Source organism: Nicotiana tabacum, chromosome 17 (genome assembly GCF_000715075.1).
Source record: "Nicotiana tabacum cultivar K326 chromosome 17, ASM71507v2, whole genome shotgun sequence".
Classification (NCBI taxonomy): Eukaryota; Viridiplantae; Streptophyta; class Magnoliopsida; order Solanales; family Solanaceae; genus Nicotiana; species Nicotiana tabacum.
This window is the reverse complement of record NC_134096.1, coordinates 42,338,631-42,410,719: the sequence shown is the minus strand read 5'-3', so window position 1 is coordinate 42,410,719 and position 72,089 is coordinate 42,338,631. Positions and strand designations below refer to the sequence as shown.

The following is a 72,089-nucleotide window of genomic DNA, read 5'->3' as shown; positions in this document are numbered from 1 at the left end:
CCGAGTCTACGTCAATTAACTGAAGATGAAACTTTAACGTACGAAAATGCGAGATATAACAGGATCATTCCTTATGTACCATTCATTTTCTCTACTTTTATTCGTTGACCCAAATAGTGATAGAACACTTGCATGTTGTTTAGGCTTACCTAGTCTAGAGACTAGGTGCCATCACAATATCCTACGGAGGGGAAATTGGGGTCGTGACAAGTTGGTATGTACGGAGGTGTTATGAGTCACAAGCAGGTGTAGTAGAGTCTCGCGGATCGGTACGGAGACATCTATACTTATCTTTGGGAGGCTATGGAACTGTTAGGAAGAGCTTCACTTCTTTGATTGCTTATCGTGCAAAATTGTTGACTTTGGGATTCTAAACTTCTGTCTTTCTATTCTCTCACAGATGGTGAGGACACGCACAGCCGGATCAGATGACCAGACACCCGCGCCCCCTGTTAGAGTCGCGAGAGGCCAGGGTCGGGGTAGAGGCCGAGGACGTCCACGTAGTGCAGCCAGAGCACCCGCACGAGCTGCTACAGAGGAGCCACCAGTATTCCAGTTGGAGGGCAGGCACCAACACTCCAAGACACTCTCCCTCAATTTCTGCGCATGTTCGACGCTTTAGCTCAGGCAGGATTGATCCCACTTGCTCCTCCCACATCTCAGGCCAAGGGAGGAGCACAAACTCCCGCCGCCCGTACCCCAGAGCAGTGGGTCCAGGTTGACTAGGTCCCAGAGGTCATACCAGTGCAGTCGGTCGCCCCAATTCAGCCCGAGGTTAGGGCAGCAATTTCTAAGAGGGAGCTGCTCAGGCTCGAGACGTACAAGAAGTACCACCCTATTACTTTCAGCGGCTTGGATTCAAAGGATGCACAGGGTTTTCTTGAGGAGTGACACTTTATCCTCTGTACTATGGGTATTGTGGAGTTTAGTGGAGTTGCGTTCACTACGTTCCAACTTAAGGGAGCGGCTTATCAGTGGTGTCGAGCATATGAGTTGGGTAGTCCGGTTGAGGCAGCTTCACTCACTTGGGTTCAGTTCTCAAATATGTTCTTGAGGGAGTTTGTTCCCTAGAGTCTCAGAGATGCATGGCGCACAGAGTTTGAACAGTTGCGTGAGGGATCTATGACCGTGTTGGAGTATACGGTCCGGTTCAGTGATTTGTCTAAGTATGCACCAGCCTTGGTTGCTACTATTAGAGAGCGAGTCTGTCGATTTATCGAGAGGCTCAACCCCGGTATTAGATTTAGCATGGCCCGAGAGTTGGAGATGGACATCATATACCGGCAGGTAGTAGGTATCGCTAGGAGATTGAAGGGTATATGGACTCTGGAGAGAGAGAGAGAGGAGATGGAGGCCAATAGGCCTTGAGATTCTAGCATATATAGTGGTACCCGTGCCCCAGTTGCATCTTGTCATGGTAGGGGCTATGTGAGTCGCCCTGTCCATTCAGCACTTCCAACCTCCAGCAGTATTTCGCCCACTCCTAGGCCTCAGGCTCCCTATTATGCACCACCATTGTCTAGTGCACCTCCTGCACGGGGTGCTTTTAGTGGTCAGTCCAGCCGATCAGGCCCGAGCTAGCCACAATAGCCATGTCCTCTAAGAGCTTGTTTTGAGTGTGGTGACACTCGTCATATAGTGAGGAATTGCCCCAGACTTAGGAGGAGTGCACCTCTAACGACTACTCAGGCTCCGCGTGTTCCATTGGGTCCTCGGGCTTCTCAGTCCATGGTCGTCTCACCAGTTGCCACTCTACCTACATAGCCAACTAGAGGTGGAGGTCGAGCAGGTAAAGGTCGCCCTAAAGGGGGAGGCCAGGCCAGATATTATGCTCTTCCTGCTAGGACGGAGGCAGTTGCATCTGACTCAATCATCACAGGTATTGTTCTGGTCTGTCATAGAGATGCAACAGTCTTATTTTATCTAGGCTCAACTTATTTCTATGTGTCGTCTTATTTTGCTCCATAGTTGGTTGTATCCCGTGATTCTTTGAGTTCTCCTGTCTATGTGTCCACACCTATAGGAGATTTTATTGTTGTTGACCGTGTGTATCAGTCGTGTTTAGTTGTTCTTGGTGGTTTTAAGACCGGAGTCGATCTATTGTTGCTCAGTATGGTAGAGTTTAAAATTATTATAGGTACTAAGTGGTTGTCTCCCTATCATGTTATTATCGACTGTCATGCCAAGATTGTGACGTTGTCTATGCCAGGCTTACCACGGATAGAGTGGAGAGGTGCTTTAGACTATGTTCCTGGCAGGGTTATCTCATTTCTAAAGGCTCAGCGTATGGTTGAGAAGGAGTGTAATGCTTATCTAGCTTTCGTAAGGGATGTCAATGTTGATACTCCTACCGTGGAGTCAGTTCCGGTAGTGAGAGATTTTCCAGATGTATTTTTGGCGGATCTTCTGGGCATGCCGCCTGACAGGGATGCCGATTTTGGCATTGATTTGTTATCGGCACTCAGCCCATTTCTATTCCACCCTATTGTATGGTCCCAACAGAGTTGAAAGAGTTAAAGGAACAGTTGCAAGAGTTGCTTAATAAGGGCTTCATTCGGCCCAGTGTGTCACCTTGGGGGTGCTCTAGTCTTATTTGTAAAGAAAAAGGAAGGTTATATGCGTATGTGTATTGATTATCGTCAGTTGAACAAGGTTACAATGAAGAACAGGTATCCATTGCCACATATTGATGACCTATTTGATCAGCTACAGGGTGCCAAAGTGTTCTCTGAGATTGACTTGCGCTCAGGCTATCATCAGTTGAAGATTCAAGAGCCAGATATCCCGAAGATTGCCTTCAGGACTAGATATGGTCATTACGAGTTCCTTGTGATGTATTTTGGGCTGACCAACGCCACAAGAGCATTCATGCACTTGATGAACAGTGTATTTTATCCCTATCTTGACTCATTCGTCATTATGTTTATTGATGACATTCTGGTGTACTCCCGGATCCGAGAGGATCATGAGCATCACTTGAGGACCGTGCTTCAAACCTTGAAAGAAAAGAAGTTATATGCAAAAATTTTAAAGTGTGAATTCTGGCTTTATTTGGTGGCATGTTTGGGTCATGTAGTGTCGAGTAAGGGGATCAAGGTAGATTCAAAGAAGATTGAAACAGTGTAGAGTTGGCCCAGACCGTCTTCAGCTATGGAGATCCGGAGTTTTCTTGGTTTGGCACGGTATTATTGTCGATTTGTAGAGGAATTCGCATCCGTTGCGGTACTTATGACCAGACTGACCTAGAAGGGTGCTCCCTTCAGGTAGACAAAGGAGTGTGAGGAGTTCTTTCAATAGCTCAAGACAGCTTTGATCACAGCCCCAGTGTTAGTGTTGCCTTCGGGTTCGGGGTCTTATACTGTGTGTTGTGATGCGTTACGTATTAGTCTCGGTGCGGTGTTGATGCAGGACGGTAGGGTGATTGCGTACGCGTCTAGACAGCTGAAGGTGCATGAGAAGAACTATCTTGTCTATGACCTCGAGTTAGCAGCTATTGTTCATGCCTTGAAGATATGGCGACACTATTTGTACGGTGTTTCTTGTGAGGTCTATACCAACCACCAGAGTCTACAGCATCTATTCAAACAAAAGGAACTTAACTTGCGGTAGCGGAGGTGGTTAGGGTTGCTTAAGGATTATGATATAAGCATTCTATATCATCGCGGGAGGGCCAATGTGGTGGCCGATGCCTTGAGTCGCAAGGCGGAGAGTTTGGATAGCTTCGCATATCTACCGGTAGCAGAGAGGCCATTAGCCTTGGATGTTCAGGCCTTGGCCAACCAGTTTGTTAGGTTGGATGTTTCTGAGCCGAGCCGAGTTTTGGCTTGTGCGGTTTCTCGATCTTCTCTTTATGATTGTATTAGATAGCGTCAGTATGACGACCCCCATCTGCTTGTCCTCAAGGACACGATTCAGCACGGTGATGCCAAGGTGGTCACTATTGGGGATGACAGTGTATTACGAATGCAGGGCAGGCTATGTGTGCCCAATATAGATGGCTTGCGTGAGTTGATTCTCCAGAAGGCTCACAGTTCGCGGTACTCCATTCATCCGGGTGCCACCAAGATGTATCAGGACTTGAGATAGCACTATTGGTGTAGGCGAATGAAGAAGGACATAGTGGAATATGTAGCCCGGTGCCTAAACTGTCACCAAGTGAAGTATGAGCATCAGCGGCCTGGTGAATTGCTTCAGAGGTTAGAGATCCTAGAGTGGAAATGGGAGCGAATTACTATAGATTTTGTTGTTGGGCTCCCACGGACTCAGAAAAAGTTCGATGCAGTTTGGGTGATTGTGGTTAGGTTGACTAAGTCAGCTCATTTCACTCCAGTGGTTACTATTTATTCTTCAAAGAAGGTGGCTCAGGTTTATATTCGGGAGATCGTCAGGCTTCATGGCGCGTCGGTATCCATCATCTCTAATTGGGGTACATAGTTTACATCGCAGTTCTGGAGGGCCATACAGCATGAGTTAGGTACTCGGGTTGAGTTGAGCATAGCATTTCACCCTCATGCAGACGAACAGTCCGAGCGCACTATCCAGATATTGGAGGATATGTTTTGTGCATGTGTGATGGAGTTTGGGGGTTCTTGGGATCAGTTCTTGCCGCTTGCGGAGTTTGCCTACAATAACAATTATCATGAGAGCATTCATATGGCCCCGTATGAGGCTTTGTATGGTAGGCGGTGCCGGTCTCCAGTGGGATGGTTTAAGCCGGGTGAGGCTAGGCTATTGGGTACAAACTTGGTTTAGGATGCTTTGGAAAAGGTTAAATTGATTCAAGATTAACTTTGTACAGCCCAATCCAGACAAAAGAGTTATGTGGATCGGAAGGTTTGCGACGTTGCATTCATGGTTGGGGAGCGGGTCTTGCTCCGAGTTTCGACCATGAAGGGTGTTATGAGGTTTGGGAAGAAGGGCAAGCTGAAACTTAGGTATATCGGAGCTTTTGAGATTCTTGAGAGGATTGGGGAGGTGGCATACAGACTTGCACTACCACCTAGTCTAGCTGCAATTCATTTAGTGTTCTATGTTTCTATGCTCCGGAAGTATCACGGCGATCTGTCTCATGTGTTGGATTTCAGCTCAGTCCAGTTGGACAAGGATTTGTCTTATGTTGAGGAGCCGGTGGCCATTTTGGACAGGAAGGTTCGAAAGTTGATGTCAAAGAATATTGCTTCAGTGAAGGTTCAGTGGAGGGGTCAGCCAGTCGAGGAGGTGACATGGGAGACCGATCATGATATGCGTAGCCATTATCCTCATCGTTTTACCACTTCGGGTATGTCTCTATACTCGTTCGAGGACGAATGTTTGTTTTAAGAGGGGGAGGATGTAATGACTCGGCCAGTCATTTTGAGTGTATTAGCCTCGATCCCCAATTTATTGCCTCTTCTATGTTATATTGTAGTTCATGACTCACCGGGGTGTTTGGTTTTGGTTTCGGGAGAGTTTCGGAGCGATATGGGACACATAGTCCCTAAGTTAAAAGTTTAACTTATAGGAGTTGACCGTAGTTTGACTTGTGTGAAGATGACTCTGAAATGAAGTTTTGATGGTTCCAATAGCTCTGTATGGGTGATTTTGGTCGTAGGAGCGTGTCTGGATGTTCATTTGGAGGTCTGTAGGTCATTTCGGCATAGTTTGGCGAAAAGTTGGAAATTAGAGGAATTTGGGATAATTTGACCGGGAGTTGACTTTATTGATATCGGGGTCGGATCCCGATTCCGAAAGTTTGAATAAGTCCGCAATGTCGTTTATGACTTATGTGCAAAATTTAGTATCAATCGGAGTTGTTTTGATATGAATTGGCGTGGGTTTTGAAATTCGGAAGTTCATAGTTCATAGGCATGAATTTGGGTTGTGATTCATTGAATTCATGATGTTTGATGTGGTTTTTGGCCTCGAGTAGATCTGTTACGTATTTTGGAACTTGTTGGTATATTCGTACGGGTCCCGGGAGCCCCGGGTGTAATCGGATGGAAATCGGATCATTTTTGGACTTAGTGATTTGCTGAAGTGTTGGGCTGGTTCTGGTGTCTTCGCACCTGCAGGAGGATTGGTCGCAGGTGTGGGCTCGCAAATGCGAGCCAATGGTCGCATAAGAGGATTTTGTTTAGCCGAGATGGGATCGTAGATGCGATCACTTGGTCATAGAAGCGGACTCGCGGATGCCGAGGCTTCCTTCGCAGAAGCAGAACTTGGGGAAACAACCTAAGGCTTGACTGCAGATGCGGTCGTTTCTTCGCAGAAGCGGGATCGCTGATGCGAGCTCTTATCCGCGGAAGCGGAACCCTTGGACTTAAACTTGGATCGCACATGCGATTGTTTTTCCGCAGGTGCAGCGTCGCAGATGCGACAAGGGGCCCGTAGATGCGATTTAACTGGGCAGAAAAGAGGATATTCGAGGGTTTTGCTTCCTTTTTCATTTGGGAATTTTTGGAGCTCGGCTTGATGTGACATTTCGATGGTTGTTGAAAGGAATTGTTAGGGTAAGGATTCTTGACTCAATTTTGATTAATTCTCTTCAATCTACTGTTAATTACATCTTCTAATTAGTGTTTTGGAGTTTGAAATTTGGGAAAGATTTTGCCCAATTTGATTTTCTCAAATCCAAATGGGTATTGAACAAAACGGTTGAATAAAAGCTCAAGTCGAGTTTTACTATCTTTAGGTTTAACCCTTTAATTGGGTTTATCAATCTCTCGATTGACCTAATTTCTTATTAGCCAAGTTTTCCTAGACTAAGTCTCTCTTTTTCAAGTAGAGACTAAGTCAAATAGGCATGAACTAATGTTTGCAACCATTAATTCTTCAAATAAAAGTAAGAACAAGGCTAAATAATAAGCACTCAATCATAAATAAACAATAAATCAAACACCCATTAAATTTACATACTAGGGTTGGGTTACAACCCTAGTAAAAATCTAGCTACTCATGCTTAAACTAGAAGAAATAGGAGAAGAAATGATAATTAAACCCATATTGCTAATTAAATTGATAATCTTTAGGTTCAAAAAGCTCAAAATAACTAAAACTACTAAAAAGAGTAAAAGAAAACGTCTACTATAGCAGCTGATGTCAAACGTTAACCTAAAAATGTGAAACTCTTATATTTATACAGGGCTGGAATTTTCAGACAAAAATACCCTTTCGGAGGTTCTGCGGCCACACAATTCCATGTGTGATCCGCACTTTTCTTTAACTCGACAGGATTGGAAATCTGCGGCCGCATAATTCTGATCTGCGTCCAAACTGCTCTCTTTCTGTGGTCCACACAATTGTAAGTGCGGCCACACCTTGCTCTTCTGCGGTTCGCACAATTGTAAGTGCGACCGCGTAGCTCTTCTTATGCGGTCGAACAATAATTGTGCGGTCCACACTTTTGTTGGACTTGAGATGCAAGTTCTCTGAATTTTTGCTCTAACCCAGCTTCTGCGGCTGCACATTTCATGTGCGGAACACACTTTGCACATTTCTCTGACGGCAATTTCTTCATAACCCGCGGCCGCAGATGATATTCTGCGGTCCGCACTTCTAAGCTTTTGTACCTATTTTTGTCCTTGCGTTCAGATTACTCCTTCTTGAGTTGGATTTCATCTTGGGAGCTCATCTTCTAATATTCCTGCAATTAAGCACATTTCATCAGTTTTCGGGAACATAATTAAGCGCCTTTGGACTAAAACGAAAGCTAAAGGGCGCTAATAAGTAGTCAAAATCCCCATTTATCAGTCAGCAGAGCTTGAACCTTTACCATGTATTGTTGCATGCGCTCCTCTTTGGTCTCGAAGATCCTGTAGACCTTATTTACCACCAGTTGTGAGTCACATTTGATTTCGATGACATCGGAGTCAATTCACCGGGCTAACTCGAGTCCTGCAATCAAAGCTTCATACTCTGCTTCATTGTTAGTTAAATGGACCGTCCTGATGGCTTTCCTCAGGGTTTCCCCCAAAGGCGTCATTAAGAGTATACCAAGCCTGGGCCTTTTTACGTTGGAAGCTCCGTCCGTAAATAAGGTCCAAACCCCTGATGTCGATTTCGACATCATCATTTCTTCCTTGGTAGCCTGAGGCAATAATCCCGAACTGAAATTGGCCACGAAGTCAGCCAAGACTTGTGACTTAATCGCAGTCCTCGACTTGTATTTTATGTCGAACTCACTCATTTCGATGACCCATTTGGCCAATTTACCCGAGAGCTTGGGTTTATGGAGGATGTTCTGCAAAGGGAAAGTAGACAACACGGTTATCGGGTGGCATTGGAAATATGGCCTCAGTTTTCGATGGGCGACTATGAGACTTAAGGATAGTTTTTCCAAATGTGGGTAACGAGTTTCTATTCCCGTTAAAATTTTACTAACATAATAAATGGGAGATTTCGTACCTTCGTCTTCTCGAACTAAAATCGCATTTACTGCAACTTCCAAAATTGCGAGGTAAACCAGTAATGTTTCCCCTTCTTTTGGTTTTGAAAGCAAGGGAGGGCTTGACAAGTACTTCTTTAAATCCCTCAAAGCCTGCTGGCATTCCGGGGTCCATTCGAAATTATTTTTCTTCTTGAACAGTGCGAAGAAATGATGACACTTTTCAGACGATCGGGAAATGAATCAACTCAAAGCTGCCAGTCTCCCCGTAAGCCTTTGGACTTCCTTCATGCTTGTCAATTGGTCCGGGATATCCTCTATGGCCTTGATTTTATCGGGGTTTACTTTGATCCCCCTTTATGATACCAGAAATTCAAAAACCTTACCTGAGCTGACCCCGAACACGCATTTCTCGGGATTAAGCTTCGTATTATGCTTCCTTAGGATTTTGAAAGTCTCTTGCATATGTTTAAGATGATCACCTGCATTTGAAGACTTAACGAGCATATCGTCTATATAAACTTCCATAGTTTTTCCTATTTGATTTTCAAATATCTTGTTCACGAGCCGTTGATAAGTGGCTACGGCATTTTTCAACCCGAATGACATCACATTGTAACAATATATACCGAAATTTGTTATAAACGAAGTTTTCTCCTGATCTTCCGAGTTCATCTTAATTTGGTTGTACCCTGAATAAGCATCGAGGAAACTCATTAACTCGTGCCCAGTCATGGCATCAATCATTTGATCGATGTTTGGCAATGGGAACATGTCTTTCGGGCACACCTTATTAAGATCTTTATAATCTACGCACATGCGAAACTTATTGTTCTTTTTAGGAACTACTACTACATTAGCTAGCTAGTCTGGATATCTTACCTCTCGGATTGAATCGATATTAAGTAAGGGGGTTACCCCTTCTTTGACGAATTTATTCCTAGCTTTGGCGATCGGGCATTTCTTTTGTCTTACTAGAGGTATGTTAGGATCCAAGCTTAACTTGTGTACGGCTACCTCCATCGGGATACCTGTCATGTCCTCATGCGACCATGCAAAACAATCGGCATTAGATTTAAGGAATTTAATGAAGTCGGACCTGAGTTCCGGGTGCAGTCTTGTCCCCAGGTGGAATTTCCTTTCTAAGAATTCCACGAAAAATGCCACTTGCTCCAGCTCTTCCGCTGTGGACTTCGTAGCATCGGTCTCTTCTGGAACTTGGAAATATCTCGGCACCTGATTACCTTCGCCTGCTAACTTCATCTAGTTCATGAGTAAGTGTCGGGCCTTGTAATTGCTATGCCACGTGTTCCTTTCCTTTGCTACGGGAGACCGAAATTGCATTCATCTTCCTTGCCACCGGTTGGTCACCCCTTATCTCCTTAATTCCCTGGGGTGTTGGAAACTTCAGCAATTGATGGTATGTTGATGATACAGCTTTCATCTTGTGCAACCATGGCCTTCCCAGAATGATGTTGTATCCCATATTACCATCTACCACTTCGTAAAGAGTTGTTTTCATTACTCCTTCAGCGTTTGTGAGTAATAAAATTTCTCCCTAAGTTGTCACACTTGCAAAGTTGAATCCGGCGAGGAGCTTTGTGGCCGGAATAATGCTTCTGGTAAGTTTAGCTTGCTCCAATACATTGTATGATATTAGCTGAACTCCCTGGATCCACTAGAACACGTTTAATCTTAAAATCTAGCACATTTAAAGAAATTACCAGTGCGTTGTTGTGTGATAGTAGCAATTTGTCTGCGTCCTCCTCCGGAGCCTTTTTCTATGCGTTATTGATATTTTCGTCTTCTTTGTTGCTGAAAAGGTGATCCTGTTAATCTCGTTCCCTCCGAAGATCATGGTGATTGTTTGACGCGGAGAATCTTCTCCTTCTTTCAAGGGTTCCGCATTGTCTCGATTACGCCCATAGTTGTTCTTAGCTCGGTAACTCAAGAATTCTTTGAGGTGACCATTCTTTAGTAACATTGCCACTTCTTCCCGGAGATGTCGATAGTCCCCTGTTCGGTGGCCATTCGTACCGTGGTATTCACACCACAAATTGGGATCCCTCTGGTTAGAATCAGATCTCATCGGTCTCGGGAACTGTGCTTCTTTGATGTTTCTCATGGCAGATACTAATTCTACTATGCCGACGTTGAAGTTGTATTCTAATAATTTGGGGTAAGAAGGATCACGTGACCTTGTCACTTCTTTATCTTGCAGTGATCGATTATTCTGACCGCGATCAGTTCTTCTGTCGATCGTGAACCTGTCCATTGTCCGAAAACCTCTATTGTGGCCTTCGGTTCGTTCGTAAGGCGAAAACCGGCCCCTAGAAGTCCAACTGTCTGTGTCATAATCATCATTTGATTTTTCCTTATTCTTTTCTCGTCCTTTTGTCGACGATGGAAAACCAACATGATCATCTTCGGTCCTTATTTTTTATTCGTATCGGTTGTGGACGTCCGCCCAGGCCGTTGCTTGAAACTCGAGTAGGCTCTCTTTCAATTTTCGGGAAGCGTCTGAACTTCTTGGATTCAATCCTTTGGTGAACACCTCAGCCGCCCATTCACCGGGGACAGTCGGGAGGAACATTCTCTCCTTCTGTAATCGGGTAACGAACTCTCGTAGCAACTCGGACTCTCCTTGCGCTATCCTGAATATGTCATCCTTTCGGGCGTGTACTTTCCTTGCCCCAGCATGAGCCTTGATGAAAGAATCCGCAAGCATTTTAATGGAATCTATGGAATGCTCGGGTAACAGCGAATACTACGTCAAGGCCCCCATCGTGAGGGTTTCCCCAAATTTCATCAGCAGCACAGATTCAATTTCGTGAGGAGATAAATCATTTCCCTTTATCGCTGTTGTGTAGGTGGTAATATGCTCCTGGGGGTTTGAAGTTCCGTCATACTTTGGAATTTCAGGCATTTTGAACCACTTCGGGAACAACTGTGGTGCCGCACTTGGCTTGTACGATAATTGAGTATACTTTTTCAAGTCCGGCCTTTCAGCACTGGTGACACGCTCGGGATCTAGTCCATGCGGGAGTTTACTTCCCTCGTGAACCATAAAAATTTATTCTTGAAAGAATCAATCTCGTTGTTGAGGCTGGACTAGTTCCCTCCTGCCCCATCGGAGCCAATTTCACCCCTAGGAGTGTTGTTGTCGACCCTCCTTGTTGTTTGATCCGTGTGAATCCCGAGAGGGATCAGATCTCGTCTGTTTGCATTATTTGAAGCTCCCGACAACGCTTGCTTCAATTCCGTCATAACTTTATCATGTCGCGTGAGGTGGCCTAGAATGATCGTTTATTGCTCTTGCAAGACCCTTACCGCGTCGACGACATGCTCCCCATCAGCATCATCGGGAGTGGTCCCCCCGAATATGTCGAGGGTACTGCCTGTCATGCACTAGTGTAGCGTCATTCCCTTCATTATGGGTGTCGCTGATTGAGTCCTCGAAATGAGGCTGAACCCTTCGAATCTCGAGGTTGTGCATGTCGTTAACAGTGTTATCTGCCATTTCTTATGACTTTTCCTAAGATAAAAACGATCAAAACACGTTAATAAAAAAGGCAAGGATCAATTTAATTACACGGCTATCTAGGCCCCACGGTGAGCGCCAAACTGTTCACCCGTAAAACGGTACAGTTGAATTTATACGTGGTTTTTAGATAAGTGAATTAATTTGATCCTGAAATAAATAAATAATTGAAGAATTATGCAACACTTAGCCTTAAGATATGGACGAAACAGCAGAAGCAGTAATTCCGGGAACAAGGTTTTCAGGCACAAAAATAAAAAGAATCGAGAAATCAGAGTCTAAGATTGGATTGAGTTTTGTGTAAAATATAGTATATGTTTGCTAGAATAGTCGTCCCCTTTACAATGACACCTGAGTTCACTATTTATACCTATGAAGAAGGTCCTAGGGTCATACCCTTCTTTAATGTCAATTATGAGGAGCATTGGTAAAGATGTAACGGTGAACATAAATCTCAAATATCTTGTAACGGGTAACTGCTCTTAATGCCATGAATATTCTCTATCTAATACTACCAGAAAAAGAGCATTTGTCACATCTTTATGAGCATTATTCTTACTGGTGACAAACGAAATAGTTGTCTTCCGTCTTCAATCATCTCCGTCTTGGGTTCCACGTGTCCCTTTCTCGGACGGTCACGTGTCATAATATATTTTACCCAATACAACTATATATAGAAGTGACACTTGATGAAAGGCTAATTGAAAAGCAAGAGTTTTGCATAAACTAAACGTAGTACTGTTTCTCAATCATCATGGCTTTACCATCACTTCCACTTGTGTTAGGTACTGAAAAGTTTACTATCAAGCCTATCTGTCCAACACCTTCTGCTGTTAGACATCACAAACTCTCTTTTATTGAACAAGCTTATGGTCACATGTACATGCCTTTGTCCTTCTTCTATCCCAAGCATAAAGAGGTTAATGCTGAAATTTCAAATGACATTGAACCTAATCAAATAGCTCATCCACTACAGAATTCTCTATCAAGAACTCTAGCCTCATATTATCCATTTGCTTGAAAATTAAGGGTGTGTTTGGTACGAAGGGAAATGTTTTTCAGAAAAATGAGTGATTTTATCACTTACTTTTCCTTGTTGGGTTGGTGGGTGAAAACTTTTTCCTAAAAATATTTTTTAGTGTTTGGTTAGAAAGTAGAAAATAATTTTTCTCTAAAGGATTGCAGAAGTGGCAGTTTTCTCTAAAGGGTTGCCTTTTGCAAATTCCTATAATGGTAGTTTACTAGTGGTTCACTTGAACCAATTTGATTGTGGTGGGAATAGCTAAAGGTGTATATGCCTGTCACACAAGCTTAGTGAATACTGATGAGAGATTAATGGTGAATTTTTTAAGTGATTGGGGTAAAACTACTCGTGAACCAAGTTTTGTTCCTTCTCCACGTTTTATGGGAGAATCTATCTTCCCATCATCAAAAATAATGAAAGGTAGTCCTTTGGTTGCACCATTGATTGAATAAAAACTAGAAGAACGTGTGCTGAGAAAATTCTTCTTTCCAAACTCCAAAATACATGCACTTAAAGCTTAAGTTGAAGGTGGATCAAGAGTGCAGAATCCAACTCGTGCTGAGCTTTTGAGTGCACTTATTTTCAAGTGTGCTGCAGGGTAAAATCTACTAGTACTTCCTTTAGGCCATGTAAGTTGGTTCAATTTGTGGATCTTCGTTATTTCCTTAACCCGCGCTTGCCACGTAACTCCGTTGGAAATATTATCTCTATATTTTTCACAACAGCAAGTAATAAGGGAGAAATGCAATTACCAAGATTAGTACGTGAACTCAGAAATGAAGTTGAACTGCTGTTCAAGAGAGACCACGTTAGGCAAAATGAGTTAGTGCTGACAATTCTTGAATGTATTGAAAAAGGGGAAGCACCATTTTCCAATGAGGAATTTGATACTTACGTCTGCATCAATTTTCCACTTTCAAGCACAGAGTTTGGATTGGGAAGACATATAAGGATGAGTTCAGCACCTGATCCATCAAAGAATTCATTCTTCTTAGTTGATGACAAGATCAAGATCAATGGTGGTGTTGAGGCACGAGTAATTTTAGATGCTCAACATATGTCTGCCCTTGAATGTGATGAAGAATTCCTTGAGTTTGCTATCCCACTTCCAAGTCATTAAGAGAAGGAAAACATTTCACTATGTTTCTGTACTTCAAAAGCTTCATGAAATGAAAGACATAAATTTTCTCAGCTGTGCAGTAGCCCTGTCTCGAGTTTTTTAGCCATTGTGTCATATACGTGACTTAACATGACTAAGCATTAATCAAACTTAATGTTCAACAGAATATCAGCTTAGAAACTTAAAAGATAAACATCAGAAACTAAAAGTTAAAAGGCAAATTCTTCAGTAACAAAATACATCCATGCATTAATGAACATTCAAATTACGTTCACCATTCAGGGGACTATAATCTTAACCACTAAAATTAGAGAATCCTCGTAGTACCGAAGTTAATATGAACATGGGCTATGCTATGCTTTAGCAACTGGATCTTTATGCACAGCAGTGTTCACCTGTTTGGAAAGGTAAGCTTCATAGATTTCTACAACAAGCCTGGGATCTTTCTCCACAAGTTCTTTGTATTCTTCTCGCTTGCTCAGCTTGTCCATATTTTCCATGATCAATGACAGGGCTGCATCAAGCAAGTTCTTTGCATTGTGTTGGTGAGCAAAGGCATAGTTAGGAAGTGAGTTCTCCCAGTTTAATTTGGAAATCAGAAACTTCTCACAATACGTCTTCAGATGCTTCACTTGGTATTTTTCTGCCAGAACGAGAAGGTCACAAGCCATAAGCTCATCTAGGCACGCGTCGGCAGTGTATAAATAGGTCACAAAAGCACGAAGTGCATCATATGACACGTCACTAATTTTAATTGTGCCGCTAAGGCTTTCTTCCATCTCATTTTCAAGCATAGCTCTGAACACTGGGGAACGACTGGCCTGCGTGGAATATCAAAATTTTGAAAAAGTTAGGTGCAAAAACTATAAAGAACTATTTCGAATAGATTGGCACCAAATCACTTCAGTGAAAAATAACAATTAAAACAGTAAAGAAATCGTATAAAACAGATATAAAGAAAGAGGACACTAAATTCAGTATGTTTCTCAGATGCTCAGAGCATATCTAAGCAGAAAAGAATGAAAGAAACAACGATAGGGGAAACTTAATTTTCGTGTCTTGGAGAGAACCATAACAAAATAATCATGAAATACTGATTAATAAATGTAAGCTTTGATATGCTACTGTTCACAAACTTTCAGGAGCTCTGTCATGATGATTCAGCGGAAGATGAAGACTCCAGGGGCGGAAGAGTAGCAACATGATCAGGCAAAATGAGTCCCTAACATGTGAATAAGCTTTTGCCAATTTGCAAATTGTCTAATGTGGCATATGTTTTAGGTATTAAGCACTCCCTCCGTTCCAATTTATGTGAACCTATTTCCTTTTTGGTCCGTTCCAAAAAGAATGACCCCTTTCTAAATTTGAAAACAATTTAGCTTAGACTTCCAACTCTACCCTTAATGAGAAGCTTTTATAACCACACAAATACTCTGGACCCCTTTTTGACTTGTTTAGGACCACAAACTCAAAAAGTCTTCATTTTTTCTTAAACTTTGTGCCCAGTCAAACAGGTTCACATAAATTGGAACAGAGGGAGTATAAGATATAGACTGGAAAAAATTACACCAGATGCTGTAAAACATCAGGTGTTCTTCTTTTTATACAAGTTCAAGCAACAAGCATTTACTTTCCCTCTTTCTTAGGAATCAGTTTAATTTTACATTCTTCAATATGCTACAGCGAATCAATGCTGGTATGCTACTAGAACAATTATTAAAAAGTAGAAAATTACCAGCAGGACTCTAGATGACACTGTATGACATGACTTACATTGTAGATCAGCTATTAAATTTTCCAGAAGAATATCAACTATGGAGTGAGTTTGAAAATTTCTAGGCTGCCTAGCAGGAGAGCATGTTGTTGAAGGCTTTCTTGAAGTGTGCCTAAGCTTTAAAGATGAAGCTCAGGTTGGAAGCTTTGCCTCGCTTAGGTAGCTTTTAGTGCAGATACCAAGGCACTAAGGCATGCTTCTCATCTTCGTTATACTATGTCTTAAGAGGATAGCAGCATACTTGCAAAGTGAGATTAATTGTTACCAAAATATCATGAATAATAATTTTTGATATTTTTCATGGCACTAGTGCCTTCATTCGGTAAAGCCCATGCTTCTATTTCTAGTTTGCGCATAATACCCCAGCAATTCTTGGTGCTTTTCTATGCTTTCACCTTTGACAACTCTGCAGGAGAGCACATAAACTTAGTCCATCAACTGCAGCTTTTCCAATGTTCTGGCCTTTTAGCAATAAAACAATAAATCATCATATCAATTTCTTCAGACTTACTCGCTCAACTCATACAGCCAATGCATTAGCGTTGTTGCAGATTTTGAGCATGTTCAAACAAAAATGCCTAACAGAAAATAACTCCAAACAACTTCAGCCTCCCATCCACTCATAATAGTGGCGACCAAGCCCACTATTCATACTCCAATAAATAGAGCGAAAAGGTCTAACTTAAAACTCCCAGCAATTTATTTTCTTTCAAAAGCACTTGATATACAATAAGAGTGCTATTCTAGTTGCAACAGTTGTAAAATACACTGTAGTGGCTCAGACACTTCCTTTTTCCTTCAGAAAGTGCTTGAAACTGATGATTCCATCTAATCATTTCTCATGTTCATAGTTAGACTACTTTTGCACTGGTCATCAACCTACCAACGGAGGCAGATCCAGGATCTGAAGTTATCACTTCGAGATCGAGATTTTACCTTAACTTATTTGATTTACTGGATTCGAGATCAATTATTTGTACTTATCTAGAGAATAAGTTGAACCCTACATCCCAGTGTTGTGAAAAGCGAGCGCTTCCTCGCTTAAAGCGAGAAGCGAAGCGAGGCGAGCCATCGAACGCTTCTGTTAGCTGAAGCGTAGCAGGTTTAAAAAAGCGCTCGCTTTCCATTAAAAAGCGAGAAGCGCAGGTGCGAAGCGATGCGTAAGAAGCGAGCGCTTCTCTGTATTACAGGGCTGCCAACCTATTTAATTAAAAAAGCTGTTCTTTTTTTAAAATATCATCGACCAGCAGCAACAGAGAAAGAAAGAAGCGACCTAGGGTTCAAGTTTTCTACACTTTTCAACTTCAAGATCATCAAGTTTGGTCCAGGTATGTGATTTCTTCTTCCTCCTCCTCCTTCTTCTTCTTTTTCTTTTTCTTTCACTGTTTCAGCGTCCAAATAGCAGCGAAATGCTGGCGAATTATTTTTTTCCCTTCAGTTCTTCTTTCTCATTCTTCTCCTCCTCTTCTTCTTCATTTTCTTGCACTGTTTTTTCGTTTGAAATGCTGCCCAATTTTTTCGTTTCATTTATACTTATACTGCCCTTCTTATTTTCATATCCTTTATTCTTAGTTCTTATTGCCTTTCTTATGTGTTATGTAGTTGTTCTTTTAATGGCCTTCTTCTTAGTTCTTATTTTTTCGTTTCAGTAGTTCTTTCTTATTTTAATATTTTTTTTAAAATATAAAAAAAGCGAGCGCTTTGCTTCTCGCTTCTCGCTTTAAGCGAAAAGGGGCATGTCGCTTTTACTCGCTTCACGCTCTTCACAACACTGCTACATCCGCCCCTGCCTACCAAGCCCTCCTCTATGATTCCATCTGATATTTCCTAATGAAAGAGATACTTGTATTACAATTCCTCATCCATTAATATCCAATATATAACAATCAACTCCACCTCAACCCCAAAATTAATTCGGGTCGACTATATCAGTCCTCTATATCTACAGTTAGACTACTTTTGCACTGACCATCAATCTACCGGTATCCTATCTATTTATTGATAACACATTTGGTTCAATCAACCGCACACCCATTAGAAATACATCAAGTATGAAAAGAATTAATCTTGATAACACAATTTGTTATGCAAAACCGTTAAAAATACATGGAATAATCAAATGGGTACTGACCAGAACAGCGCGATTTGCAGGAACGGGAACAGGGTGAGGGGTAGACTTTCCATTTTCATCATCATGAGAAGCGATCAAAACGACGTCGGAGCAGAAGGGTACGGTATTAGTGGAAGAAGACCGTTGGTGGTGGAGGTGGTGGAGAGGGTCAGGTGGGGCCCAGAAACGGAGGAAGTTGACTTTGGATTTAAGGTCTTCGATCTCACGCTTCAGCTCTTCCTCTGTCTCGCTAGCTTCCTCGTAACACTCCCTGCACGTGCCCGCGTCACGTGAGCTGTAATCTTCTTTACATGACACGCACTTCATTCGTGCTTCCGATGATGTTTCTTCTTCCTCGTCGTCTTCCTCGTCTTCTCCGAAATCCACTGACGGCGTCGATGATCGCCGCCGGTGATGCCTTCTCATCTTTTATTTTCTTTTCCTTTTTTAGAATATTCTTTTTTCTCTTATTCTTTTCACCTAGCTGCTAAACCACCTTTTTAAAAGTTTGCTGTGAGCATGTGACAGATAAGAGTAGAGGAGTAATGCATACATTAGTTTGTTTGGATGATTGTTACACGTCCATTTATATTATATTATATTATATTATATTATATTATATTATATTATATTATATTATATTTGTATTTAACTAAAATAGTCAAATATAGAATAAAGTAAATTATACTGTTTGTCATCATTTTATGATGTCATGCATCAGTAATATGAAAAATAAATTTATAATATTATAAAAAAAAGAAGCAGGGTATAAGGTAGAATTATTGTATAAAAATGTTGCGTAAAGGATAAAAATATAATTATTTAATAATAAGGAAGGGTAAGATGAGAGAAAAAAATAAGGTAACGAATAGCCACCATACCAAATTCGTCGTTACATGAAGTGACACTTTTTATCGTTATGTAAAGATGAATTTAACTATACGATACAATAAAATTGAAGTAACAATTAAAATAAATATTATATTTAAAGTAACAATACGACACAATACAATATGTAACAACCATCTAAATAGTAGCTTGTTTGGATGGTTGTTACCTATTGTATTGTATCGTATTATTACTTTAAATACAATATTTATTTTGATTGTTACTTATATTTTTATTATCGTATTGTTAAATTTATCGTTACATAAAGACGTAAAGTGCCACTTTATGTATCGACAGATTTGGTGTGGTTGCGTCGTTACCTTATTTTTCTCTCATATCGCCCTTCCTTATTTTTAAATAATACTATTTTATCATTTATCTTACTGTAGGCATATAAATTTTATTAAAATTAAATCCATGAAATAATTTGGACTATATTTTAAATTCAAGATATATTGGTCCAAATAAACATATGTGCTAATATAATTTAATTAATTATATAAGTCTAATATAAATGAATTAAATAAATAACTCTTAATCCATTGGGCTAGCCCATTTAATTGGGCTAAAGTGATGAGCCCACTTCATTAAGCCCAAAATGTCATCCTCCCGGAGGCCCAATTTGGTGTCACGTGTAAAATGACGTGGCGCGCCAAATCAAACGGAAGAGCCAATAGTATCATCCACGTGTCAAAATGACAAGGCATGCCAAATCACATTAAAAAAGTTAATGAAATCGCGCCACGTGTGCAAGTGACATGTTCTAGCCAATCAAATATGGCCTTGTCACACTTCAATTTGATTGGTCGGAAAGAGTTTGTTCTTATCATAACTCTTCCCTCCTACAACTATAAATAGGGGTCTTCATAACCCAGAAAAGACACCAGATGTTATAACAAGAAGCAATAGGGAGCTCGTGGATCAAACGCTGCAGATTTCTCTAAAAGCTACAAGCATTCAAGTGTTCTAAGGATTAAAAGATCAAGACGAAGATTCAAGAACAAGCGGCAAGCCCTTGGATTAAAAATACGTCAAGATCAAGATTAGGCCTAGAGCACTTGGATTAAAATAAATTAAAATTCAAGATTAAGCTCAAAGGCTCTTTTATTTACTGTTAAAAAGAAGAATTAAAGGATTTATAGAGATTGTACACTCAAATTACTTGAAATAGAATACTATGATTGTTGCAATATTTTTCGGTCTCGATCTTATTTTCTCGACGCAATTTATTGTCTACAAATTCTGGCACGCCCAGTGGGACAATCTCTACCTCTCATCTCAACTTTTCAATCACCAAAGTTCAAGAACATTGAAATGGCTTCAAAGAAAATTAACTCCAGTTCAACTTCCACCAAGGGTGCTAATTTCAGGTTCTATGCTGATGTGGAAAGCATCCTCGATGTTACTTTTGGACCAGTTACGAGGAGCAAAGCAAGCTCGTTAGGACAACAAGCACCCCAAGTGTCGTCCGCATCAACCCCTGTTTTTGGATCTTCATCCTCAAAAGGAGCAAGATCTTTCACAAAACTCACCCGAAGGAGGAAGCGATGTTGCTGAAAAGATCAAGAAAACTCTTGCTCTACTTGACCTCTCCGGATCCAAGCACTCTGCTGTGAAGGAAGATGATGATGCTTCAAGTGATGGATCCTCCCTACTTACACCACATAGCGTGAGCCAATCAAGGATTAATTTGTGTGAAAATCCATGCTACTCTCCATTGTTCACGACAATCATGCAAGCCATGGTGACAAACACTTCATCTGTGGAGGAGCAGTTGGCAAACTTGACGGAAGCAATCGCTGGCTTGACCAAGTGCATGCAAAATCAAGATGCTAGAATCAACAAGCTAACAGATAGGGTGGGAATCTTGATGGAAGAAGAATCCACCCATGCACCTGGCAAACTCCTAGAAGTTCAAGAGATTGATCCTCCCCCACGACAAGTTGCATCTACTAAGAAAAGTCCAGTCTCTTCGGAAGGGATAATTCCAATCAATCAACTAAAGGAGTTAATTGAAGGGACTATAAAAAACAAATATGAAATCGCTTCCAGGTCCTCCTTTACCTACGCAAAGTCGTACACTTCAAGGATCGATATGTTGAAGATGCGTGATGGCTATCAACCTCCAAAATTTCAACAGTTTGATGGCAAAGGAAATCCAAAGCAACATGTGGCGTACTTTGTTGAGACATGCAACAATGCTGGGACTTATGGAGATTACCTCGTCAAGCAGTTTGTCCGCTCATTAAAAGGAAATGCTTTTGATTGGTATACGGACCTCGAGGATGGATCTGTTGATAGCTGGGATCAACTTGAGCAAGAATTCCTCAATCGCTTTTATAGCACGAGACATACTGTGAGTATGATAGAACTTACAAATACTCGTCAACGAAAGGGTGAACCAGTTATCGACTTTATCAATCGTTGGAGGAATGCAAGCCTCAACTGCAAAGACAGGCTTAGTGAAGCTTCAGGCATAGATATGTGCATTCAAGTCATGCATTGGGGATTGCGCTACATCTTGCAAAGTATCAATCCCAGCACATTTGAAGAACTTGCAACTCGTTCCCATGACATGGAATTGAGCATGGTCTCTGTTGGAAATGAAAGGTTGCCCATCTATGAACCTCGCAAGGGGAACGACAAGCAAGAAGTCAGGAAGTGGGGCAAGTTCGTACCCAAGCCTGAAAGCAAAGAAGCTATGAATGTCAACACATCACCTGTAAAGTTCACATCACCTGTAAAGAAGCTATGAATGTCAACACATCACCTGTAAGAAAAACGCCTTGTGATTCCGAGGCTTCCATACCAAAACATAAAAGTTTTGGCGAAGTCGCGCCAATTCGAAACTGTCGGTATATCAAAATCTAATGTTGACTTCGAAATATTATCTGAAACTATCCTTAAGGTATTAAATCCTACATTTTGGATTATATTTTGAAGTGTTGTTTTCAAGAAATCAAACGGTTTGTGATTTCAATGTTTTTACATCAAGATATAAGAGTTTTGGTAAAGTCGCGCAAGTTTGAAATCATCAGCATGTCGGAATTTTAAGTTGACTTCAAAATATTATCTGAAACTATACTTAAGGTATTAAATCCCACGTTTTGGAAATGTTTTAGAATTTGAAGTCAAGTTTTCAACAAATCAAACGGTTCATAATTTCGACGTTTCTACGCCAAGATATGAATTTTTTTGGTAACACTGTGCAAATCTGAAATTTTTAACGTGGTGGAATCTAAAGTTGGTTTCAAAATATTACCTGCGGCGATTCTGAAGGTGTTTGATTCCGAATTTTGGATATGTCTTAGATTTTAAAATTTAGTTTCTAAAAAATCAAATGGCTCATATTTTTGACATTCTCACATTGAGATATATATCTCCTACCACAAAAGTTACAAAGATGATGAACAATATTATTCTCAAAGAAAAGGGAGGATGTACCTCCAAATACAAAGAACTTCGAGACATGAACGCCAACGACGTTTAAAAGAAAACCAAATTCTATCATGGAGACATCAATACATCATGATAAGCAAAGAACTATTGATATTGAACCGCAAAGAAAAAAAGGGGACATTGATGAAAATGCATGATATAAAGTAAAACGGATAGAGTTTTCATTTCTAAGAATAACTACTAGTTAATCAAATGCAAAACAAAGGAGGCAAATAAAATACTCTATATAGACTAATCTAAACACAAATTGTAATTGACCAAGTCTTTAAGGGTTGCCTCTAGGTGTTGTTTCTTCATCTCCACGTCGGCCAAGGCATCAGCAGTTGCCAAGGAAACATCAGAATATCTACGGTACTCCTCTTCAGTAGATGGGACTCTAGATTCAATCTCTTTAACCTCTTTATTGGCAATACCTCGAAGAGCTCTTAACTGTTTCACCTTCTCTATGGCCTCTTTGAGAGACTGACTGGTGGCAGACAATTTCTCGACCTTCTCCCCTTTCTCAATCAAGACAAGATCAAGATGTTCCTTGGCGTTTAAAAATGACTCTGATTTTTCAATATCCACAACCTTGTCAGAAAGAGTTGACCGTGCCCGGTGATATGAAGTGGCAAGCTCAAAGAAAGACGTTGATAGGTCTTTTAGAGGAGAAATATCCACACCCTTTCCGTCTATCTCCTCGAGAATCACTTGGATCTCGAATTGAAAAGAAGAAGCATTATCTATGGTAAGGTCCTTGAGTTTGGCATGAATTTTAGCCCATGCATTCAAAATGAAATCCTTGCGAAGAGTCAAGACAACATTTCTTCCATCAAAGATAGACATCGTTGGTGCTGATCGTTGGTGAAAATTAGGCCCCGATTTTGCTCCAAGACTAGGAATGGAAGTCGCCTCTAGGTCTGACTTAGGTATTGGAAGTGATTTCCTCGATTCTGGCTCCGCCACGGATTCGCTACTACCTTGTGGCTCGCTTTGGTGTGACGCCATTGAAATGTGAACACCATTTGGCTGCATAGAAAATGAGATACAATTAGTTAAATTTACTTGGATATTATAAAATAATATGAAAGTTTTAATCGTTACCTCTTTGATAGCCGTCAAAGTCCTTGAAGCACTGCCGATGCTATCAGTAATCTCGACTATACCCAAATTAGCATCTCCTTGTTTGTTTGAATATGGCTTCACTCGTTTGAAGTTTTGATCTTCATGACTACTATCGCTCTCATTTTGGGGCGAACGTTTGTTGGAGGTAGGAACAATGGTGCCTAATGGAAAGGAACCCCTATTTGCTTGATAAGCCTGAACATGTCATTTCTTCTTTTGAACTTCTTTATATGGAGGTCCCCTGACCTCGAATGGTACAACCACTTTGGATTTTAAAGTAGGAGGCTTGTCCTCCCTGTTATGCTCTTGAGGCGTGATCTCTAAAGGCGTAGCAGTAATTGGCCCAGCGGTATTCACCAAATATTGCAAGTGATTTTCAAGGAAGTTCCCATGCACTCTTTCCCAACAAGACTTATAATCGGACGAGACATACTTCTTCATCTTGGGCATAATAGGGGAAAATGTGGCCTTTGACCTACTTTTAGAAAAAACACAAATTCGTAAAAGTTCCAATCCTTTGTCTAAAGAGCACTCACGAAATTCTTGATCCAAGAAACTGGGGATGTCTTGATAAAAACCGAATTGACGACTGAAGCGATGAGGGCTATAAGGCTCCACGATGAAGGTCGATCCATTTCTCAAAGGAAGGTAATTCGAGCAAATACTCATAAAATAATTTGACTCGGATTCTTCCTCATTGCCATCATCACGATAATAATACGGTTGAGAATTACTTGGCATTGTGGAAGTCCATGCGGCACTTTCTCCTCTAAGAATACGTTTTCTCGCGTCTTCATTCCCAAAGTATCTAGTTGTTCCCTCACCTGAGTATATGGCCATCAGAGGAGTAGCCAGCCAATTTGTTAGAGAAAAATAAGTCTCGAAGTAACAGGCCAACGAACCATATACATAATGAATTGGGAAGTAAACTCTACAAGGATCGAGTGGTGAGCCGTTTGAAATTGTGTTTAATCCCCTGTAAATGCTAGCTAAAACTGGAACGGCGAGGTTAATTCTTTGCCCACACGCTAGAAGGTCTGCAATCTTGAAAGTCTCGGGCCTAATAAAGTTGTCTTCTTTTGCAGGGAGCAGAAAGACACATAACCAGCATGATAAAAAAATAGCCAAGTATACTTCGTCTTTCTTGTCACTTCCGACGCCAAGTTTAACAAATAGTGCATCTTCAACTTCCGACCAATTGACCATTTTACCTATGGCTCCAGTAGGATTGTGTGTTGATTTGGGACGAGCTGACTTCTTTTCTTTTCTCGCCGGAGGTTGTTCATACTTTAAAACTTTTTTGCTCCAAAACTCGATCCATCTTCTTATAGGGACGTTATGATTTTTAGTGTTTCCCTCTCGGAGTTGGTGATATGCATCAAACAATTACTGACAGGCTTGTGAAAGGAACATTTTATTCTTGTCGTAAGCACCTGCAAGTTCTCGAGTATTTGGAATAACTTCCTCATAAGGAGACCCCATTAAAGGCAGACCCCCAATAGTGCACAAATCTCTCAGGGATATGGATAACTCTCTAACTGAGGTAAGCAACATGTTTGTAAGAGGACACCAAGCCTCACAAAAGACTTGCATGATACTTGTAGAATGATCATAAGTAAATAATGAGGCATAGACAACATCGTAAATATTGGTGGCTCTCAATGCTCGATGGTTCCTATTAAGAATATCTTCGCTTCACTCCCAATAACCGGGGATATAATGAAAATCGCCACCAAAAGTTAAGGAATCACTCTAGTATACTTCTCCTTTAAGGATTCGTCGTCCTAAGCATGGGAGGGAACTTACCACATTTTTAACTTTGTGATTATGGGAACGAAGAGTCCATGTCTTGAATATACGTTTGGTGTTTTCAAAGGTCCAATGTACCAAACGAAATGGATTTTGCAAGGATGGCCACGAAGTTGCATATAAGCCGGTCAGTGGTGTATCAACTAGTAATCTGGTCTCCGTTTTACTATCTTTGTGCTATTAAATTACAAGATACTTGGACGTGGAGGAAGAGGATGCTGAGTCTCTAAAGTAAACCATGTTCAAGCTGCATAAAAAAAGAAAAGAAAAAAAATAATTGTTAGTACCTAAGTCAAAAAGGAAGAGTAACAATCGCAATCTTGAAAGAGAGCATGGATAAAAATAAAAAAAAAATTGCCTCAGACGAAAAAAAAAAGAAAAAAGAAAAAAGAAAAAAAAAGGATGTTTGTGACGGACTTTTTTTAAAGGTTTTCGCTGCGAACTTTTAAAGGTGTTCGTCTCGAAGTTTTAAAGGCATTCGAATTTTTAAAAGTTTTCGTTGCGAACTTCTAAAGGTGTTCGTCTCGAACTTTTAAAGGCCTTCGGATTTTTAAGGTTTTCGTTTCGAACTTTTAAAAGGCGTATGTTTCGAACGTTTAAAGGTGCTCGTATTGAAATTTTAAAGGTCTTCACCACAAACTTTTAAAGGTTTTTACCGCGAACTTTTAAAGATTTTCGTTGTGAACTTTTAGAGATCTCGACCACGAGTCGCCACAAATTTTAAGGTCTTCACCACGAACTTTTAAAGATCTCCACCGTTAACTTTTAAAGATCTTCGCCGCGAACTTTTAAAGGTCTTGACCACAAACTTTTAAGGATTTTCACGCGAACTTTTATAAACCTTCCCCACAAATTTTAAAGATTTTCATCTCGAACTTTTAAAATAATTTGTAGTTCGACAAAATTACTACTAAAAACAAGAGAGAAGACAACAAAGTAAAAGAAAAAAGGGAGAAAAAAGCACAAAAAAAGAAAGAATAAATTATCTTGTTAATAATTCCGAGTCCACAAAAATAAACTCAAGTGGCTTGCAAATACTGAGAACTGATGCTCACAAGTTGGAGAGTACGCACCCTTTATATAGATTTCTCAAGGCAGCAATTGAGAATAAAGTCCCGATGTGGGATTATCAACTAAGACGGCTGGAACAAACTGTGTTCAACACGGACTCGGTGTCCATCTTCAAATAGGAATGGAATATACATGGATTACGTCGTCACTGGCAGAATAAGTTTCAAAACTGAGATTCCATAATAAATCATGGAAAAAGATCCTAAAATAACTATGTTTGAGTCTAAAGCAATGTAAATGAATTGCAAATTGAATGACGTGGACACATGAATGAAACCATGTGAATTCAACTTATCCTAGCCTAATCACTACTGTTGGACAAATGTATATTCCCAGTGTATTATATACGCACATAAAGGATATGTGTGTTTTATGTATGTTATACTTCAAAACTCGTCACGGGGTAAGTGATTTCATATTCCGACAAGATTTGAAGTAGGAGGCATTTGTAGGCATATAAATTTTATTAAAATAAAATTCATGAAATAATTTGGATTATATTTTAAATTCAAGATATAATGGTCCAAATAAACATATGGGCTAATATAATTAAATTAATTGTATAAGTCCAATATAAATGAATTAAATAAATAAGTCTTAATCCATTGGGCTAGCCCATATAATTGGGCTAAAGTGATGAGCCCACTTCATTAAGCCAAAAATGTTATCCTCACGGAGGCCCAGTTTGGTGTCATGTGTAAAATGACGTGGCGCGCCAAATCAAACGGAAGAGCCAATAGTATCATGCCATGTGTAAAAATGACAAGGCATGCCAAATCACATTAAAAGGTAAATAAAATCGTGCCACGTGTGCAAGTGATATGTTCGGCCAATCAAATGCGGCCCTGTCACACTTCAATTTGATTGGTCGGAAAGAATTTATTCTTATCATAACTCTTCCCTCCTACAACTATAAATAGGGGTCTTCATTACCCAGAAAAGACACCAGAAGTTATAACAAGAAGCAAGAGGGAGCTCGTGGATCAAACGCTGCAGATTTCTCTAAAAGCTACAAGCATTCAAGTGTTCTAAGGATTAAAAGATAAGGCGAGGATTCAAGAACAAGCTGCAAGCCCTTAGATTAAAAATACGTCAAGATCAAGATTAGGCCTAGAGCACTTGGATTAAAATAAATTAAAATTCAAGATTAAGTTCTAAGTCTCTTTTATTTACTGTTGAAAAGAAGAATTAGAGGATTCATAGAGATTGTAAACTCAAATTGCTTAAAATCGAATACTACGATTGTTGCAATATTTTTCGGTCTCGATCTTATTTTCTCGACGTAATTTATTGTCTACACTTACCTTTTCACATAATAATTTTATCTCGTACCTAAATTATTTTATAATATTATAAGTTTATTCTTTATTTTATTAGTACATAGTATCGTAAACTAAAACTAATAATATAATTTATCTAAAAATATTATATACATCAAAAAATATAATACAATAATATACAATATCATAAAAATATAATATCGTAAACAAGCTGTACGCACTGTGACGAAAAAACAAAATCACTATGACCTTCTATCTAGAGATTAGGAATATACTAGGAGATGAGAACAGTATTTCAATCGCTTTCCATTTTTGGGTCTCCTATTGTGGAGTATTGCCAAGAAATTAGTTGTCAAGAAATCACTTTTCAAAAATCATTTGTTTGCGTCTCTCTCTTTATTCCCACTGTTCCTTCCGAATTTGAAGCCCTTTTACAAAAAATCCACATGCTTCTTCACTCAACTTGATCTATTTCCATCTTCATTCCCTTCTCTATCTCTGCCCTTTGTTTTTACTAACCCTTTCTCCTCCACTTTAACTCTTAGTTTCAGTTCTGTTTTGGGGCAGTTCATTTTTTCACTATTTCCCCAAATTGAAATTCTTCTACCCCTTTTATCTTGCTCGCATCGCAACTGGGTATGTTCTACTTTTAGCTAATTCTTTTGTTATCTTTAAAGATTCAATTTTTAAACTGTATTTATTAAATTCTCTTTTGGGTGTCTTCATTCTTTGCTGGTTCTCTTTGATTTTTCTGTTCATTTTTTGCTTTTTTTTTTTTTTTTTACTGAGATTCCAATTGTTATTAGTGGGCTTTAGCATTTGGTGTTCTACATTGATTATAATTGGTGTGAATTTTTTATTCTGCTGTCACTATCTTAGGGTGATAGTTTCATTGGATCTCTATTTCTTACAACAATAGCTATGCCTCAATCTCAAACTAGTCGGGCTCAACTATACGAATCTTCAAGGCCAAATACCCTTAAACTTGACACTATTTTTCATTTTAGACGCCTCAACTAAGACTTTCTCCTATTGGGCACCTTAACTCTATAAAATGTGTCTATTAAACACAAATTTGACAACTCCAAACCAACATTGCTGCGTGAACTTCACCTTCTTTTGAGGTGACACTAGACCAATAAAAACGTTACATGTCATCAAACCAAACAACCAATTTTTTTTTAAAAATAATCTGACCCAGAAATAAGAAAGACAGAAGGACATGGTGATCGGAGGTGATGACCAAACTAGAATAAGAAAAAGGGAAGATGGTGGTTGCAGTATGGCAGGCAGACCTGAAGAAACAGGAGGAGGTAATGGTGGTGGTGGTCGGATCTGAAGGAGGAGAAAGTGGCGGTGATTGTGTGGTGGCATTGGCCGAATCTAATGTCTAAAGAAGATGGTGGTGACCAGCCGGATCTGAAAAAGGGAGAGGGAGTCAGTGGTGATGTTAGTGGTCGGATTTAAAGGAGGAGGAGGTGGCGGTGATGGCAGCAGCCGATTCTGAAGGAGGAAGAGGTGGTGACTATGGTGATCGCCGGCCAAATCTGAAAAAAGTAGTGAAACTCTTTAAATATAGAAGGAACATGAAGGAAATTGGGACCTTAGTTCGTTGATATATGCTGCATGAACTTCCACCAGAAGTATTATCGTAAGGATTAAGAGTTCAGTCTTTATTAGTTTAGCCGAAAATTAATTTGCCGGCAAAAACATTGAATTTTCCGTCGAGCAACTTACAGTGTACACTCTTCACACGCCTATAAGATGTGACATACACGTGCTTTTACATGTCAGCAAAATGTGTTAAATAGACATATTTTATATAGAGTTAAGGTGCCCAATAGGAACAAGTCTTAGTTGAAGTGTCTAAATGAAAATTAATGCCAAGTTTAAGGGGCTGTTTATGTATTTAGCCAATCTTCAATAACCATTCTGCGCCATTCGGAATGAATATGGCCTAAACTAAGTGGTAATAGTTATTAAGGAGTCATATAGCCGATCCCAAACTGTATTATGAATCAAGAGAAACTAATGGCACTACTGTCTCTGAGAAATCAAAGTAGACCCGAATTAGTTCTTGAAATACTCCCTCTGTCTCATTTTATGTGGTACATTTTTCCTTTTTGGTTTGTCCAAAAAAAAAGAACAACACCTTTCTTTATTTAAGAACAATTAACTTTAAACTTACCATTTTACCCTTACTGAGATGATTTCTTTCTTTCTTTGTTAAAAGTCATGCTCGGTCAAACACCGCCACATAAATTGGATGGAGGGAGTGATTGATTTACTTCTTTTTTCTGATCAGTAAGTTCTTTGTTTACTTTCTGTTTGTTTAAACCTTGATTTAGGGGCAATGTCACAAGGCTACGCCATTGAGTTGTACTTTGACCCTGCGCTGGAAAACCAGGTCCTGAAGGCATGGAATGTATTGGCTCGGCGCCAGATTAGCACTCAGCTTATTGAGATTGAGTCTAGGCCTCACATAACTCTCTTCTCCAGTTCGCTTTTTGATCCTCTAAAACTTGAGAACATTGTAAAGAATTTTGCTGCCAAGCAAGAACCTCTGCCATTGTCCTTTGGTTCAATTGGAAGCCTCCCTAGTGACAGTGATACTCTGTTTCTTGCTCCAACTCCAACTTTGTCTCTCCTTCAGTTCTATTTGCAGTTGTTTGATGCAATGAAAAAGGAGGGAATTGACATGGGGGAGCAGTATCGTCCTGACACATGGATTCCTTATTGTGCGGTAGCTGAAGAAGTGCCAACAACTCGTATGGGCGAGGCATTCACAGTTCTGAGGGATTTGAAATTGCCTGTTGCTGGGTATGCAACGGATATTGCACTTGTCGAGTATCCTCCACTTTGTGAAGTGTTCTCATTCGTGCTTGGTAATGCAATTGAACTGTGAAGCTTTAGACGTAATTCTGATGATTTAGTTTAGGCTTTATCTTTTGGATTCCTCTATATTGCTGCTGTAGAAACTAATAAACATGGTTGAAGTGCCGTTATAGTATCAAAAATCATCTTTTCTTTTCTCTGGATATTAGAGTCATATCCGATATTTTGTTCTTGCTTGTAGTTGCAATTGAGAGTTTTCCTAATGTGAGTTCCAGTGCTTACATGCTCATCTTTTTGCATGCAGTAGTAATTCCGTGTATGATGCTGTACCCATTGTACTATAGGAACGTTAAGCACTTGAGCCTTTTACCTTGAAAGTCTTGAATATATGTTTTAGGTATTGAATATTGTGGTCTCCTTTTTTCTTTTTTCTTTCTGAAAGCTTTCTTGTGCGTTTTAAATTCAACAAGATTGAGTCAGGTGTGAGGAAAACAAACTCAGAAGTGACTTAATTGGTGTTTAAATAAGTGGGAGCAAATAAAAACTAGCCAAGATATGAGTTGACTTCACTCCTAAAGTGCTTAGGATAGTGTGACATAACAATTGTGCTTCGCAGATTTTGGGCTGATGGAGTGTCTTTCTTGATGGTGATACAATAGTTAATTTTCAGATGTCCTCTTAAAAACTCTAACAAACACCCAATTCCATTATGTGTAGCATTAAGTTAACTTCTTTTGCATCGAACTAGATGTAAGGAATTTAGGATAGATGCCGTTAAGAAGAAGGTAATGCAGATTTGTATCCTTTGCTTGCTAGATAACCTGGATTTTTATCCTTTGCTTGCTAGGAGTCTTTTAGTCAGGCTTATATGTCGTAAACAGTAGAAAGAACTTCTAGTGCTTTTTATTTTTTTACTTTTTGTCCTATATAATATTAGATTGAGATGAGTTTAAATTCAGGGACATGAATAGTGATGATTCATATAGTCGACCCTGACTTACTTGGGGTTGAGGTGTAGTAGTTGGTGTTGTTATAACGAGTACTCACTTCTAGGTTAGGAGACAATTGGATTGGCACACAATTTTGGTTTTGGTTTTGTTAATGGAGAATACCTTATGGAGTTGATTTTCGAAAACATTAGATATGAAGGTGTATTCAAATTTTGAATATACATATATATATATATATATATATATATGCTGCACTTTGATATATATATATATATATATATATATGCATGTGTATGTGCATGCATATATTGTATCTATGTATAATAAATGAGACTATCTAATTAATTTCTATCACATTTTTGGTGCTTTAGCTTGTGCAATTGATAAAGGCAACTAGTTTTGCTTAAACATTAGCTGGATGTTGCTTATGTTGCAACTGCTACTGTTATGTGATCATGACAAATCTGAGGGGGCATATGATATGATGGTAATTTTCCGCGGCAAGATTTTTGGTGTCCACTTCTTTTCGATTTTGAGCTGCCATATTGTCTTTTGAAAGAAATGGATTGCTGTTTGCAACTTGCTAGTGATCAACTTTATGCTGCACTTTGATGATATTGGTGTGGCCTAGATGCACATCTGAGTTCATGTTTTTAGCCTTTTGCTTATTTTGTTTTAGAAACTGATTGTTGAGGTCAGGCTTCCTTCGATTTTGCTGCTTGAAAGCATTCATGACATATATGATAAGGGGCTTACAGTTTTATAGTCAAATGAAAAAAGAGGTTCATTTCTAACTCTTAAGCTACAAAATTTTGTGGAATTAATGTTTAACCAAAGAATTAGATTCTCAGTCAAAGCCTATTTTTAGAAGTACTCGGGTTACTGATAATCAAGAAATTCAATATTCTCTCAAATATAAGAAAGGAAATCGGAATCAGAAATGGCAAAGTAATCAATAGAAAGCACAAGAAAATAATTATATTCCAATGTTCATCAGAACGTGTCCTTACAAGTGAAATTTCCTTCCCTTATATAGGAATTTACAAATATAACGTTTCTTCTCTTTTATGACAGAATCATTATGAGCATTAATGCCATTAATGAAACGTTATAATTGGCAACCGTAACTGTTCATGAAGATTCTGTAACGGTTTCGATTCTTCTTTCACATTAATTTGAGGTTCATGAATCTTCCCTCTTTACTGTCTTGATTCATCCTGCATGTGTCTCTTCACTGAATAATTTAGGCTCGGGCAACCGTACTTTTTCGTCTCGTGAGTGATTTGCTCGTATTTGTTGTAAATCGCGACTCTTTTAATGCGACACTCCAGTTGTCATCTTCTTAGTAATCCACGTATCTTGCTCTGTCATCCTCATATAATTTCACGTGTAATATTTATTTTTTACCAATACAGATAGTCCCCCCACTTGCCGAATATTCTGCAATGGAATATTTGGAAAGTGGCACGTATTTATGGCGGGAATTATTTGCCGCCGTTTCCCATATATCATTGCATATTCTTCAAAACCATCGCTTCGCATGTCACTTCCATTTAATGTATGTGCTACGTGGCCTTCGTCGATTGGGTCTACGATTCTTCAGCGGTTTTTAAGGCTTTCTTGCGGCTGCATCATTCACTTTTAGTTTAAAAAAAACCTTCAATCTACAGTGTTCTTCTTCTTTAATCGTTCTTGTTCTTTAACATGCATTATTTTCTTGTATAACCATGTCTTCATCAAACCCCGATCCTCGCAGAGTAGTAAGTGTAGATGAACTTCCCCTTTCAACTGCTCATGTTAGGAGTAGAAGAGGCGGTAGATTACGTGCCACCCCTTCTTCTTCTAGAACTAGGGCTTCTTCAACTCATAGATCTTCTGCTAGAAATAGGGATTCGAGTGAACCTATTCGAGAACCAACTGTTGATGAAATTATTCCTGCAAAATTTTCTTTCTCTACTGATCGTGAATCAATTAGAAATCAAGTTACTTCTATGACTTCCCATGATCGTGCCGATGTTTATCCTTCCCAGATTACTGAGGGTTTGATTTCTCTTGTGCGAAGAGAATGCCATTGGAAATTTGACTTTCCAATTTTAGTTCCTGGTACAAACCAAAGGATTACTTCGTTTCAAGCTGGTTACTCTTTCGTTTACACATATCCTTTAACGTTAGGTTTTAGACCACCTATTGACCCAACCATCATAGAATTTTGCCGTTTCTCTAACGTTTGCTTAGGACAGATTGATCCTATTGTTTTAGTTGTTGCATGTTTAAGATACCTGGCTAATTCGACCTCTTTACCCTTCACCTTTCAACACTTGCTTCATCTTTATTCCCCTAAGTTATTTCGTTTAAGGGTATTTACTCTCGTGGCTAGGAGTAAAAGGGTTTTGGTTAGCCCTGAAGATGATAAAGATCGTGGCTGGTATGCCCGGTTTGTTGCTGCTCCCACAAGTGATTTATTGGGTGAAGAGAACATGCCTTTTTCAGGAAAATGGAACTTTGCACGTAAGTTTTTTTTAGATATCTTTCTTCTCTTTTATGAAGGAAGAAGAAACTTACGATCCCGTGGCTGTTTTTTTTTCTTTTTAGCAACTATGTAAGTTGTTGAAGAAATACCAGACTTCCGTGCTTGGGTAGAAAAATTATTGTCGGTTGCTCCTATGGAAGGAAGGTCTTGGAAATACCTTTCTCATAGGTTTGGTTGGAAAGTTAAAACTCATGGTATGCTTCCCTTTAACTTTCTACCTTTCTTTCATATTTATTTGGAGATTTACTAACTTCTTCTTCTGCTAGGGTTTCCCATACGGGGTGTTAGTGCCGCGTCTATTACTTTATCAAGACTTTCTTTGTCCATGGCTCAAGAGATGATTTTGAGTTCTTCATCAAAGAGAAAAGCAGAGAGAGCTCATGTTTCTTAGGGTAAAGAGGAACGAGAGGAGGGCTCTTTAGTGCGTAAGCCTCGAGCTAAGAGACGTGTTATTTCGGATGATGAAGCCACTCCTCCTCCAAGTTCAGTTCCCAGATGATGAAGCCACTGCTCCTCCTAGTTCAGTTCCCGTGAATGAGCCTGAAAGTGCCACTTTGGTGAACTCTACAGAGCAGTTGTTTTCCCATGGGTTTGATAGCGAAGATTTTGGCTTAGTTTCTGATGAAGCACCCCTTGCCTCCTTTCCAGTGTCTGTTCCTATTGGTTCTCAGTTTCCCGCACCTGTTTTGCTGCCACTGCTCCTCCCGTGGCTAATTTTACTTTCTCAACTATCCTTATTGCTACCACTTCTCATGTTGAAGTTGGTTCTCCCAGTAGCAGTAAGATGCTGAAAAAAATTACCATTGAAGTCCCTGAGGATGGTAATCTTTTGAAAAAGTCTGGCCAAGCTGATGTATGGCTAAAACCGCTGATTGGCCCAATTGAGAAGTCTAAATTGGAAAATCACGGCTCTTTGACATGGATGAATGACATTGTCCATTCATCTTTAAAGGTATAAGCCTTAGTTTTTTATTTTATATGTGATTTCTTTATCTTTGTTTGATAATCACTTCTTCCCTTTCTTTTGTAGATCAACCTGATAGGCACAGAGCTGATGAAGAGAATTTTCCATACTGAGCAGTTAGTCAACGACTATCATACGGAAGCGGACAACTGGAAAGAATAATTTGAAGGCCTTCAGTTAGAAAAAGAAGTTTTAGATGAGGAAAAATGTGCTTTGGAACAACAAGTGAAAATGATGGCAGCAGAATTGGCGTTTGAAAAAGCCTCTTCTAGTCAAGTGGGCAAGGATTAAGACCTCCTTGAATCTTTATTTGCCGAGCAACTTTCTAAAGCTACTGAGAAAATTAGGGGTCTGAAAGAACTGCTTAATCAGAAGGAAGTCTATGCCGGGGAGCTTGTTCAAACGCTCACTCAGGCTCAAGAAGACCTCTGTGCATCTTCTAACAAGATCCAGTTCTTAGAGAGATCACTCGCCCCTTTACAAACTTTTTATGATGCTGCTTTGACTGAAAAAGCAGAGTTGGAGGCCGAAATTGAGCAATGGGAGAGGGATTATGAGACCCTTGAGGATAAATCAATTCTTGATGTAAGCTGGGCTTTCTTGAACATGCGCCTCGAGACTTTGATTGAGGCTAACCAGGATGGTTTCGACTTGACTGTTGAGATTGCAAAAACTAAGAAAACCATTGAAAAAACTCTACAGAGTCAAAACTTTTCTTCACCTGAGGTCGGTATTCCCGGGGGTGAAGAACTTACTTCTGGTGAAGTTAGTGTTCAAATCTCTCCTGCTCAAGTCGAACCTTCTGCTGCTGCTGATGATACCATCTTGACTTCTCCCGCTGCTGATAATACTACTTTAGAATCTGCCCCATAGTGAACTTGTGTCTGGAAAGTTTATTGTGTTTGTTTTTTATTTGTGGAATGGTTGGCTAGCTTTACCCCTGATATATTTTGGGGTTTAATATCAAATACTTTGGTTTGAACTAAGTTTACACTTAGTTTTAATCGGGTTTATATAATATTTTATTTTGAGTTTCTGTTTTACTCTTATAATATTTTATTTTGAGTTTCTGTTCTACTCTGCATTTAATAATGCTTCAATACTCTGTGGCTTCTTGAACAAGCATGAATTATAAAAGAGGGCCCTTTTATAAACAACACTTAATGAAGAAGACGTCTCAACTTCATAATGGTGTAAACATACGAAATAAGAAATAGGAACACACACGCTTCTTTGAATAACTTTGAGGAAGTTTTGTATCATTCGAACTTTTAAATTGTATAATACTTTACACGTATTCAAGTATCATCTATAACTCTTTCGTAAATGTTTTCTTTACAAAAGATTTTATAAAATTCAAGGGTATATCTTGCAACCCATGACTAAATATTTTCTTTCACCTAAACATTTGTAAGATTTTGGAATTTACATCCACGAGTGTATTCTTCATAGGTTTTTGAATCAGGCTTGCATTTTTGGCTCTTGATTTTCCTCTTAACTTTCGATTTGTTGGGTAGATCATAGACTTTACTTGAATTCTGACTTTTTCAGTTTCTTTGCCTTCCTTATATATATATATATATATAGTCCCCCAAGTGTTTGAGCTTTGAAGTATGAAATCTCGAGCACTTGATTATTCCTTCCATGTGGTCCATTTTCTGAAAAGGAAAAACATACGGGACTCGGAGGTATATATAATTTAGATGATGACTGCTTAACCCTTTATATTTCTATTAGAAAGGTTGCAACCCTAGATCGGGAATAATGTTGCTTCCGTGTGTCCTTCAGATCTAATATCATCATTTGGTGTGGGCTAGCTTTTTGCCTATCATCTAAAATTATTAGTATAATTTTAATTGTACAAAATAAAAATTGTAATTGAACGATACCTGACCGTGAGTATTTCTTTCGCTTAGAAATAATATTTTTTTAAATGAACAACATTACAACTCGAGGGTAAAACCTTGTCATCCATGGTTTCTAACTCGTAGGCATCTTTTCCAGCAATACCTCGAACTTTATAGGGTCCTTCCCAATTTGGATTTAACTTTACTTCTGCGATTGTTTTCGTTGATTGAAAAACCTTTTTAAGAATGAAGACTCCAATTTTGAAGTACTTGAGGTGAGCCTTTCTGTTGTAGTATCGTTCTATGATTTGCTTTTGTGCTGCCATTCGTATTAGAGCTGCTTCTCTTCTTTGTTCGAGTATGTCCAAGTTTGTTCTTAACTCCTCATCGTTCAACTCTTCCGTTGCCAATGTGAATCTCGTGCCTGGTTCTCCTATTTCAACTGGGATTAAAGCTTCTGAACCGTACACAAGCGAAAATGGAGTTTCTCCCGTGGCTATTTTTGATGTGGTTCTATAAGCCCATAATACTCCTGGTAATTCTTCAGGCCAATTCCCTTTTGATTTTTCTAGTCTCTTCTTCAAATTATTGATAATAATCTTATTTATTGACTCAACTTGTCCATTTGCCACGGGATGGTAAGGTGAAGAGGTTATTCGTTTGATTTGCCAACTTTGAAAGAACTCCGTGATTTTCGAGCCTATAAATTGTGGGCCATTATCACATACGATTTATTTTGGAACTCCAAACCGGCATATGGTGTTCCGCCAAATGAAGTCTTTCACCTCCTTTTCTCGTACTTATTTGAAAGCTCCTGCCTCTACCCATTTTGAAAAGTAATCTGTTAACACTAATAGGAACTGTACCTTACCTTTAGCTTGTGGTAAAGGCCCTACTATATCCATTCCCCATTTCATAAATGGCCACGGGGAAATAAATATATGTAATAACTTTGCAGGTCGATGCATATTGTTGGCATATCGTTGACACTTATCACACTTGGCTACAAAATTTTCCGCATCCTCTTCCATTTTAGGCCAGTAATATCATGCCCTGATTAGTGTTTTAACTAAAGATCTTCCACCTGCGTGATTTCCGCAATGTCCTTCATGTACTTCCCTCATCACGTACTCCGTTTGATTGGGTCCAAGGCACCTTGCTAAAGGACCGTCGAATATTTTTCGATATAAATTATCTCGAATTAGGCAGTAACGAGCAGCTTTCCGTCGAAGCATTTGAGATTCTTTCTAGCCTTTAGGTACGATCCCGTACTGCAAAAAAATTAACAATCTCGTTTTTCCAATCCCAGGTTAAATTATTAAAGCTTACCTCATGTTTATCCTGGTCAAGTGCTGAATGAAATAAATGGATTACAATAGCATTTTCCCCACTCGTTACTTCTGCAACTGAAGCAAGGTTAGCCAACGCGTCTGCTTCTGCGTTTTCTTCCCTGGGTATTTGCACGATCTTCTATGATTGAAATTGCCTGACCAGTTCTCGTGCCTTTTCTAAGTATTGTTGCATTCGTGGCTCTCTAGCAGTGTAAGTCCCCTGCATCTGATTGACTACTAGTTGAGAGTCACTTTTAATCATGATTTTCTCTATGGAGAGTTCTCGTGCTAGTTCCAAACCTGCAATTATAGCCTCATACTCTGCTTCATTGTTAGTAATAGGGTAACATTTAATTGCTTGTCTTATACTTTAACATGAGGGTGAGATTAAGACAATACCTAAACCGACTCATTTGACATTTGAAGAGCCGTCAGTAATTAAATTCCATCTACCTAGATTAGCTCCAGTAAAAATTTGTAATTCCTTTTCTACTTCAGGAATTATTTTTGTATTAAAATCTGCGACGAAATCTGCTAAAACTTGAGACTTTATTGTTGTTCGAGGTAGATAAATAATGTCATATTCACTTAGTTCTATTGCCCACTTGGCTAGTCTGCCTGACAATTCTTGTTTATGCAAAATATTCCTTAACGGATATGCAGTTACTACGGAGATAAGATGACATTGAAAATGTGGTCTCAATTTTCTAGCTTCCATGACTAATGCTAAAGCTAGTTTCTCTAGATGAGGATATCTAGTTTCAGCATCTAATAGAGATTTACTAACATAATAATAGGAGATTGTTTACCTTTGTCCTCCCTTACTAAAACTGCACTTACAGCTACTTCTGCAACTGCAAGATATACAAATAGTCTTTCTCCATCCCTTGGTTTAGACAGTAGGGGAGGATTTGTTAAGTATGCCTTCAAATCTTTGAGGGCTTGCCGGCATTCCTCAGTCCATTCAAACTGATTTTGCTTCTTCAAAACTGAAAGAATTTAAAGCTTTTCTCTGAAGATCTTGAAATGAATCTTCCCAAAGCTGCAATCCTACCTGTCAATCTTTGTACTTCTTTTTTGCTTGTGAGTATATCAGGTATTTCTTCAATAGCTTTAATCTGTGCAGGATTTACTTCAATTCCTCTATTAGATACGAGAAAGCCCAGAAACTTACCTGAAGCTACGCCCAAAACGCATTTTTTTGGGTTCAGTTTCATAGTATATCTGCGGAGGATCTCGAAGGTAGTTGAAAGATGTTGAAAGTGATCTTACGCTTGTGTAGATTTGACCAAAATATCATCAATGTACACTTCCATCATCTTGCCTAGGTGTTCTTGGAACATCTTGGTCACCAACCTCTGATACGTGGCTCCAGCATTTTTTAAGCCAAAAGGCATGACTTTGTAGCAATAAGTCCCCCTGTTTGTAATAAATGAAGTTTTTTCTTCGTCTAAGGGGTCCATTTTTATTTGATTATAACTAGAATACGCATCTAGAAAGCTTAATAATTCGTGACCTGCAGTAGCATCAATCAATTGATCTATATGCGGTAAAAAGGAATGAATCCTTCGGGCATGCTTTATTTAAGTCAGTGTAATCCACACAAACTCTCCATTTACTGTTCTTTTTCGGAACTACCACAGTATTAGCTAATTAATTAGGATATTTTACCTCGCGTATTGAATCGATTTTTAAGAGTTTCTGTACCTCTTCATCGATCACTTGATTTTTGAATGATCCTTGCTTCCTCTTCTTTTGTTTGACAGGTATGAATGATGGATCTTCATTTAATTTATGAGTCATCAACTCCGGAGGTATACCTGTCATATATGAATGGGACTATGCAAAACAATCCGCGTTAGCTTTTAAATAATCAATTAACTTACCTCTCCTATCTGGGTTTAACCTTGCTCCGATGTGAATTCTTTGATTTGGTCATTGTTCGAATAGTGGAACAGCTTCAAGCTCCTCAATCGTTGTTTTAATGTTTTCATTCTCCTCTGGCTCTTGAATTACATCTGGTCTGGAATCCATGTCTGTTTGTTTTGATACAATTTCTGTTGAAATTTGATTTACCGCATCTTTCTCACTTGCACCCGCATCTTTTTGATTTGCACTCGTATCTTTTTGACTTGGCTGTATCACCGAATTGATGATCCTTGAAGTTTGTTGATCTCCTAGAATATGTTGAATTCCCCATTTTAAAGGAATTTGATAACCTGATGCAATGTGGATGACACAACATCTATATCATGAATCTACGGCCTCCCAAGAATCCATGCTTCTTAAAACAACGACCAACTCAGAGGTACTCACGTTAAAATTATAGTCCCCAATCCTTGCATTTGCATTAGCATCTCTGTTACGTTCATCTTGATTTTTTCTGAATCTTGATGACGAACCTGAATCTCTATTTGTGAACCTGTGATCAGCCCGCACATTTTCGAATTTGGAACAAGCTTCTCGCCCCGAAGGTCCCATATAAGGCTCGTACCTACTTTTACCGGACCTCTTCTCAGGTTCTGACCGCCTCGAACCTATTTTTTCTTCAACTCTTGACTGAGCTACGACATCTTCTTCGATCCGTAACTTGGTACTATACCTATTATAGACATCATTCCATGTCGTGGTAGGGAATTCTCGTAGGCTCTCTTTAAGCCTCCTCGTAGCTTCTGAACTTTTCTCGTTTAAATTGCTTGCAAATGCCATGGCCGCCCAATTGTCAGGTACTCTTGGAAGCAACATTCTTTCACATTGGAATCTGTCTACAAATTCTCGAAGCAATTCTGTATCTCCTTGCTTTACTTTGAATATATCCTCCATTCTCTTTTCAACTTTTTGTGCACCCAAGTGTGCTTTTATAAATAGATCTGTAAGCTCAGCAAAAGAATCAATAGAATTTTTAGGTAAAAGAGAGTACCATGCTAACGCTCCTTTAGTAAGTGTTTTCCCAAACTTTTTGACTAGCACAGATTCAATCTCCTGCTTAGTTAAATCATTACCTTTTACTCCCGCTGTGAATGCAGTAACGTGGTCACGTGGATCCGTCGTTCCATCGTATTTCGAGATGTCAGGCATTTTGAACTTTTTGGAAATTGGCAATGGAGCTGCGCTTGGTTTCCATGGTTGCTGTGAATATTTGTCGAAATCAACTCCTTTGATCACAGGTGGTACGCTAGGTATTTGCTCAATACGGTCGTTTTGTTCTTTCACCTGTTTCTGCAAGGTTAGTATTAAAGTTTGTAAATCAGAATTATTAGGCATACCTGGTCTCCCATCACGTGACTCGTTGGGAGTTCCTCCGCTTCCAAAATTAGCCAACCCTGATCGTGGAATTTCCACAGTTGCAGTATTGTTTGGTGAAGGTGTGGGTGGTACAGTTGGTAATCCCCTCACGAAAACCTGGAGGGAATCATTCACGTACTCAACAATTAACTGCTTCACAACATCCTGCTCGACCGTTTGTTCATTTTTATGTTGTTCATTGTTATGAGTAGTGGATCTTTTTGGTGATGCTTCTCTTGAATTGCGTGGGCTTCCTTGAGGTGACAGAACTGGGGTTCCTTCCACCTGCTGGTTGTTGTCATTGACATTCGATATGATTCAGTTGAGAGAGAGTGATTTGGAAAGTAAGAGAAGATTATCAGATCCCCGTTAACGGAACTAATTTGTTTAACCAAAGAATTAAATTCTCAGTCAAAGCCTATTTTTAGAAGTACTCGGGTTACTGATAATCAAGAAATTCAATATTCTCTCAAATATAAAAAAGGAAATCGGAATCAGAAATGGCAAAGTAATCAATAGAAAGCACAAGAAAATAATTATATTCCAATGTTCATCAGAACGTGTCCTTACAAGTGAAATTCCCTTCCCTTATATAGGAATTTACAAATATAATGTTTCTTCCCTTTTATGACAGAATCATTATGAGCATTAATGACATTAATGAAACGTTATAATTGGCAACCGTAACTGTTCATGAAGATTCTGTAACGGTTTCGATTCTTCTTCCACATTAATTTGAGGTTCATGAATCTTTCCTCTTTACTGTCTTGATTCATCCTGCATGTGTCTCTTCACTGAATAATTTAGGCTCGGGCAATCGTACCTTTTCGTCTCGTGAGTGATTTGCTCGTACCTGTTATAAATTGCAACTCTTTTAATGCGACACCCTAGTTGTCATCTTCTTAGTAATCCACGTATCTTGCCCTGTCATCCTCATATAATTTCACGTGTAATATTTATTTTTTACCAATACAATTAGCATACCAGATCGGCTTGAAACTCACTGAAAAAACGAGCGTAGGCTTGGGTTCAGAAGTTCATTCTCCCCGACCAAATAAGCACTTACACCGTCTTCTTTTAATATTTTGACGATTCAGTAGCGTGTAATGCTTTCTTGAAAATCACTCTTACCTCAGCCAGCGTACTGTAATACGGCTATTGTCACAAGGTTATGTTCCTGGCAAGCAGGTTATGAACTTAAATATCCCATCAAGGAACAGTTCGTTTTCGAGGGCCAGCTGGTGCATGGTCTGAAAATGGGTGGCTAATGGGCTCAATCTTCTTTTCTTCTCCACTTAAATATTAGATTGTTTTTCGCCGTAGAGATTCGAGCTTGTGACATGTGTCTAATCCTCACATAATGTGTTGCTCGTGCCATTGAACCAAAGTCCTGTGAAGCGTAGGGTTCAATCTTCAATGCAATGGCTGAAGCAGCAAAATTCTTTTGCTGGTTTCACTCAGCAGTCTCTGAATGGGAGTAATGTTTCCCATTTCAATTCTTGTTAAACCATGGAGTGCTTAATATTATTGCCATGTGGACTGCTTTAATTATGTCTAGGTGTTAGTTCCAGTAAATAACAGGAAGTTAAGTAAGGATTGTTGAAAGAAAAATGACTACCGTGTATAAGTTAAGGAAGTCATTTTCCCTTTGATGGATTTTTTTTGTTAACCGAACACGAAATAATGACTTCCTCATACAAAGTTTCCTAAGAATTACAACGTCAGATATTGATAAAATTCCAAGATGACAATATAATGTTCAATGATCAGGAGGAAGACGAAACAACATCAATGGCACAACCCAGTGGCCAAGCTGCTCCAACAATGTAATTCCTGTATTTAACATCATGCACCACTGTGATCTCTTGTTTGGGATGCAGGCCTGCCAATTTTAGTTAAAAGAATTAAAATAATGGACTTAAGAATTTTAACTTCAAGAACATTAACTGTTATTTCATAATTAATTAATGATCTAATTAAGAATTAACTTACCAAATCCATTAACTAGCAAAGTGTACTCGTATACCAAGTCCATGCAGATATATGGTACATTTCTCTCACCGATGTTAGGAAATACTGATTTTATGTCTTTCACTGAGGTCTTGCAAGCAAGCTTTGCTGCATTTAGGTATTGTATTGGTTTAGCTCTTCCAGAGGGCTTTTTGGGGTCAATAATGCCAACCTGAAAATGCAGAATTAATTAATCACGTCAGAAGTAATTGAAAGAAATTCTATAAATAAAATTAATCACCTCCCACTAAAAGATCATAGCTAGTTCACGTTGAGAACTTAAACTAAGTAAATAAATGTGTACTCGCTATATACAACAACTTAAACTTTTAGGGAAGATTTGATTTTGTATCTTTTATAAATATTATTTTATTTATATGATCACTTTCATAAGAGATCGCAAATTATAACACAAGAAATTTATAAAATGTATATAGGATAATTTATTTTATTCAAATTGTAAGTGGGCATGAGAGATCATTCTCTCAATTTTTGTTTTAGAGAACGGTTCAAGTCACACTGAAGAAAAAAGTGGACAGCCGTGACCCTTTTGGGTAAGGCCTAAGGGATTTGTTTGTTGAAAACAAATTTAGTTAAGGATGAAAAGGAGCCACTAGTTTCTAAAGCAAATAAATAAATCCAACGAAGTTGAATTGGTTTTTAAAAAAATAAAAAGAAAAACATGTTTATTTCATAAGTAAAGTTTCTTACCATAGCTGCATAATCATAGAAGAAAGAAGAAGCATAGAGATTCTTGTATCCATCTTGTGGTTGCAGGGTGCCTTAATCTTCAGTGCCTTTTTAGTTAATGTCCTACATTTCTTCAAGCTTGAACCATTTCGTGGTGATGATGCTTTGTATGCCACCCTATTGTATGTGTAGTAACCTTAAACAAATCATAGTTTTATGTTAAAAAAAAAAATTAACTTAAATAGCTGCTCACCCAACCGGTTAAACAATAAATATCTGGCGGAAGTATAATTCATATATAATATATGTAGTCATGTATAATAGTGTATACTAGCTATGTAAAAGAAATAATGAACGCAAGTCATGTATAATAGTGTATACTAGCTATGTAAACGAAATAATGAACACGAAAAGGAGAAAAATGTACTTCCCTCACTTATAGGCGAAAATTATTTTTGACTATCTCAACTATTAACTTCATATTGCTGCTCCAACCAATAGTCAAAAAGTATCATAAAAAACCCTAGTATTTAATTTGCTAATATCATTATCAATATTTTGTTTTTTTGGAAAATCTTTTTCTCTCTCTAATCAAACACATTGAAAACATTTTTCAGGTAAATAATATAATTTCGAGATTATTTGAAAGGTAGTTTTTGAAAAATGACTTCTGCCGTGCGAAATGCAACAACAAATATAAAGCCTTTAGATGACTAAAAAGTATAGGAACTATAGAAATAAATATTTGAATATTGTTGAGAACCAACAGGAAAAGAAAAGAATAAATAATGACTTTCGTAGTTGCTCATTGAGAATTCCGAATGTCTTTTACTCAAGTAAGTTTGTCAAATTCAAAACGTACAGGGACTTGATAGTGTTGAGGTTTTTAGTTTTTAAGATGAAATAGTCTTAAAATGAGGGTGAATGGGAAATGGAGGGAAAATAAAATTTTTGAGTAAAATTTTAAGTTTCCCCTTTTGACCATGAGACATTGTCCCATATTGGAAGAGGAATTTTTTTTTTGGTGGGTATATATATAATTGCTCTTCTTGTAGCTCTTAAAGAGTTAAGAAGAAAGCAAGCCTCACGCCGTCGTCGTCGTCGCTCGCTCGGCTACGGCTTCGGCTTCGGTCAAATGATCGATTGATTGACCACAAGGCAACCGCCTAATGCTCTTCCCACCATGAATGTGCTTGCTCCACAAACAAGCTAATGCTTGCTCCACCATGGAGGGTGGACGATTGTTCTTCTTCAACACTGGTTGTTATATATATGTGCAGCAGCTGTTGAAGAAAGACACACACAATACACAAGACTGAAATCGCTCAACAGATTTGCCTATACATTGCACTCCTTCCTCTCAACATTTCCATACGATTTTTTGAGTTTCTACTCCTTCGTTCTGCATTGTTTTTAACTTCAAACAAAGCAACTGTAAGTGTGATTTGCTATCGAACTTTGTGTTCGCTGAAACACTGGGGTTTGAGTACCGCTACACCAGTGTGTGATTCGTTCTATCCTGGAAGGAAATAATCCATTACCTTGGGTACTAGGAGGGGATTAAATTCCTTAAGGAAACACTGTGAATTCAGTGGGTTCGAATTAATTACTGTTTCATTACGATAACTTATATATTGCAGAATTATTATTTACATATACAGCAATATTGGAGGGACTAACAATCTTAAGGAATTTAATATTTATTTATGTATTTGTGTTATTCTTATTATTCTGCAAACTAAAACCTTTGCGGTTTTGTGTACTCCCGTTTTGGAGAGTAAAGCCTTCGTGGCATTTTGTTGGAGATTAAAATCTACGTGATTTTTATTCCAGTTTGAAAACGTGTATTAAAAGTTTGTTTGTGTCATTTCGTTTTACAGAAAAAATGATGACTGATAGCGAAAACCAAGTTGTTCCGACGGTGACTGCCAACGCATCGACAAGCCGAACACCGGCGTTGGCACCGGCAGAAAAACCCGGAAAATTTTTCGGGATTGATTTCAAGCGCTGGCAGCAGAAGATGTTCTTCTACTTAACTACGTTATGTCTACAGAAGTTCATCAAGGAAGATCTTCCTGATCTGCCGGATAAAACTCCAGAGAATGAACGCTTTCTCGTGATTGAAGCGTGGAAGCATTCTGATTTTTTATGCAAGAATTATATTCTTAGCGGACTGGATGATAATCTGTATAATGTATACAGTAGCGTGGAGACGTCAAAAGAATTGTGGAATGCGCTTGGAAAGAAATATAAAACTGAAGATGCCGGGATGAAGAAATTCGTTGCCGCAAAAATTTTGGACTACAAAATGGTAGATAGCAAGTCTGTTACTACCCAAGTCCAGGAATTGCAAGTGATTATTCATGATCTACTTGCTGAAGGTCTTGTCATCAACGAAGCATTCCAAGTAGCAGCAATGATTGAGAAGTTGCCTCCGTTGTGGAAGGACTTTAAAAAATTATTTGAAACACAAACGAAAGGAAATGTTCCTTGAAGATCTCATTGTTCGGTTGAGAATCGAAGAGGACAATAAAGCTGCTGAAAGGAGAGACCGTGGAAATTCAACAATAATGGGAGCAAATATTGTTGAAGATAACAAAAAGAGGAAGAAGGCTTCTGGTCCGAAATACAACCCAAGCAAGAAGCGGTTCAGTGGAAACTGCTATAACTGTGGAAAAACCGGACACAAATCTACGAAATGTCGTGTTCCGAAGAAAGACAAGAAAAGGGGTCAAGCAAACATGGTAGTAAAGCATGATGATGTTGATAACTTGTGTGTCATGCTTTCTGAATGTAACTTGGTGGTAAATCCTAAACTGTGGTGGTTTGATTCAGGAGCCACACGCCATGTTTGTGCAGTTAGAGAAGCTTTTGCTACTTATGCTCCTGCTGGACCCGGAGAGACAATTTTTATGGGAAATGCTTCAACATCAAAAGTTGAAAGATATGGGAAGATATTTCTGAAAATGACTTCTGGCAAGGTCATGACTTTGAATAATATCCTTCATGTTCCCAAAATGAGAAAGAATTTACCAACAAGGTTGTCATTAGTAAGAATGAAATATTTATAGGAAAAGGTTACCTCACCGAGGGCCTTTTCAATCTGAATGTAATGGTTGTGGAAAACAATAATAATATTTCAGCTTCTTCTTACTTACTTGAGTCAAATGATTTATGACATGTACGTTTGGGTCATGTCAATTATAAAACCTTGCGAAAAATGATTAACTTGGAAGTACTGCCCAAGTTTGAATGCGAAAAATCAAAATGTCAAACATGTGTGGAATCTAAGTATGTTAAACATCCTTATAAGTCAGTTGAAAAGGAATTCAAATCCTTTAGACTTAATTCACACAGATATTTGTGACATGAAGTCAATAACATCTCGCGGTGGAAAGAAGTATTTCATAACTTTTATTGACGATGGTACTCGATATTGCTATGTTTACTTACTGAATAGTAAAGATGAAGTAATAGACGCATTCAGGCAATACAAAAATGAAGTTGAAACGCAACTTAACAAGAAAGTAAAAATGATAAGAAGTGATAGGGGTGATGAATATGAATCTCCTTTTGAAGAAATATATTTAGAATATAGAATTATTCATCAAACAACAGCTCCTTATACGCCCCAATCTAATGGGATTGCGGAAAGAAAGAATCGCACTTTAAAGGAGATGATGAATGCGTTGTTGATAAGTTCTGGTTTGCCACAGAACTTGTGGGGGGAAGCCATTCTTACGGCTAATCGAATATTAAATCGAGTGCCCCATAGCAAAACAAAATTCATTCCATATGAAAAATGGAAAGGAAGGAAGCCCAACTTGAATTATTTTAAAGTGTGGGGGTGTTTGGCAAAAGTGCAAGTTCCTAAACCCAAAAGGGTAAATATAGGACCGAAAACCGTTGATTGTGTTTTCATAGGATATGCGACAAATAGTAAAGCATATCGATTTCTGGTTCATATATCAGAAAATCCCGACATTCATAATAATACGGTTATAGAATCAGATAATGCTGAGTTTTTTGAAAATATATATCCGTATAAAAAGGAATGTGAGTCGTTTGGTAAAGGATCTAAACGACCTCGGGAAGAAACAAAAGAAAGTATATGTAATCAGGAGGATCCAAGACGTAGTAAACGTCAAAGAACGTCTACTTCATTTGGACCAGATTTTGTGACTTTCTTATTGGAGAATGAGCCTCAAACATTTAAAGAAGCTATGACTTCTTCGGAATCATTGTTTTGGAAAGAGGCAGTCAATAGTGAAATAGAATCCATATTGAACAACCATACATGGGAATTGGTTGATCTTCCTCCTGAAAATAAACCTTTGGGTTCTAAATGAATTTTTAAGAGAAAAATCAAAGATGATGGCACTATTGATAAATTCAAGGCAAGGATTGTAGTCAAAGGGTATAGACAACGAGAAAGTCTAGACTACTTTGGTACATACTCTCCAGTTACAAGAATTACGTCCATATGGATGTTAGTAGCATTAGCTGCAGTGTAAGATCTTGAAATTCATCAAATGGATGTTAAGACGGCCTTCTTAAATGGAGAGTTGGAGGAAGAAATTTACATGGAACAACCTGAAGGGTTTGTGGTTCCAGGTAAAGAAAAGAAGATATGTAGACTTGTTAAGTCTCTTTACGGACTAAAACAAGCACCCAAACAATGGCATGCGAAATTTGACCAAACAATGTTGTCAAATGGTTTTAAGATAAATGAATGTGATAAATGTGTGTACATTAAAAATGTTCCAAATCACATAGTCATTGTTTGCCTATATGTGGATGATATGCTGATAATGAGTAATGACATTGCCAACATAAATACTACTAAGCGTATGCTCAATAGCAAGTTTGATATGAAAGACTTGGGAGTTGCTGATTTAATTCTGGGAATTAAGATCCATAAGACTCCTCAAGGTCTGCCATAGTCACAATCTCATTATATTAAGACAGTACTTGAAAAATTCAAGCACTTGGGCTTTAAAGTTGCAAAGACTCCAATTGACGTAAATCTTGCATTAGCAAAGAATAAAGGCCAAAGCATATCACAATTAGATTATGCTCGCGTGTTGGGATGCTTAATGTATATCATGAATTGTACACGACCAGATATAGCTTGTGCTATAAGTAAACTGAGTCGATATACGAGCAATCCAGGCTAATCTCATTGGATGGCATTGAAACGAGTTTTGGGATATTTAGAACATACCCAAAACTTTGAATTGCACTACAGTAATTTCCCTGCGGTGATTGAGGGATACTGTGATGCAAATTGGATCACCGGTTCAACTGATTCTAAGTCCACGAGTGGATATGTATTCACTATTGGTGGAGGAGCGGTATCTTGGAAGTCGTCCAAACAAATATGTATTGCCCGCTCTACAATGGAGGCTGAATTCATAGCCTTAGATAAAGCCGGTGAAGAAGCTGAATGGCTCCGGAATTTCTTGGAAGACATTCTATTTTGGCCCAAACCGTTGGCACCAATATGCATACATTGTGATAGTCAAGCGGCAATTGGAAGGGTTGGGAGAGTTATGTATAACGGTAAATCTCGTCATATACGACGAAGACATAAAACCGTTAGGCAATTACTCTCTAGAGGAATTATCACGATTGACTATGTAAAGTCAAGTGATAATGTGTCGGATCCACTTACAAAAGGCCTAACTAGAGAGGTAGTTGAGAAATCATCAAGGGGAATGGGGCTATGGCCGAGAACAAGTCATTGTGGCGGTAACTCTACCTAGAAGACTGGAGATCCCAAGATCTAGGTTCAAGGAGATCAAACAAAGTTATTAATAACGGTTCAACATTGTCAAATAAAATTTTAGTCCGTTCTCGTGATGAGACAATGTTCAGTACCAAGGATAAAGCATTAAGGCATTTTAATGATTTCTAAATTTGATACGGGGTATATCAAATAGTGTATCTACAGGATGACACGTTTAGGAATCACCTATGTAAGTGTGAAGTGTTAGCCGCTTCAAGGAGAACTTTGTAAGGCCATTTCTCTACGCACTTATGTAATCGGGCGATGTTCATAGCTGAAACGAACACAACAATGAGAACCAAAGACGGTTAATGGTTGATTGTGTGATTTATGGTTGTCTAGGTATACACCAAAGATCGACGGTTCAAAGATATCAAATTTACCGATTGACCGAGTATATCCAACATAAGTTTACTACAGAAAGTTCAAAGGAAAACCTACTTATCCAGATGCGATTAATCCTTGCTTGTAAATCACACAGTTTTTCCATGCATACTTCCGTAATATAGCCATTCCCCATTCATGTGGGGGATTGTTGAGGTTTTTGTTTTTAAGATGAAATAGTCTTAAAATGAGGATGAATGGAAAATGGAGGGAAAATGAAATTTTTGAGTAAAATTTTAAATTTTCCCCTCTTGACAATGAGATATTGTCCCATATTGGAAGAGGAAAAGATTTTTGGTGGGTATATATATATAATTGCTCTTCTTGTAGCTCTTAAAGAGTTAAGAAGAAAACAAGCCTCGCGCCGTCGTCGTCGTCGCTCGCTCAGCTCGGCTTCGGCTACGGCTACGGCTTCGGCTTCGGCTCGGCTTTGGCTTCGGCTTCGGATTCGGTCAAATGATCGATTGATTGATTAATTTTTTGGACCAAATTTATTTGTTAATAGTAAATATTAACGTAAGATTATCCGCATTTGTAACAGATATTTTCCAATCCGTGTATTAACCACAAGGCAGCCGCCTAATCCTCTTCCCACCATGAATGTGCTTGCTCCACAAACAAGCTAATGCTTGCTCCACCATGGAGGGTGGACGATTGTTCTTCTTCAATACTGGTTGTTATATATATGTGCAGCAGCTGTTGAAGAAAGACACACACAATACACAAGACTGAAATCGCTCAACAGATTTGGCTATACATTGCACTCCTTCCTCTCAGCATTTCCATACGATTTTCTGAGTTTCTACTCCTTCGTTCTGCATTGTTTTTAACTTCAAACAAAGCAACTGTAAGTGTGATTTGCTACCGAACTTTGTGTTCGCTGAAACACTGGGGTTTGACGTACCGCTACACCAGTGTGTGATTCGTTCTATCCTGGAAGGAAATAATCCATTACCTTGGGTACTAGGAGGGGATTAAATTCCTTAAGGAAACACTGTGAATTCAGTGGGCTCGAATTAATTACTGTTTCATTACGATAACTTATATTTTGCAGAATTATTATTTACATATATAGCAATATTGGCGGGACTAACAGATAGTACTTGTGAAAAAGTAGTAGAAATATTTCGTGAAATAAGGAGAACAAAAAAAAAAAAGCAACTGGAAAATACACATGATCCAACTAATGAACTCCAAACCCACAAAATAAGTCTAATGTGTATAATATATTGGAGTTAATTTGTAACTTATGAGACAAGTGAGAGGTTAGAGACCACTAATCTTACCATTATAACCTCCCAAAATGCATGGACTACTTGATGAGTTTCCAGAAACTTTGAAAATCTCTTTTCTAGCTGCTAATTGACCATAGTTCGAATAGCTTCAAACAAATCATATTAGGTATAGAACAATAAAAAGTGTATTAGATTAAGAAAAATAAGAATTAATTTACTAAAGTTACCTGTGAACATAGAACTAGGTGATAATTAGCCCCCAAAAGAGATTTATTTAGGACATAAGGCTCTCCATTTGCTACTTTGGGAGCCTTTGAAGCACTTTCTTTTGAGATGGCATATGTCATTTGAACTGATCAATTGTAGCTATTGTTCTTTCATACTTTTTACCCAAATTTCCTAGTAAGTAATTTAAGGCAACCTGTATCCGATATAAAAAATAACATGTAATTATAGTAATATTGAATACCCATTCTATCCCAATTGAATACTATATTTTTCAAAAAATAATTTCCGTTACATAAGGGGATAATGGAAGAATAAGGGGGATGGGAACAGTGAAAATTGAATTCATAACTATTGTGTGTGAGACTTCTACGATAACAATTGATATGTGACTTACCCAAAAATAAGAACCTTCTTGGGTACCATCAAGAGCTGAAACCCATTCTGCCTTGTAACTAAGACTAGTTTCATTCTTGAATAAATCCCTCACCTTAACCAGACAAAAATAGATTTTGAATTAGTATAATGGAGGATAATTTTTCTGAAGATTTGTTCTAAAATTTATAAAAAAATGAAAAGAAAAAGAAAAAGAAAAAGGTAAGAAGCTCATGTATACCGCTTGCAATATTTTTGCAGCAGCATCTCCTTTTAATAACCTCAAACCAGCAGTTGCCTGTATTTATGTTTAGACATTAGTATTTCATAATATTTTGGAGCATAAAGAAAGAGAGAAGCAATTTGAGAATTCTATATCAATAATGGAAAAAAATCTCTGTTTGTGAAGGAAATATAAATAAATAGAGCTTATTACTCACTCCAAGTTTAAGGGGTGTTTCAGGCTGCAAATCTTTAGGAACAACACCTTCAGCTTTGTCCAAAAGAGGCTTTAAAGAAAGTGCCGCAGCATTTGGATCATCTGCATATGAACTTAGACCTGGATTTATCTGCATGCCCAACATAATAATTTTAATAATCAGAAAATTCGGAAACAGATTCAGCATTTTAATTCCTTGGTTCAGGCCCCTGGTTTTAACAACTAAACCCATCTACTTGTTTGGTTATGATTTTTAGTTCAATATTTTCAACAATATTATTGTATTTTACATAAATAAATCTAGGTGCAGGCTAAATATTGTGGATTCAAATGAACTATATAACTATACTACTGGATACACCCTGACAAAAATTACGAACAAAATTAATGCTACAGGGACTAAACTAAACGATATATAATTGAAAAGTCTTTTAGCTGTATTTGAATCAAGCACTAGCGCTCCATTCAGCCTCTAACAAGTAACAACTACGACAGGATTAAGAAATTAAATTCAAGACTACAAAAGAAGGAAAATGTCATATAATATACAAATATACAAGGGCAAATTAGGCAGATCATGATTTCTTTTTTATTTTCTAATGTTTTCTTTATAGTTATATAATTTTAATTGTCATTCTCAAGTATCAAGACTGCCACTCTCAGTAATTGTTCATAATAAGTGAAAGGAGACGTACCGCGAGGAAGTATTCAATGTCATTACCAATTGGAAGTAGATCCAAGTTATGGTCAAAGCGAAAGACATGGACTCTACTGCCTGTGCTACCAGCATCAAATATCACAGCATAGTGCTCTGATTCATGACTAAAAAGTAGCCTTCTAACTTTAGATGACGCAGAACACTGAGGCAATACTAAAAGTTTCAACAAGAAGAAGAAGTAGAAGATTATGAAGTGAAGAGGAAAACTGGTTTGCCTCTTCATTTTTTCCTTTTAGCTTAGAGCTGTTTGACATAGCATAAACAAGTAGTAGTGTTGTTTATATAACAAAAAAATAAATGTCTCTCTAATAGCGGACCAATTTTTTACTAATTAATTTATTTCTGAAGTACTTTCAACACGTTTTTCGTGTTGGCCTGAGAAAGGGGTAGGTGAAGGATGAAATCATAGCGCTTCTTCTTTTTTGAAAAATATTAGTACTATTGGAATCTTTTTTATTTCTTTAACCATCTGCATCCAATGCATACTGCCTGACTAATATTTTATTCCCACGCAATGCAGGGCCATTAAAGGCAGGCAGCGCTCTCTTTTAAGGATTTCTGGCTCGAACTCCGGATCTCGTAGTTATATGAGAGTGATCTTGTAACAACCCAACGTTTCGTAATTTCGTGTTCCAAATTGTGTTTTCAGCAATGCCTATATGTTGGTATTCTGAATTATGACTTGTTGAGATGGTTTGGGTTGAGACCTGAGGAGTTGCTTCAAACCAATGGGCCAGGCCGTGATCGCCGAGGAGGGGGACTTAAAAATATTTATGCCAATAATTCGATATTAGAATACTCTTATGCTTGCTTTAGATTCTATATTAAACTGTTGGGTTTTAACTAGGGCTGCTTATCGGGCGGATTGAACGGTTATTTACTCTTAACGGTTTGGCTTATCGGTTATCGGCTTTTAAATGTATTAATCCGCTAGCCACCCGATAAGATATCGGGCGGATTGGTATCGGTTTAGCTCTTATCGGGCGGTTATCGGGCGGTTTATCGGATTGTTTGCTGACCGCTGTGACTCAAAATAAAATTCATATGCTCAGCAGACTACATTCCAGTCTATAGAATATGGCACCTAAAAAGAGAGCTAAATAGAAGAAATATAGAGCTACATTCCAGAAGAAATATAGAGAATCATCTCTGGGGATGAGCCTATTAACAACTTATAACTATCAGAAGAAATAAAAGAGAACACTGGGTATAACACATGACATCAAAATTATCTAATAGTAACTAACTGAAATAGTAAATTATAACTAAATGTCTAATAGTAAATTAGTAATAGATAGAGTACTGAAAGTGGAAGAAGGGTTTTTGATTATTTAATATATATATGGATAAAAATAAATTATATATATATATATATTCTTAACGGGTTAACGGATTATCCGTTAAGAAAATTGAATAATCCGCCCCCAAACCGATAAGCCGTTAATAAAAAATTTCAATCCGTTCCCCGTCCGTTAAACCGTTAAACTGATACCAATAAGCCATTAAGCTTCGGTTTCGGTTCGATTTTGAACACCTCTAGTTTTAAGCTTGTTAGAGCTTAAAAATAGAGTGAATGGGAAATGAGGAGAAAAATAAAAATTTTGAATTTTCCTCTTTGACAAAGGGACATTGTCCCATATTGGAGGAGGAAAAGAGTTTTGATGAGTATATATACAATTGCACTTCTTCTAGTTTTAAAGAGTTGAGAAGAAGGCAATCCTCAAACGTCGCCGTCGTCGTCGCTCGACTCGGCTTCGGCTAAATGTAATGGTTGTTCACAATAATAAAATTTCAGCTTCTTGTTACTTACTTGAGTCAAATAATTTATGGCATATACATTTGGGACATGTCAATTATAAAACCTTGTGAAAAATGATTAATTTGGAAAGTATTGCCTAAGTTTGAATGCGACAAATCAAAATGTCAAATATGTGTGGAATCTAAGTATGTTAAACATCCTTATAAGACAGTTTTGCGAGATGAAACAATATACACATTCAATCAATACAAAAATGAAGTTGAAACGCAACTTAACAAGAAAATCAAAATGATAAGAAGTGATAGGGGTGGTGAATACGAATCTCCTTTTGAAGAGATATGTTTAGAATATGGAATTATTCATCAAACAATGGCCTCGTACACGCCCCAATCCAATGGGATTGCAGAAAGAAAGAATCGATCATTAAAGGAGATGATGAATACTTTGTTGATAAGTTCTGGTTTGCCACATAAATTGTGGGGGAAGCTATTCTTACGACTAACCAGATATTAAATCGAGTACCCTATAACAAAACACAATCCGTTCCATATGAAAAATGGAAAGGAAGAAAACCCAACTTGAATTATTTTAAAGTGTGGGGGTATTTGGCAAAAGTGCAAGTTCCTAAACCTAAAAGGGTAAAGATAGGACCGAAAACCGTTGATTGTGTTTTCATAGGATATGCAACAAATCGTAAAGCATATCAATTTCTCGTTCATATAAGAAAATTCCGACATTCATAATAATACGGTTATAGAATAAAATAATGCTGAATTTTTCAAAAATATATATATCCGTATAAAAAGGAATGTGAGTCAATTGGTGAAGAATCTAAACGACCTCGGGAGGAAACAAAAGAAAGTACGTATAGTCAAGAGGATCCAAGACGTAGTAAACGTCAAAGAACGTCTACTTCATTTGGACCAGATTTTGTGACATTCTTATTGGAAAATGAGCCTCGAACATTTAAAGAAGCCATGTCTTCTTCTGAATCATTATTTTGGAAAGAGGCAGTCAATAGTAAAATAGAATCCATACTGAACAACCATACATGAGAATTGGCTGATCTTTCTCCAAGCAATAAACCGTCAGATTCTAAATGAATTTTAAAGAGAAATATGAAAGATGATGGCACTATTGGCAAATATAAGGCAAGACTTGTGGTCAAAGGGTATAGACAACGAGAAGGTCTTGACTATTTTGTTACATACTCTCCAGTTACAAGAATTACGTCCATACGAACGTTAGTAGCATTACCTGCGGTATATGGTCTTGAAATTCATCAAATGGACGTTAAAACAACCTTCTTAAATGGAGATTTGGAGGAAGAAATTTACATGAAACAACCTGAATGGTTTGTGGTTCCAGGTAAAGAAAAGAAGGTATGTAGACTTGTTAAGTCACTTTACTGACTAAAACAAGCACCCAAATAATGGCATGCGAAATTTGACCAAATAATATTGTCAAATGGTTTTGAGATAAATGAATGTGATAAATGTGCGTACATTAAATTTTTTACAAATCACATAGTCATTGTTTGCTTATATGTGGATGATATGCTGATAATGAGTAATGACATTACCAACATAAATGCGAGTGAGCGTATGCTAACTAGCAAGTTTGATATGAAAGACTTGGGAGTTGCCGATTTAATTCTGGGTATAAAGATCCATAAGACTTCTCAAGGTCTGACATTGTCGCAATCTCATTACATTAAAACAGTACTTGAAAAATTCAAGTACTTAAATTTTAAAGATGCAAAGACTCCAATTGACGTGAATCTTGCACTTGCAAAGAACAAAGGCCAAAGCATATCACAATTGGATTATGCTCGTGTGCTGAGATATTTAATGTATATCATGAATTGTACTCGACCAGATATAGCTTGCGCTATAAGTAAATTGAGTCGATACACGAGTAATCTAGGTCAATCTCATTGGATGGCGATGAAACGAGTTTTGGGATATTTAAAACATACCCAAGACTTTGCTTTGCACTACAGTAATTATCCTGCGGTGATTGAGGGACACTGTGATGCAAATTGGATCACCGGTTCAACTGATTCTAAATCTACAAGTGGATATATATTCACTATTAATGGAGGAGAGGTATCTTGAAAGTCGTCCAAACAAACTTGTATTGGCCGCTCTACAATGGAGGCTGAGTTTATAGCCTTAGATAAAGCCAGTGAAGAAGCTGAATGGCTCCGAAATTTCTTGGAAGATATTCCATTTTGGCCCAAACCGTTGGCACCACTATGCATACATTAAGATAGTCGAGCGACAATTGGAAGGGATGGGAGTGTTATGTATAACGATAAATCTCGTTATATACGACGAAGACATAAAACCGTTAGGCAACTACTTTCTGGGGGTATTATCACAATTGACTACGTAAAGTCAAGTGATAATGTGTCGGATCCACTTACAAAAGACCTAACTAGAGAGGTAGTTGAAAGATCATCGAGGGGAATAGGACTATGGCCGATGACAAGTCATTGTGGTGGTAACTCTACCTAGAAGACTCGAGATCCCAAGATCTAGGTTCAAGGCGATCAAACAAAGTCATTAATGACGGTTCAACATTATCAACAAATGTTTTGGTCCATTCTCATGATGAGACAATGTTCAGTACCAAGGATAAAGCATTAAGGCTTTTTAATGGTTTCTAAATTTGATACAGGGTATATCAACGAGTGTATCTACGGGATGACACGTTTAGGAATCACCTATGTAAGTGTGAAGTGTTAGCCGCTTCAAGGAGAATTTTGCAAGGCCAGTTCTCTACGCACTTATGAAACTAGGCGGTGTTCATGGCTGAAACGAACACAATAATGAGAACTAAAGATGGTTAAGGGTTGGTTGTGTTACTTATGGTTGTTTATGTATACACCAAAGTTCAACGGTTCAAAGATATCAAATCTACCGATTGATAGAGTATATCCGACATACGTTCACTACGAAAAGTTCAAAGGAAAACCTATTTATCCAGATGCGATTAATCCTTGCTTGTAAATTACACAGATTTTCATACATATTTTTGTGATATAGCCATTCCACATTCATGTGGGAGATTGTTGGGTTTTAAGCTTGTTAGAGCTTAAAAATAGAGTGAATGGTAAATGGAGGGAAAAATAAATTTTTTGAATTTCCCTCTTTGACAAAGGAACATTGTCCCATATTGGAGGAGGAAAAGAGTTTTGATGGGTATATATACAATTGCACTTCTTCTAGCTCTTAAAGAGTTGAGAAAAAGGCAAGTCGCGCGCCGTCGTCGCTCACTCGTCTCGGCTTCGGCTTCGCATTTGGTCAAATGATTTGATTGGTTGATTAATTGTTTGGACCAAATTTATTTAAATTAACGCAATATTATTTAATCCAAATTTGACCATTTTTGTAACGATAATTTAATTTTTTCCTCAATTTTAATTTTCCCGTTATAATTTGAATTTGGCGGTTTGCGTAAATGGCCGTTTTATATAACAACCATTTTGAGTTGCAACCTTACATGAAGAGTTGCAACTCTTCGGTATTACCCAATGTTTTGTCTATAAATACATGAACTCTCTCTCAGATTTTCCTTAGGAAAATTCTGATTTCTCCTTCTTCCTTCTGCATTGTTTTTAACAGAAAATGAAGCAGTAAGTATGATTTGCTACTGTTCTTTGAGTTCATTGGTCACTGGGGTTTGAAGTACCGCTACACCAGTGAGGGTAATCTTTTCTATCATGGGAGAAAATAGTCCTAAACCTCGGGTACTAGGAGGGGATTAAGTTCCTTAAGGAAACATTGTGAATTCAGTGGGCTAAGATTAATTCTATTCTTCTACGTTTCTGGTTTTACATTGTTTCTGCCTTTGAATATATTTTCAAATACAGATTACTAACAAGCTTAAGGAACTTAATTTTTTTCTTTCTGTATTCATCTTATATTCTGTTTGTGGGAGAGTAAATCCTAGTGATTTCTACTCCTTGGTTGAGATTAAATTCTTTGTAACTTTCTACCCAATTATGAGATTAAAATCTTTGAGATTTTCTACTCGTGTTTACTCGGTTTGAAGATATAAAATCTTCACCGTAGTATTTAATCTATTTATGTTAGAGTTTATTCGGTTTGAAGATTTTAAATACTTCACCGTTAATCAATTTTTCTGTTTTGTGACTAACAGAAATGATAGAAACAGGAACCCCCGTGGTTGGCTCTACGAGAAATGTTGCTTCTTCTAGTCGTTATGTGCCACCACCGGCTCCATCGGAAAAGCCCCGAAATTTTTTTCGGGATTGACTTCAAACGTTGGCAACAAAAGATGTTCTCTATTGACTACTTTGAGTCTACAAAAGTTCATCAAAGAGGACGTTCCGGTTCTACCGGAATCAACTTCGGAGATTGAACGTTTTATTGTGACTGAGGCGTGGAAGCACTCAAATTTCTTATGCAAGGATTACCTTCTTAGAGGACTGGAGAATGATCTTTACAACGTCTATAGTAATGTGAAAACTTCGAAAGAACTATGGGAGGTGTTGGAAAAGAAGTATAAAATCGAGGATGCCGGTTTGAAGAAGTTTTTTGTAGCCAAGGTTTTGGACTATAAGATGGTAGACAACAAGCTTGTCATTACCCAAGTTCAAGAGCTGCAAGTTATAATTCATGATCTCCTTGCTGAAGGTATAATCCGAATTAATGCTTATATTGAAAGTATTAATTTTATTACTAATTACGAATTTTTCATTGAAGGTTTGGTCATCAATGATGCATTTCAAGTTGCAACAATGATTGAGAAGTTTCCACCTTTATGGAGAGACTTTAAGAACTACTTGAAACACAAGCGCGAGGAGATGAAACTCGAAGATCTCATCATTCGATTAAGGATCGAAAAGGACAATGAAGCTACAGAAAAGAAGACACGTGGAAACTCAAAAATTATGGGAGCAAATATTGTTGAGACTGCTCCAACTAATCCGAAAAAGAGGAAATGTCTTCTGGACCGAACAACTATCCCAGCAAGAGGAAATTCAAGGGGAACTGCCACAACTGTGGAAAGCTTGGACACAAAGATGCAGAATATCGTGTGTCACGCCCCGAACTTGGGCATGGACGTAACACGACACTCGGTGCCTGATTACGTGTGACCGAGCGAATCAACTGGCTGGCTGAATCGACATGTGATATCATAACATACTGAATGTAGAAGATACACTAACATATGCTGATATACTGAAAGTCTAAATGATATGAATCAATGTGCGAAAATACTAACATAAGTCTGAAACATATATATAGCAACATTGCTTAACATGAAAAGCCTGTGACTCAGTCTAAGTGTTACTCTAGTCTATGAAGCCTCTAATGAAGTACTGAAACACTGACTGTCCATAAATACTGAAAGACTGTAAAGTAATGATAATGCCTCAAAAGAACTGGGGCTCACCAAATAGTTGGTACGAGAATCCTATCACTCTGAGTCATCAACCTGTAAATAATTACATGCATCGTGAGATGCAGGCCCCGGGCAAAAGGGACGTTAGTATATTTGAATTGTACTGGTATGTAAAGCAACCGAAAGAAAGAACTGTAAATGATGAAATTAAAACTGAATTGATAACTGATAACTGAAGTGATAACTGATATCTGATAACCGATAACTGAAATGATAACTGTTGAAACTGAAATGATAAATGATAACTGATAACTGATAACTGAAATGAATACTGATAACTGATAATTGAAATGATAACTGAAATGATAACTGATAGCTGAACTGAACAAAGGAAGTAAGGATATGAATACTCCCTCTTCTGAATGATGAACCACCTGTCTATCTGAATAAACTACGGCCTTGGGCCTAATATATGTGCACAAGCTACGGCCTCAGGCCCAAGTATATGTATACATAACTATAGCCTCAAGCCCAAAATGCATAAAGCATAAATTACGGCCTCAGGCCCAAGCATGCATAAAGCATAAACTACGGCCTTAGGTCCAAACATGCATAAAGCATAAACTACGGTCTCAGGTCCTAATACATGTGTCCAACATTTAGGGATTTAAATTCAGGAACTGAGAATCATACTGCAATATGTGATGCTGAAATAATAAATCATATTGAGTTACATGATACTAGAATACTGAATAGGAGAATTAGAAACGTTGTAAAAGAAACGTAGAGTAGGGAGAATCATTAACATTCCCAAACATAGAGAGTTAGCCTCACATACCTTAACTTCATGCTCTTAAGCGTAATACAGCGTTCGCCACCCCTTTAAACTTTAATCTATATCAATACAAGTCAAAGGGATTCCATATTAGCAATAATACTCATGTTTTGGTCACTTAGGCATTTTATCAAACACTTGGTGGGCATAAAACTTCATAGCCCTCATTAATGGTGTTTCTACCCCTAACAAGCCATTCTCTTGCCCCTAGATAAATTTTAAAATCTCAAATTTCTTATAATTAATATCATTCTTCATCATCCATAAAATAAACAACAGCCTTAATCAATAATCAACAATCAACAACCCAAACCTATAATCATTCATGATTTTCTATCAAACCCATCAACTCATATCTCATGAACTTAGAGTCTATAATCATTTATCCAATGCTATAATCAATTAGAGTGTGAAGATACTACCTTTTGACATTCAATCATCTTGAATTCAAGTTCTAGGGTTTCTGTTCTCAACCATGATGTCTCGATCAAATATCTAATGATTTGAAGGGTTTACCCATGTTAATAAGGTATTGGAGAATTGGAATTAAATTAGAATCACCATTAGAACTTACCTTGGATGGTGGAGGGACCTTAACAATAGACGTATTCAAGCAATACAAAAATGAAAATGAAACACAACTTAACAAGAAAATCAAAATGATAAGAAGTGATAGGGGTGACGAATACAAATCTTCTTTTGAATAGATATGTTTAGAATATGGAACTATTCATCAAACAATGGCCCCGTACACGCCCCAATCCAATGGGATTGCGGAAAGAAAGAATCGATCATTAAAGGAGATGATGAACGCTTTATTGATAAGTTCCGGTTTGCCACAGAACTTGTGGGGGGAAGCTATTCTTATGGCTAACCGGATATTAAACCGAATACCCCATATCAAAATGCAATCCATTCCATATGAAAAATTGAAAGGAAGGAAACCCAACTTGAATTATTTTAAAGTGTGGGGGTATTTGGCAAAAGTACAAGCTCCTAAACCCAAAAGGGTAAAGATATGACCGAAAACCGTTGATTATATTTTCATAGGATATGCAAAAAATAGTAAGATGGTAGACAACAAGCCTGTCATTACCCAAGTTCAAGAGCTGCAAGTTATAATTCATGATCTCCTAGCTGAAGGTATAATCCGAATTAATGCTTATGTTGAAAGTATTAATTTTATTACTAATTATGATTTTTTTATTGAAGGTTTGGTCATCAATGAGGCATTTCAAGTTGCAGCAATGATTGAGAAGTTGCCACCTTTATGGAGGGACTTTAAGAACTACTTGAAACACTAGTGCAGGGAGATGAAACTCGAATATCTCATCGTTCGATTGAGAATCGAAGATAACATTAAAGCTACAGAAAAGAAGATACATGGGAACTCAACAATTATGGGAGAAAATATTGTTGAGACTGCTCCAACTAATCTGAAAAAGAGAAAGAAGTCTTCTGGACCGAACAACTATCCCAGCAAGAAGAAATTCAAGGGAAACTGCCATAACTGTGGAAAGTTGGACACAAATATGCAGAATGTCGTGTGTCACACCCCGAACTTGGGCCTGGACGTAACATGACACTCAGTGCCTGAATACGTGTGACCGAGAGAATCAACTGGCTGGCTAAATCAAAATGTGATATCATAACATACTAAATGCGGAAGATACACTAGCATATGCTGATATACTATGATATAAATTTATGTGAGGAAATACTAACATAAGTCTGAAACATATATATAGCAATACTGCTTAACATGAAAAGCTTGTGACTCAGTCTAAGTGTTACTCTAGTCTATGAAGCCTCTAATGAAGTACAGAAACACTGACTGTCTGTAAATACTGAAAGATTGTAAAGTAATGATAATGGCCCGTAAGAATTAGGGCTCACCAAATAGCCGGTACGAGAATCCTAACGCTCTGAGCCATCAACCTGTAAATTATTACTTGCATCATGAGATACAGGCCCCAGGCAAAAGGGACATCAATACATTTGAATTGCACCGGTATGTAAAGCAACTGAAAGAAAGAACTATAAATGTTGAAACTTGAAAATGAATTCAATCCTCTTGAATTCGATTTCTAGGGTTTTTGTTCTCAACCATGATGTCTCGATCAAATATCTAATGATTTGAAGGGTTTACCCATGTTAATAAGGTATTGGAGAATTGAAATTAACTTAGAATCACCATTAGAACTTACCTTGGATGGTGTAGGGACCTTTGAGGAGTTAGGTTCTTGAGAGCTTCCCTTTTTAGAGCAAGTTTTTGTGTTTTGGGGTGTGGAGGATGAGGTAGGGCTTATAAAATGACTCCCGGGTGCGCTCCTGTGCACCTGAAGTCCCAACCGCGCACCTGGACACGTAGCAGGGCAGTAGAACTGCCACAAGTGCGCATCCGCGCACGGGACCATCTGGGCGCGCATTGGGGCATGCATACTGCACATTGTCCAGTAAAATGCACATAACATTTTACTCAAAATTCCATTCAGGCACCACAATATATCGTTGAAAGTCAATTTCAATGGGCTACAACGTTCATGTTTTATGTTGTCCCAAATTTCTAACAGATCTGCACGAAATTCTGCTAGAAGACAGACCTTCCGTAAACTTAGTCGCTTTTATCGAATCTTATGCGCTTCACTTTCCATCTTGATTCCAAAACAACTATTTCCACACATACTCATCCCAATAGGACTTCATATGTCTAAGATGTCACATTAATACTCATTTAATATGTCCACACATAATCTGAATTTTTGGAGTGTTACATTATCTCCTCCTTGGGATCATTCATCCTCGAATGATTGTCCTGACTGTAACTTCGGCTAACTCTGGACCTTAAACGGGTCTGGTGGAAACATGTGAACACTGGACTTTCATGAACATTTGCATACTAAACTGAATGAAAACATGATCATTAAACTGCTGAGATACTGAACTGAATGGCTACTGCATTGACTGAATATTAAGTTGATTGAATACTGAAAGTCATGGAGATTATAATATAAGGTCTAAATGAAAAGTTTAGTTACCTTCAACATTTCTTCAAAACACCCTCCATCTATTATAGCATATCACAAGCCTCACAGGGCATCATAATACGCATAACATGAAACATATACGCGAATACTGGTCTGCCATGGATATGTGAATACTGAACTAACATGGATATATGAACACTGAACTGGCACAAATATTTGCATACTAAATTGACGTGGATATCTGAGCACTAAACCTATATCAATATTTGAGTACTAAGCTGGCATGAATATCTGAGTACTGAATTGGCATGAGTATCTAAGTACTGAACTGACATGAGTATCTAACTACTGAACTAGCATAAGTATCTGAGTACTAGAAACTTGAATGTTATAACTTGACACATGAAATACTGGTTGTACATCCCCCAATTCTGGTGGCAACTCTAACTCATAAGTTACTTGTACGACCCTTCGTAGGATTCTAGATGGGCCCGGTGTATCTGGGACTGAGCTTTCCTTTCTTCCCAAATTTTATAACGCCTTTCACAGGAAAAACTTTCAGAAACACCTAATCATCAACTCGAAACTCTAATGTCTTCAAATGCTCTAGAATCAGCTTGACTTTCTCCATAGTCTGATAGACCAAATTTGGTCGCAACAACTCTGCTTCACCAACTTTGAACCAACCAATTGGCGATCTACACTTTTGCCCATACATAGCTTCATACGGTGCCATCTTGATATTAGAGTGGTAGTTGTTATTATAAGCAAACTCAATGAGAGGTATGTGATCATCCCAGTTACCTTCAACATCAAGGACATATCCTCAAGTGTCTGAATAATGCGCTCCGCCTGGCCATCTTTCTGAGGATGAAAAACTTGTGCCTAATCCTTTCAGAAAGGATTTCTAAATGTTCGTTGTAAATTGAGCACCATGATATAAAATGATGAACAACGGAGTCTAATGCACTCTGATAATTTCTTGGATATACAACTTGGCATAATCCTCTACTGAATCTGTAGTCTTCACTAGCAAGAGGTGATCTGAGTTGGTAAGTTGATCTACAATCACCCAATCAAATCATGCTTTCCAATTGAGAAATATAATCATGTTATGAATTCTATATTTACTATCTCCACTCAAGAATATGTGTATTTTGTGGTAAAACACTGGGCTTTCTGATGCTCGACTTTCACTTGCGGATAATTCGGACACTTGGCCACAAAGTCTATGACGTACTTTTCCATGTCGTTCCACCAATAAATCTCCTTGAGCATGATACATCTTTAGTGAAACTGGGTGAATAGAATACATGGAATTATGGACTTCTAACATGATCCTCCTTCTCTAAGTCCATCTATGGTTGGAACACATAATCTGTCTTGGTACCTCAAAGTATCATCATCACCCGCTTGTTCAAAAGCCACAGTCTTATTGTGAATCCCCTCTTTTAATTGCAACAAGTATGGATCATCAAATTGTTTCTCCTCCATTTGGGCTACTAAGGAGGAACAAGTCCCACTCTGGACAACAACTCAACCATCTTCGGAGTCCGAAAGCCGAACTCTTTGCTCGGCTAAGCGGTGAACTTCTTTCATCGTAGTTCTCTTGTCTGCCTCAATCATGAGCTATACTTCCCATACTTGATTATCTTTTTAAGGTACTTCCTGAAAACACTTATAGAATTGTTGTGAGCTAAGTCTTTGACCATTACTCCAAAGATTAAAGTCTCGCGCAATGACACTACACTCATGACATATAACTATACATGATTTTATAGTATTTATATCCCATGCTCACTATACGGGTTTCAAATCTCCAACTAGACTTAATGGCGATTTTCACATCTCCCTTTAGACCAAAGGTTAAGGTCTTGTACTTGTGGATCCTTCTCTTTTGTTGGGATCTGATAACTTTCCTTATCTTCTATAATTCTTTGCACTTTACATCAATGAAGACTCATCTCCCGACTTACTTCTGAGCAATCTTTCGTACTAGGAAAAACTAGATTACTTACATAAACAGAAAGCTACTGTATTTATAATTATCATATACAATCTTAATGATTTAACTCTGCTCACACTATCAATCTTGGGATAACCCCATTTTGATAACTCTTAAAGACTATTCTTCTGTATTTTGCTCTCTTAGGGCCTAACTATTTTTTTTCTTTCAATGCCACTAAACTTCGGGTTTGACTTAAAATCTTAGGGTTCTAACATGTGTTCGGTGTTTCAAACTGTTACCCATTCACTAGTGTTAACCTGGCTAAGTAAATCAAATTGTACCTCCACTAGCGCTGCTAAAATTGCTAATTCATTGTATCCACTCAAAACTTACTTAATATTATTTTACTAACCACCTGCTAGCATCATGTCTTCTTATTCTGCTTTGAATAACTAAAGTGAAGCATAAGGTTATTCCTAACTTCCCTCACCATCCGACTCTATTCTACAGTCGCATACTATCTTTGTTTTTTGAACTATGTACATGGATCACACTTAGGGAAATTTCACATGTCTTACAAGAAATTGGAATATCTAATCCCAAACTTTCTATACACTTCAACATCATATCAGACTATAAACATCCGGGGTAAATACTTGGTCACATAACCTAAGGGAGAACTGTCATATCTTTTATCTCACAATAATAACTGCTTCTTATAGTAACTTACTAACGTGGTACTTTCTCACTCTGACTTGAATAAATTTGAACAACTTAAAATCATCCCCTGAAATTCAATATCGACTTCTCTTGGTTCCCATTTCATACATCATATATTCTTATTCATATGCATGAGTCATATGAAAAACAAATCCTTGGTAATAACAAATATTTCTGACTCCTAGATATTTTGCCCTTAGGCTCTTTTCTATCCAAAACTATAGTGGTCAATTATGTGCCCGTTGTGGTTAAATCCTTAACCTGTTATGCCATGGGGTCTGATATCTAAACTATCATCATCCAACCTGTGACTCCATTTCCAAGAATTAAAAATGAAATTGTTTCATGAGGTAAAACACATATGGATACACTACCATACACAAACTTGTCCTTCAGAGTATACCATCATATGATAAATCACTTCTTGCACCACTCAGTGACTCTTGGGTCTTAATTCGAACCTAAAACATGTGAAGATTTCACTATAATCATTGTTACTTACATTTTCCTTTAGCACCCATAGGCATCACTGTATACTCACAAGTCACCATAATTTAGATACACTGAAAATTAGAGATCTGGTAACTAATAACTGAATACCGACATACTGAATAATCATAAACCTGGTGACTGAAAGTTTGTATAACTGGTAATTGAGGTAAACTGATAACCATGAAATATGATAACTGCTTTTGTACTTTCTGATTAGGTTATGCTCTAATATGTACTACTATCTATTGCATCCCACTTTCAACATCCTCTCAAGTATCATTTATTACCAACATGTACTTTATAATTATACCCCAATGGGAAATCATCCTATCTAGGACCTTGAGTTTTTCCTGCTCGTCACTTGGGAATTCGATACGTCTGGAATTCGATAGGAAGAGAAAGTTATCCATTGCTCTAAGCTTCATGGCACGATCTAGAGTAGAAAGAAATAAGACAATCCAAATGTTTTGGTAGTTAACCATTTATATGCATGGCCGGCACACACATATAAAGGAAACTCCACTACACACGACTTCATAGACTCCCTAGGACACTTGAACCTAGTGCTCTGATACCAAGATTTGTCACGCCCCGAACCTGCCTGGATGTTACACGGCACTCGGTGCCTGACTACGTGTGACTGAGCAAATCATCTGGCTGGCTGAATCAACATGTGATATCATAACCTACTGAATACGGAAGATACACTAACATATGTTGATATACTGAAAGTCTTAATGATATAAATGAATGTGCGAAAATACAAACATAAGTCTGAAACATATATGTAGCAAAATTGCTTAACATGAAAAGTATGTGACCCGGTCTAAGTGTTACTCTAGTCTATGAAGCCTCCAATGAAGTACCTAAACACTGATTGTCTGTAAATACCGAAAGACTATATTGTAATGATAATGCCCCAAAAGAACTGGGGCTCACCAAATAGCTGGTACAAGAATCCTAGCGCTATGAGTCATCAACCTGTAAATCATTACCTGTATCATGAGATGCAGGCCCCGGGCAAAAGGGACGGCAGTGCATTTGAATTGCACTGGTATGTAAAGCAATTGAAAGAAAGAACTGTAAATGATGAAACTGAAACTGAATTGATAACTGATAACTATAGTGATAACTGATATCTGATAACTAATAACTGAAATGATAAGTTTAACTAAAATGAATACTGATAACTGATAACTGAAATGATAACTGATAACTGATAACTGAAATGATAACTGATAGCTGAACTGAACAAAGGAAGTAAGGATATGAATACTCCCTCTTCTGAATGATGAACCACCTGTCTATCTGAATAAACTACGGCCTCGGGCCTAATATATGTGCACAAGCTACGGCCTCAGGCCCAAGTATACATATACATAACTACGACCTCAGGCCCAAAATCCATAAAGCATAGGCCTCAGGCCCAAACATACATAAAGCATAAACTACGGCCTCAATCCCAAACATGCATAAAGCATAAACTACTTCCGCATACCCAAATATAGGCGTTCAACATTCATGGATTTAAATTTAGGAACTAATATGCGATGCTGAATTACTGAATCATATTGAGTTACATGATATTGGAATATTGAATAGGACTAGACTGAGACATATATTCTTGAACTAATTATGAAAACTGAAAGTTCAATTGTTTATGGCATGCTGAGTAATCTAGACTAAGACTCATAGGCATTAGACCCAAGTCTATATTGATTACACACTAAGCTCACAACGTTCAGAATGAAAGTCATGAAAGAGTTATGAAGCTAGAGAATGGAAGTTTTGTAACTATTCAAGGAACTAGGTTTAACTATATTTCTGAAGAAATTAGTAACGTTGTAAAAGAAACGTAGTGTAGGGAGAATCATTAACATTTCCAAAGATAGAGAATTAGCCTCACATACCTTAACTTCCTTCTCTTGAGCGTATTACAATGTTCACCACCCCTTTAAACTTTAATCTATATCAATACAAGGCAAAAGGATTCCATATTAGCAATAATACTCATGTTTTGGTCACTTAGGCATTTTATCAAACTTTTGGTTGGCATAAAGCTTCATAGACCTCATTAAGGGTATTTCTACCCCCCAACAAGCCATTCTCTTGCTCCTAGATAAATTCTAAAATCTCAAATTTCTTGTAATCAATATCATTCTTCATCATCCATAAGATAAACAATACCCTTAATCAATAATCAACAATCAACAACCCAAACCTATAATCATTAATGATTTTCTATCAAATCCATCAACTCATATCTCATGAACTTAGAGTCTATAATCATTTGTCCAATGCTATAATCAATTAGAGGGCGAAGATACTACCTTTTGACGTTCAATCCTCTTGAATTCGAGCTCTAGGGTTTCTTTTCTCAACCATGATGTCTCAATCAAATATCTAATGATTTAAAGGGTTTAACTATGTTAATAAGGTATTACAGAATTGGAATTAACTTAGAATCACCATTAGAACTTACCTTGGATGGTGGAGGGACCTTTGAGGAGTTAGGTTCTTGAGAGCTTCCCTTTCTAGAGTAAGTTTTTGTATTTTAAGGTGTGGGGGACGAGGTAGGGCTTCTAAAATGACCCCCGGTTGAGCTCCCATGCACCTGAAGGTCCAACTGTGCAGCAGGGCAATAACACTGCCACAAGTGCACATCCGCGCACGGGACCATCTGGGCGCGCACCGGGGTGCGCATACTGTTCATTGTCTAGTAAAATATACATAACGTTTTGCTCAGAAATCCTTTCGGGCTACACATTATATAGTTGGAAAGCTATTTCAATTGGCTACAACTTTCATGTTTACTATTTTCCCAAATACCCAATAGATCATCACTAAATCCTTCTAGAAGACAAACCTTCCGTAAACTTAGTTGATTTTATCGAATCTTATGCGCCTCACTCTATCTTGATTCCAAAACAACTATCTCTACCCATACTTATCCTGATAGGACTTCATATGTCTAAGATGTCACATTAATACTCATTTACCATGTCCACATATAGTTCGAATTTTTAGAGTGTTACATCGTGCTCCGAAGAAAGAGAAGAAAAAGGGTCAAACAAATATGGTCGAAACAAATGATGATATTGATGACTTGTGCGCTATGTTATCTGAATGCAACTTTGTGGGGAATCCTAAGGAGTTGTGTATTGATTCTGGAGCCACCCGCCATGTTTGTGCTGTTAGAGAAGAATTTACTTCATATGCTCCCGCTGGACCCGACGAGACCATTTTTATGGGAAATTCTGCAATGGCCAAAATTGAAGGTTATGGAAAGATATTTCTGAAGATGACCTCTGGCAAGGTGGTAACTCTGAACAATGTTTGTCGTGTTCCTAAAATAAGGAAGAACTTAGTTTCTATTTCACTTCTCGTCAAGAACGGGTTTAACTGTATTTTTTTCTAGACAAAGTTGTAATAAGTAAGAACGAGATGAACTTAGGAAAACGTTACCTTACTAAGGGCCTTTACAAGCTAAATGCAATGGAAGTTGACAATAATAAATTTTCATCTTCTTCTTACTTACTTGAGTCAAATAATTTTTGACATATATGTTTAGGACATGTCAATTATAAAATCTTGCAAAAACTGATTAATTAAGAAGTATTACCTAAGTTTGAACGCGACAAATCAAAATATAAAATATGTGTCGAATCTAATTATGTTAAAAATCTTTGTAAGTCAGTTGAAAGGAATTCAAATCCTTTAGACATCATTCACAAACATATTTGCGATATGAAGTCAATACCATCTCGCGGTGAAAAAAAGTATTTCATAGCTTTTATTGACGATAGTACTCGATATTACCATGTTTAATTACTTAATAGTAAAGATGAAGCAATAGACGCCTTCAAACAATACAAAAATGAAGTTGAAATGCAACTTAACAAGTAAATCAAATGATAAGAAGTGATAGGGGTGGTGAATACGAATCTCCTTCTGAAGAGATATGTTTATAATATGGAATTATTCATCAAACTACGGCCCCGTACACGCCCCAATCTAAAGGGATTGCGGAAAGAAAGAATCGATCATTAAAGGAGATGATGAACTCTTTATTGATAAGTTCTGGTTTTCCACATAACTTGTGGGGGAAGCTATTCTTACGGCTAACCGGATATTAAACCGAGTACCCCATAGAAAAACGCAATCCAATCCATATGAAAAATGGAAAGGAAAGAAACCCAACTTGAATTATTTTAAAGTGTGGGGGTGTTTGGAAAAAGTGCAAGTTCCTAAACCCAAAAGGGTGCAGAGAGGACCGAAAACCGTTGATTTTATTTTCATAGGATATGCAACAAATAGTAAAGCATATCGATTTCTGGTTCATAAATAAGAAAATCCCGACAGTCATAATAATACGGTTATAGAATCAGATAATGTTGAATTTTTCAAAAATATATATCCGTATAAAAAAGAATGTGAGTCCATTGGTGAAGGATCTAAAGAAAGTATGTATAATCAGGAGGATCCAAGATATAGTAAACGTCAAAGAACGACTACTTCATTCGGACTAGAATTTGTGACTTTATTATGGGAAAATGAGCCACGAACATTTAAAGAAGCCATGTCTTCTTCTGAATCATTATTTTGGAAAGAGGCTGTCAATAGTGAAATAGAATCCATACTGAATAACCATACATGGGAATTAGCTAATCTTCCTCCAGGCAATAAACCGTTGGGTTCTAAATATATTTTTAAGAGGAAAATGAAAGATGATGGTACAATTGATAAATATAAGGCAATACTTGTGGTCAAAGGGTATAGACAACGAGAAGGTCTTGACTATTTTGATACATACTTTCCAGTTAC

At 38.0% G+C, this 72,089-nt stretch overlaps 4 protein-coding genes and 1 pseudogene across 5 annotated transcripts in view; 3 read left to right on the top strand and 2 right to left on the bottom strand.

Moving 5' to 3' along the window:
- Nucleotides 1-13,669: 13,669 nt before the first annotated feature.
- On the top strand, nt 13,670-14,047 carry LOC107769956 (acyltransferase Pun1-like). Its single transcript, XM_016589216.2, has one exon. It carries the CDS (start codon nt 13,670-13,672, stop codon nt 14,045-14,047), a length of 378 nt encoding a protein of 125 aa, XP_016444702.2.
- A 154-nt stretch (nt 14,048-14,201) lies between these two features.
- On the bottom strand, nt 14,202-18,468 carry LOC107769953 (BTB/POZ domain-containing protein At4g08455). Its single transcript, XM_016589211.2, has 2 exons — nt 17,953-18,468; nt 14,202-14,868 (listed from the first exon to the last, which is right to left on the bottom strand). Exons 1-2 carry the CDS (start codon nt 18,355-18,357, stop codon nt 14,401-14,403), a joined length of 873 nt encoding a protein of 290 aa, XP_016444697.2. The 5' UTR covers nt 18,358-18,468; the 3' UTR covers nt 14,202-14,400.
- Nucleotides 18,469-27,777: 9,309 nt separating this feature from the next.
- On the top strand, nt 27,778-30,580 carry LOC107769954 (uncharacterized). Of its 2 annotated transcripts, none has more exons than XM_016589214.2 (2): nt 27,778-28,178; nt 29,891-30,580. In XM_016589214.2, exon 2 carries the CDS (start codon nt 29,896-29,898, stop codon nt 30,445-30,447), a length of 552 nt encoding a protein of 183 aa, XP_016444700.2. In that variant the 5' UTR covers nt 27,778-28,178; nt 29,891-29,895; the 3' UTR covers nt 30,448-30,580. The 2 variants fall into 2 exon arrangements, with proteins under 2 accessions (XP_016444700.2, XP_016444699.2); XM_016589213.2 differs by lacking the exon at nt 27,778-28,178 and adding an exon at nt 28,185-29,193.
- An 11,218-nt stretch (nt 30,581-41,798) lies between these two features.
- Nucleotides 41,799-53,413, bottom strand: LOC107769955 (apyrase-like; annotated as a pseudogene).
- A 16,928-nt stretch (nt 53,414-70,341) lies between these two features.
- LOC142171804 (uncharacterized) overlaps nt 70,342-72,089 on the top strand; it is a 4,777-nt gene continuing 3,029 nt past the window's right edge. Inside the window, exon 1 of the mRNA XM_075235508.1 lies at nt 70,342-70,584. Within this exon, the coding sequence (XP_075091609.1) occupies nt 70,342-70,584 (243 nt within the window). The remainder of the gene's footprint in view (nt 70,585-72,089) is intronic.

Excerpts from the sequence above, each read along its gene's own strand:
- LOC107769956 (XM_016589216.2), top strand. The coding sequence starts at position 13,670 with ATGCAATTACCAAGATTAGTACGTGAACTCAGAAATGAAGTTGAACTG.
- LOC107769953 (XM_016589211.2), bottom strand. The coding sequence starts at position 18,357 with ATGAGAAGGCATCACCGGCGGCGATCATCGACGCCGTCAGTGGATTTC. Across the intron at positions 14,869-17,952 it reads CTGCAAATCGCGCTGTTCTG|GCCAGTCGTTCCCCAGTGTT; the intron begins GTCAGTACCCAT and ends TATTCCACGCAG.
- LOC107769954 (XM_016589213.2), top strand. The coding sequence starts at position 29,169 with ATGAACTTCCACCAGAAGTATTATC. Across the intron at positions 29,194-29,890 it reads CTTCCACCAGAAGTATTATC|GGGCAATGTCACAAGGCTAC; the intron begins GTAAGGATTAAG and ends ACCTTGATTTAG.